Source organism: Salvelinus namaycush, chromosome 12 (genome assembly GCF_016432855.1).
Source record: "Salvelinus namaycush isolate Seneca chromosome 12, SaNama_1.0, whole genome shotgun sequence".
Lineage (NCBI taxonomy): Eukaryota > Metazoa > Chordata > Actinopteri > Salmoniformes > Salmonidae > Salvelinus > Salvelinus namaycush.
Window position 1 is genome coordinate 7003887 of NC_052318.1, and position 72089 is coordinate 7075975.

General features: G+C 44.2%; 1 protein-coding gene across 1 annotated transcript; it reads left to right on the forward strand.

Moving 5' to 3' along the window:
* Positions 1–3387: 3387 nt before the first annotated feature.
* Positions 3388–38966, forward strand: LOC120056439 (neuronal vesicle trafficking-associated protein 2-like). Its single transcript, XM_039004598.1, has 4 exons — positions 3388–3516; positions 11259–11357; positions 38123–38233; positions 38775–38966. The coding sequence occupies exons 1-4, from the start codon at positions 3388–3390 to the stop codon at positions 38964–38966; spliced, it is 531 nt and encodes a 176-aa protein (XP_038860526.1).
* The last annotated feature ends 33123 nt before the right edge of the window (positions 38967–72089 follow it).

Here is a 72089-nt window from a genome sequence, read left to right on the forward strand (position 1 = left end):
GAGCGACTTACAAATTGGTGCATTCACCTTATGATATCCAGTGGAACAGCCACTTTACAATAGTGCATCTAAATCTTTTAAGGGGGGGGGGGGGGGGTTAGAAGGATTACTTTATCCTATCCTAGGTATTCCTTAAAGAGGTGGGGTTTCAGGTGTCTCCGGAAGGTGGTGATTGACTCCGCTGACCTGGCGTCGTGAGGGAGTTTGTTCCACCATTGGGGTGCCAGAGCAGCGAACAGTTTTGACTGGGCTGAGCGGGAACTGTACTTCCTCAGAGGTAGGGAGGCGAGCAGGCCAGAGGTGGATGAACGCAGTGCCCTTGTTTGGGTGTAGGGCCTGATCAGAGCCTGAAGGTACGGAGGTGCCGTTCCCCTCACAGCTCCGTAGGCAAGCACCATGGTCTTGTAGCGGATGCGAGCTTCAACTGGAAGCCAGTGGAGAGAGCGGAGGAGCGGGGTGACGTGAGAGAACTTGGGAAGGTTGAACACCAGACGGGCTGCGGCGTTCTGGATGAGTTGTAGGGGTTTAATGGCACAGGCAGGGAGCCCAGCCAACAGCGAGTTGCAGTAATCCAGACGGGAGATGACAAGTGCCTGGATTAGGACCTGCGCCGCTTCCTGTGTGAGGCAGGGTCGTACTCTGCGAATGTTGTAGAGCATGAACCTACAGGAACGGGCCACCGCCTTGATGTTAGTTGAGAACGACAGGGTGTTGTCCAGGATCACGCCAAGGTTCTTAGCGCTCTGGGAGGAGGACACAATGGAGTTGTCAACCGTGATGGCGAGATCATGGAACGGGCAGTCCTTCCCCGGGAGGAAGAGCAGCTCCGTCTTGCCGAGGTTCAGCTTGAGGTGGTGATCCGTCATCCACACTGATATGTCTGCCAGACATGCAGAGATGCGATTCGCCACCTGGTTATCAGAAGGGGGAAAGGAGAGGATTAATTGTGTGTCGTCTGCATAGCAATGATAGGAGAGACCATGTGAGGTTATGACAGAGCCAAGTGACTTGGTGTATAGCGAGAATAGGAGAGGGCCTAGAACAGAGCCCTGGGGGACACCAGTGGTGAGAGCACGTGGTGCGGAGACAGATTCTCGCCACGCCACCTGGTAGGAGCGACCTGTCAGGTAGGATGCAATCCAAACATCTCAAAACATAAAAAAAAAATGGATTTTGAATTGGAATGTCCAGGGCCATTTCTAGCATTTTTGGTGGGGCCCCCCATCTCGCGGGCAAAACAGTTTAGCTGCCCCGTCTTGGTGGTGGAGAGAAAAATGTGTGGCTTTAACGTTAATGGCGTGGAGAAAATATTGCAGTTTTAAAGCACATTTTCTGTAATCCATTTTTTTTCATGGGGCAGAGAAAACATTTAAGCAGTTTTAAAATTAATTTCATGCAATACTACTCATTTTGCCATGGGGCGGAAAGAACACTGCTGTTTTAAAGCAAATTTCCTGCAATTCTACACATTTTGCCATGGGTTGGAGATAAACTTATTTAGCAGTTTTACAGCTAATTTCCTGCAATGCTACACATTTTGCCATGTCTTATGCAATGTTCATATGATATCTGAGTGAGAGTGACTAAATCAATGGGGGACCCCTGGAGGCACCCCTGGAGGTGATGGTGCCTAGGTAGCTTGAGTGCCCGGTCAATAATTCGGCCATGATTATTTAAAGGTTTAGATAGCTGTCAAGACTAATGTTAGCTGACATGGACTAATTGAGTTAACGTCAGTGACTGACATAACAAGACGAAAACTGCTGACACACTACCAAACTGCTGAAGCACTATGCAATTGTTAGTTGTGTCCTACTATCAATCCTAACTAAACAGTACATTGAGTTGTGGCCAATGACTGTTGAAGTGGCCGTTTATGTCTAGAAACGGCACTGACAATGTCCATTTGAATGTTATTTCTCCCATATTCTACTTAACTGCTCCTCAGTTCTACTTTTAACCAAGTGGGAATGTGGTAATTACCAGTTGCGAAGTCGTAAATACGAGATGTGTGCTTTCACGTTTTGAACTGGGAAATACCATCAAACATGGTGGTCATTAGAAGGTTTGTGAGTGTTTTGCTCTTTTTTTGTCGACGAAAAGTATATCTAGAGCTGCTTTCACTTTCTAAATCAAAAGGAAGATGAACAGAATCAATAAACTACTGCTGATGACGCCGCCATGCTTAATGTATTTTTTTGTTGACAAGTAACGTCAGAGAGGTGCAGGGGAGAACGGGGATGATAGATGAGTTTCCCACTTGTAATTATCAATTGAATTGGCGTTCAAGTGGATTTTCCCAGTCATATGCTGTTATTTACAAAGTTACGAGATGATGTGAAGGCAGTTTTATAGATGGCTATTTATTATGCAGAGGGAGAGATACAGACAGGCACAGTAAATGTTGGGCGGATTATTTACTGTAATCCGATTAGACATTTTTTTTTATATAATCCGGGTTGATTACAGTTACTTCAATTAGTTATCCCGAAACATGTAATCCGTTACTACCCAACGCTGCCGCACAGTTATAACTTCAGGTCTCTAGATGGCGATAAAGACTAAGAAAATACATCTGAGTGAGGTTTATGGTTTTATTCAAATCGGCCAAAACAAATGTGGGATTTCATTCAAAAATCCACCTAGTGGTGCCGTTTGCAAGTATAAAGTGAGGAGGCAGTGTTTGGGTTTGGGGGCTGGGTTGCCTATGGAATCTGCTAGTCTCTGCCTACTTTCTCGCATCAGCACCACTAAGCTTTGATTGCGTTTTAGCCCGGTCTGCCTGCATCTGCGTTCCTTGCCTCGCGTCTTTGATATTAGCCTACAACACAGCAGACGAAGAAACGAAAAGGATTTATAAAAGTGTGTCCATCGTAAGTAGATGTTTTTATTTGACATATTCTGTTTTTGGACGCTAAGGACGAGGTAGTCTAGGCTAGGTTACTGCAGGTGTAGCCCTATGAACAGCCCGATAACATAGTATGTATTTTGATGCCTGCTCCATGGCGTTGGAATAGGTGATTTTCCACCTTTTTTAAATGTAGAATATATTAATTTTGATAAATTAGATGGGGAAAATGATATCTCAAGTTAGCCTGCACACCCACATATTTAATTTATCAAATCTTTTGAATAATTAAACGGGTTTTCATAGCGTCTTATTAGCCTGTTACAATATTTGATGCTATTATGAAGTTAAAGTTGAAATCCAATGTAGGTCATTTAAATGTTTAAATAAACTTGGTTGGATTAAATAACAAACGTATCGATTTGCATGGTCAGTAGATGTTTAATGTTTGATAAATGAGACATGAACAATGAACTAACATCGTTTTTGTTATATTTACAGCATCTGCTTGAGAAGTGCACTATTTTCTATTAGTAAAGATGGTTAAACTGGGGAGCAATCTAGAAGACAAAGGCGCTAAACCGGTCAGTGTGGAGGATGGCTTCCAAAACGTGCCGCTTATCACCCCTCTGGACGTCGGTAACCTCCAGTATGGAGCCCCAGACAAGGTAAAATGGACTGTCTGTCTGCTCTGCTCTCCTCTCCGACTCACTCCTTGATTTATTGCCATTGCCATTACGTAATTGAACAGAAATCCCATCTTTCTGTCATCTCAATTGCCCTCTTGCTTCCTTTGTTTAAAGCACCTATTAAAGAAGCAGGTGTATAACTGGCATGTACATCATCCATTCAAGGAAGCCAGCAAACATGTAATCTCTAATTTACTTTGACAAGGGGGGTTTATTTTTTTGGGCCCAGCACTGACGACTTCTGCTGCTTATTACACAGAATGATGATGAATGAATCACTGAACTGAAGGTGTTAATATGATTGATATGAGTAATGATATTTGTAATTGTTTAATAATGCATATAATTGAATCTTACTTTGAAGGGATTTTCAATCATAACAGCTGATTGGCTAGTGTTCTCCATATGAACGCAGAAGTTCTTTCTTTCTTTCATAGGAGTGAAGGACAGGTCCTTTGTTGTGTTGTCACAAGGCATATCTGCTGATGTCATTTCATGCATGTTTTACTTCAGCAGGGAATGCTGATATTAATTTGACATTGAGGATGTAAAGAAATAACTGTCCTCTCCCTGTGATTTATTTGTCAGCTCCCAGCTGATCATGAGGCTGGCTCTTGGTTTATTTGATCGACAGCACAGCAGAGCCCGTGGCCCCATGCAGGCCGAGCCCGTCACTCTATAGTAACCATTAGGAGAAGAACCGTGACACTTTTGCAGAGTGGTGCTTCAGCCCTCGTCTTGTATTCTGCTGATGAAGGCACAATCTCTCAGTACACCTGCTAACTGGAGTGGCCTGTCACTCCACACAGACGTGCAGCATTACAAAAGAGCCCTGTGTCATATTTCACTAGGGGTGCAGGATCACAATAGCAGGTCCTGCCTCTCCTTCCACAACAGTGTTATAAAGGGAGACTCTGGGGAGACGGAGGATCCATTGGCCAGCATGGCAGACAAACACAGACAGACAGAACACCTTTATCTCTTTATCTGTCTGTCTATCCCATGCCCGCCCTAGGAGGAATTGGAGCACCATTCAGAATTTTCAATGCGTTGATTCATGCCTCTCAAGTGTCATATAAGATATACTATTCAGAGGGTCGGAATGGGTCAAGAGCAGTGCTATTGGACTGTGATTACGGGAACAGCTGCTTTAGAGAAAATGTCAAAATGGATAAGTACATAATTGCTGGTTGTTTGGAGATGGAGTTGTTGAAGTGGACTAGGTGCCATGCCAATATTTTTCCGAGGGTGGTTGGATAACTAGAAAAAATATGAAGGTTCTACTTTGCATACAGCCTTGGAAAATGCAGTTGAGTTATTTATTTTAATGGGAAATTATTGACATTTGAAACAATGTGTAGTGTAGGCTCATTTCATAATGTGTTTACAGTGGTCCTGTGTTTCCTGAACAGTGAAAATGACATGAAATGACATACGAGGGTTTGAATAGTCTTTGTTGTCTCTATGAAGAGTGGACATCAATGTCTCTCAGATTCCCCTCAAAGCGCTGTCATTCTAGTATCTAGTTCGTCCCTGACAGAGATTGAGAGGTGGTCTAGGCAGGCTCTCAGAGCTCTGGAGGGCAGTGGTGTGTGTAGACTAGACACAGTGTAGTCTTGTTCGGCTACAGATGATGCATAGCTGTGGGTACAGTTCACATTCTGCTGCATTCCCAAGATTCCATGTTCACCGTCTGGTTAAAAACCTCCCCAGCCTGAGGTGATGTTACCATGTTTTCTCAGAGATTCTTGGCTGTATGTTAAATGGAAATGTATTTTTATGGGGTGGATCAGCTTTAACATTGCAGATAGATTGCAGCTTCTATCAATGTAATTGTCTGCATAATTTGCAATCCACCATATATATTTTGTTTATAAATATAGATATTATTTTAAATATATTTGATATATTTTCCTTTATTATTTCCCCTAACCCTACCACCCCTCCCCTAATTGGAGTAAACTAATGGACAACAACACTTAGGCTTCTACTTCCAGTTCATACATACTAAATAACAGTGGAGGCTGCTGCGGGGAGGACGGCTCATAATAATGACTTGCTGGAACGGAGCGAATGGAATGGCATCAACCATATGGAAACCATGTGTTTGATGTATTTGATACCATTCCATCAATTCCGCTCCAGCCATTACCACAAGCCTGTTCTCCTCAATTAAGGTGCCACCAACTTCCTGTGCTATATACATTTTATGGATGCAGTATATTATACATTAGTTATCTTTTATTTGTTTTTAGTCCCACCCTTCAGCTCCCCTCAACCCCTCCCATCTATCTCTGAACATCATTTTATTTCTATTTGCCATATATTGTTCAACATTGTGAAACATTCTGTGATGTTTCACAAAAGTTCAGAACCTTTCTATTCTCATAGTTTCTACAGATTGTAAATTAAAGATACACATTTTAGGTAAGAAATTTAGGTAAAAAATTATATTATTGATCAATTGACTATGACTTTTCACATCACCCAGCAGTGCTATCTGCAGAGTTAGCTCCAGGTAAATGTTGCAATTCTTCAGCCATTGCTGAACCTGCGACCAAAAACAAGCTACATATGGACAATAACAAAAAAGAAAATCAAATGACTCTGTCTTTTCGTAGGAAAATGTCACTGTTTATCAGGTGAATATAAAACAATGACTGAAATAGATGGAAGAGAAAGTCAACCATGGCACCCTCTCTGGACATTATTACAGAGAGGCCAAGAGGTCTGAAGGGTATTTACACATTGTACCTTCAAACATAACTCTAAACACTGTGGGGTTGAGTCTATTCTGTCATCCTGTGTTGGAGGAGTTGCCAGGGAGCTACAGCTGTTGTTATCCCTCTAAGTCTAACCAGGGCTGGACAGGACTACACAGGGCTAGACAGGGCTAGACAGGGCTACACAGAGCTACACAGGGCTGGACAGGGCTACACAGTGTTACACAGGACTAGACAGGGCTACACAGGGCTAGACAGGGCTGGGCAGGGCTAGACAGGGCTGAACAGGGCTAGACAGGGCTAGACAGGGCTACACAGGGCTAGACAGGGCTGGACAGGGCTAGACATGGCTGAACAGGGCTAGACAGGGCTAGACAGGGTTGGACAGGGCTAGACAGGACTAGACAGGGCTACACAGGGCTAGACAGGGCTGGACAGGGCTAGACATGGCTGAACAGGGCTGGACAGGGCTAGACAGGGCTGGACAGGGTTACACAGGGCTAGACAGGGCTGGACAGGGCTACACAGGGTTACATAGGGCTGGACAGGGCTACACAGGGTTACACAGGGCTGGACAGGGCTACACAGGGCTAGACAGGGGAACAAACAGGCCAGGGAAACATAATTCTCTGTGGGTCAGTGCTGAGAGGAATTAGACCTGATCCCATCTGGACAGCCGGTGACGTGCCTGCAGGCCGCAGGGTCTCCAATATCTTGATTGGGTGGGAAACCAGCAGAGTAACTGAGCTGTGGAGTGTAATGAAGGGTGGTACATGTAGCACTTTGAATCAATCGTTTTCATAAGAATTCAGGCCCCAGGCCAAGCCTTTGATTGCACTTCTTTGAGAACAAGCTGCTGTTTTACAGGGTGAGTTGGATGACCCATCACTTGGCTCAAACATCTAAGAGCTTGTTGGTTATTGGATGAGGGATGCCATGTTGTGACTGTACAAGTGAGTCGTCTAATACTCACCTGGAGTTTCCTCTCAGAATAACTGCAGTGTTTCTTAGAAAAGTGTACACACCAAAGCATAAAGGAGAATCTAGCAGAATATGTAAAGACCATATTTGGGTCTTATTATCTTGGTAGGTTTATTATTTGGAGTTTCTTTGGAGTTTCACCTCCTAATTCCTTGTAGCAGTGATGCAGTCATTGATGTGCATTATTCATGTGTCTCAAATGGTAGCCTATTCCCTATTTGGTGCACTACTTTGACTAGGACCCTATTGCTAAAAGTAGTGCACTAAATAGGGAATAGGCTACCATTTGGGACTTATCCATAATGACATAAAATGGGATCCTGTTCTAGGATTAGACAACGATCTTTCTGTGATCTTATTATCAGTCTTTTGATGAAGGTAAATTATAATGCAAATACAGTCCGTTTGATTATCTGACTCAGTGGAGCTCCTAGGATGACCTACTGTACCCGGGGAACTGCATGTCCTCACCCAAGGGTAGCCTACATATTGCTTTTTCCCCATGAATGAGAAATGAAATGGCAGTGGTAATGATAACAGTGTCTCTAAAAAAGACAGAGAAGCATGGGGTGCAGACAGCCTGGTATTTCAGGGGGGAAATAAAATGTCAACATGATGGGGGAAGAAGTTAGAGAGGCTGTAATTGCAGAGTTCAGGGCAAGTAGCTGAGTCTCTTGGAGACTTCAGGACAATATAATGCCGTTAATTCCAGGTTGTGCTGTGGAGAGAGGAGGTACCAACGGTTTGTGGAAGGTGCAATTATTTTGGAAATGTATTACTTGATCCTATTATTGGAAGCGCTAGCACCATTCAGTTCCTGTAATTTGTCAAGTTAGAGAGGTCCAGGGGAAGATTGTCTGCAGATAGATATCTGAGAGGAACAGTACAGTCACAGTGGCCTGTAGCAGTGATAAGGAACCAGCAGTACAGTCACAGTGGCCTGTAGCAGTGATGAGGAACCAGCAGTACAGTCACAGTGGCCTGTAGCACTGATACGGAACCAGCAGTACAGTCACAGTGGCCTGTATCAGTGATAAGGAACCAGCAGTACAGTCACAGGGGCCTGTAGCAGTGATAAGGAAACAGCAGTACAGTCACAGTGGCCTGTAGCAGTGATAAGGAACCAGAAGTACAGTCACAGTGGCCTGTAGCAGTGATAAGGAAACAGCCGTACAGTCACAGTGGCCTGTAGCAGTGATAAGGAACCAGCAGTACAGTCACAGTGGCCTGTAGCAGTGATAAGGAACCAGCAGTACAGTCACAGTGCCCTGTAGCAGTGATACGGAACCATCAGTACAGTCACAGTGGCCTGTAGCAGTGATAAGGAACCAGCAGTACAGTCACAGTGCCCTGTAGCAGTGATAAGGAACCAGCAGTACAGTCACCGTGGCAGTGATAAGGAGCCAGCAGTACAGTCACAGTGGCCTGTAGCAGTGATAAGGAACCAGCAGTACAGTCACAGTGGCCTGTAGCAGTGATAAGGAACCAGCAGTACAGTCACAGTGGCCTGTAGCAGTGATAAGGAACCAGCAGTACAGTCACAGTGCCCTGTAGCAGTGATGATTGTCCCTAGAACAGGCACAGTGCCCTGTAGCAGTAATTGTCTCTAGAATTTCTAAGCAAACAGCTGGAGGCAGGGCTTTCTCCTATAGATCTCAATTTTTATGGAACGGTCTGCCTACCCATGTGAGAGACGCAGACTCGGTCTCAACCGTTAAGTCTTTACTGAAGACTTATCTCTTCAGTAGGTCATATGATTGAGTGTAGTCTGGCCCAAGAGAGTGAAGGTGAACGGAAAGGCTCTGGAGCAACGAACCGCCCTTGCTGTCTCTGCATGGCCGGTTCCCCTCTCTCCACTGGGATTCTCTGCCTCTAACCCTATTACAGGGGCTGAGTCACTGGCTTACTGGTGCTCTTTCATGCCGTCCCTAGGAGGGGTGCGTCACTTGAGTGGGTTGAGTTACTGACGTGATCTTCCTGTCTGGGTTGGCGCCCCCCCTTGGTTTGTGCTGTGGTGGAGATCTTTGTGGGCTATACTCGGCCTTGTCTCAGGATTGTAAGTTGGTGGTTGAAGATATCCCTCTAGTGGTGCGGGGGCTGTGCTTTGGCAAAGTGGGTGGGGTTATATCCTTCCTGTTTGGCCCTGTCCGGGGGTATCATCGGATGGGGCCACAGTGTCTCCTGACCCCTCCTGTCTCAGCCTCCAGTATTTATGCTGCATTAGTTTATGTGTCGGGGGGCTAGGGTCAGTTGGTTATATCTGGAGTACTTCTCCTGTCTTATCCGGTGTCCTGTGTGAATTTAAGTATGCTCTCTCTAATTCTCTCCTTCTCTCTTTCTTTCTCTCTCTCGGAGAACCTGAGCCCTAGGACCATACGTCAGGACTACCGGGCATGATGACTCCTTGCTGTCCCCAGTCCACCTGGCCTTGCTGCTGTTCCAGTTTCAACTGTTCTGCCTGCGGTTATGGAACCCCTACCTGTCCCAGACCTGCTGCTTTCAACTCTTAATGATCGGCTATGAAAAGCCAACTGACATTTATTCCTGATTATTATTTGACCATGCTTGTCATTTATGAACATTTTGAAAATCTTGCCTCTCTCTAATTCTCTCCTTCTCTCTTTCTTTCTCTCTCTCGGAGGACCTGAGCCCTAGGACCATACGTCAGGACTACCGGGCATGATGACTCCTTGCTGTCCCCAGTCCACCTGGCCTTGCTGCTATTCCAGTTTCAACTGTTCTGCCTGCGGTTATGGAACCCCTACCTGTCCCAGACCTGCTGTTTTCAACTCTTAATGATCGGCTATGAAAAGCCAACTGACATTTATTCCTGATTATTATTTGACCATGCTTGTCACTTATGAACATTTTGAACATCTTGGCCATGTTCTGTTATAATCTCCACCCGGCACAGCCAGAAGAGGACTGGCCACCCCTCATAGCCTGGTTCCTCTCTAGGTTTCTTCCTAGGTTTTGGCCTTTCTAGGGAGTTTTTCCTAGCCACCGTGCTTCTACACCTGCATTGCTTGCTGTTTGGGGTTTTAGGCTGGGTTTCTGTACAGCACTTCGAGATATTAGCTGATGTACGAAGGGCTATATAAAATAAACTCATTTGATTTGATTTGATGAGGAACCAGCAGTACAGTCACAGTGGCCTGTAGCAGTGATAAGGAACCAGCAGTACAGTCACAGTGGCCTGTAGCACTGATACGGAACCAGCAGTACAGTCACAGTGGCTTGTAGCAGTGATAAGGAAACAGCAGTACAGTCACAGTGGCCTGTAGCAGTGATAAGGAAACAGCAGTACAGTCACAGTGGCCTGTAGCAGTGATAAGGAAACAGCAGTACAATGTCCTCAATTCATCAGTCATTTAATGCAGAGTATACTTTCTGACAAAATCTTCAATGAGACTTTCATACAAGCAGCACAATGAGGCTCACGTGGATGTTTTTACATTTTTTAATTTAACCTTTATTTGACTAGGCAAGTCAGTTAAGAAGGTTGTGATACAGCCCGGGATCGAACCAGGGTCTGTAGTGACGCCTCTAGCAGTGAGATGCAGTGCCTTAAACCGCTGCGCCACTCGGGAGCACTCAGGATGTAATCACGTGCACATTTTTATCTCTCTCTCCCCCTCTGTGTTTTGACTGCTATTCTGAGCCAATTTCAGTGAGGAATGGCAGAGTGACATTACTGGGACAGGCCTCTGCTTACCCAACTCTCTGTTCCTCTACATCGTGTTAAAAGAGAGTGGATTGGTTCTGATTGGGGTGCATCATACAGGCCAGTGCCTAAAATAGCCAACCCCTGACAGTTGCTTGGCAGAGACAGAGACAGAGGTTAGAGTTTTTATGTTTCTCTCTCTGCCCTTGAATAGATAACACGGTGATGACATAAGAGTAAGACTGTGCGGTATGATGGCTCTGTCTAACTGAAGTCCAGCTAACCCCTAAGGGAATTGTTTTTTTGCTGTGTCACTGTAACTGACTGTGTTTTGTCCTCTCCTTTCTCTGTAGGTGGTGGTGAAGACACGGACTGAGTACCAGACGGACCAGAAGAAATCCAAGATGAAGGTGCCCAAGGTGGAGGAGTTTACCATCAGCTTCACTGACGGAGTGTCAGAGAGACTCAAGGTACTCTGAAAGTTAATTTCTTAATTCACTGAGACAGACCAACTCTTCCCTCAGCGCTAAGATGCTACTTTGCGACGTTGCTGCCTGCTAGCGTTGTTCATATTAGAATTCCACTCCTTTAAGCACATATAGTGTTCCTGAGGAGTTATCTTTGGGAATGCATCAACTTCACGGATGCAGATGTAAGTTCCTTAGGAGCTGTACAGGGAACACAATGGTAATTGGGTTGTCATGGTAGCCAGATCTCATGCATAAGCTCATGAGAATCTCTGTAATACTTAAGCTAGCAAGCTGAACGTCCGTGTGAATATAACAGTGTGTGATCCCCAGTACCTGAGGACATACTGGATGTTTCTTCTGGATTTATTACATATTATTAACATACAGAGTAGATACCCAGGTTGAAATTGAAATGGACCTGAAGTTTCTTATAGAGCAGCTCTGTCACTAACAGTGAGAGGAGACCCAGACCATAGAGTGAAATGGATTGACCTCATCCATAGTTAACACACGCTCTGCTTTCATTAGCCTCAATAGCAGTGGTCATTGTTCCCTCGGCACATCAAATCAATGGGCTGCAATTTCTTATACAGTCCTGAGAGTGAGGGCTAGGGCTGGGAATTTCCAGGGACCTCACAATATGATATTATCAATAGACGTAGGTGCCCATACAATATGTATTGCAATTCCCAGGATTCTATAGGTATTGTGATTCGATGCTGTGATTTTGTTGAGATTTGATGTTACAAACATATTCACCATATGTTCCGTGTGGCTCAATTGGTAGAGCATGGTGTTTGCAACACCAGGCTTGTGAGTTTGATTCCCATGGGGGACAAGTATGAAAATATATTGCTCTCACTACTGTAAGTCACTCTGGATAAGAGCATTAGCTAAATGTAATATTGTCACTATAAGTCTTCTGCAGAAAGAGAAAAGGAGTTTTGGTTAGTCATGGAAATAAAAGTATTTAAAACATTTTGGTTCACTATTTAAAAAGAAGATGGAGAACAAGCTATAAGATAAAAAATACCAGAGTTTTGGTGCCGGTACAGCCAACTAGCGCTAGCTAACTCTACCTAGCAAAAAACACAATATCTTCAGAAATAATATTGCGATATGTAACTGTAACGATTCCCCCCCCCCCCCCCCCCCCCCCATCACTTGTTTAGGGCTATTTTAGGTGCTGTTGAATTTTGATAGAAGAGAGGGTTCTGCAGAGTGTTTGACTATAATTATTGTGAGATGGAGTCTGGCAGTGAGGAAGGAGAGCAGAGAGAGGGGAAGTTTGGCTGTGCCGTTAAAGGTCATTTGAGGAGCCGGCAGAGGAAGAGAGAGACAATGAAATATTCAACACAAACAGAGGCTGTGAAGCTTGTCTGAGTGGGGTTGTGACTGACTGAGAGGAGGATCTCTTCTGCCTTGCTCCCTTTGTGGCAGAGTGGAGAGGCTTGATCGACCATGCCTGGCATTCCCTCCCACAGCTGGGAGATGAGATGGAGGTATTTGACCTGGAAACAAGGAGGGCCTTCTCTTGCAGACTGCACGGCGCAATGCGCTATCACCTTCTGTTTGGTGGAGGGGAATTCAAATGAGAGACTTTCTTATAACTCAGTCTGATTGGTGTGCCGTAGGATCTTTTTGGGGGGCTGGCTGCCTTGCGTGACTGATTGAGCTGAATGAGCAGTGGTGTATTCTGACTATCCTCCCAGCCTAGCGCTGACTGGGGAGAAAGAGACGGATCTGTGTAGGAAGCTCACACATCGTCTCTCCATAGCAGATTGTGTTGATGGATGAAGCGCTCAGAGTATATATGCCTCACCTCCCTGCGATTGCTCCCAGTTGAGTTGAGCACGGCCAAATTCCCCATAGTTACTTTATCCGGGAAAAGGGGCAGGAACGTCTTCCTTCATTAAACACAAAACAAAAGAAGACTGAGGTCTCTTGGTATCTGATGCAGCAAAGCGTAACATATTAACATATCATGTCGAAATAAAAGGGGGCATTAGGAGGACTCAATTAAAGTGGGGAGGGGGATGGAGGGACGGGTTTCAAGCTGTCTGCTGGGGCTCGGAGGGCAGGTTGTGGCTGGCTCTCTCATTCTCTGCAAGCAGGGAGGCAGGATGTTTGACCACACACTGCATGCCAAGTGGCTCACACAGCATGCCAAGTAGCTCACACAGCATGCCAAGTGGCTCACACAGCATGCCAAGTGGCTCACACAGCATGCCAAGTGGCTCACACAGCATGCCAAGTGGCTCACACAGCATGCCAAGTGGCTCACACAGCATGCCAAGTGGCTCACACATCATGCCAAGTAGCTCACACAGCATACCACGTGGCTCACACAGCATGCCAAGTGGCGCACACAGCAGCAGCAGTAGTAGTAGTAGTAGTAGTAGTAGCAGCAGCAGCAGCAGCAGCAGCGGTAGTAGTAGTAGTAGTAGTAGTAGCAGCAGCAGCAGCAGCAGCAGCAGCAGCAGCAGCATCGGTAGTAGTAGTAGTAGTAGTAGCAGCAGTAGTAGTAGTAGTGGTAGCCTAGTAGTAGTAGTAGTAGCAGTAGCAGTAGTAGTAGTAGTAGTAGTAGCAGTAGCAGCAGCAGCAGCAGCAGTAGTAGCCACGTCCAGTGTCCTGTCCACACATCATATAGCGAGAGAGCCTCTCATCCAAAGCAATTATCATATAATTATCTTAACTTACTTAGTTTTTTTCTGTTGGGGAAAAAAAGGCCTGTCGCAAGCAACACAAGCAACGCCTCACTCCACTGAAGGAGAAGTTGGAGATGATTGATGTTCTAAGTACATATGTGACCTAAAGAGTTGTTTCAGTTGGATGAGTAATGCTGCCATACAGAATGTTCAGAGTGTATGGTTATTATGTGCTAGTCATTTATGAGTTCAGAAATATGCACACACACACACACACGCACGTGAACATACACACACGCACAAACACATGCTCACACGCACACACATGCGCATACGAACACACACACGCTCACACACACACAAAGGAAAATTGGTTTACCTGTAACAATAGCTTATAAATACTCCATTTAAACGGGAATCAATTCTCAATTGCGATACGGTTCTAGAAACATAAAGCCCTTTACTTTCATATACATCAAAATAATCGCAAACTTTTCAGACAGCACGTTTCAGAGACAGCGCGTTTCAGTGACAGCACGTTTCAGAGACAGCGCGTTTCAGAGACAGCACGTTTCAGTGACAGCACGTTTCAGAGAGAGCACGTTTCAGAGATAGCACGTTTCAGAGACAGCACGTTTCAGTGACAGCACGTTTCAGAGACAGCACGTTTCAGAGACAGCACGTTTCAGAGACAGCATGTTTCAAAGACAGCACATTTCAGTGACAGCACGTTTCAGAGACAGCACGTTTCAGAGACAGCATGTTTCAGTGACAGCACATTTCAGTGACAGCACGTTTCAGAGACAGCACGTTTCAGTGACAGCAAGTTTCTGGAAGACTTCTTCTGTTACACACAGGTGTTCGGAGCATGCTAGATAGCTAATTAGTATAGGTGGTCCCTCCATCTGCAGTCTGTCTTCTGTAAACACGCGCTGTAACATGGAGATGTGGCCATGTGGGAACACTAACGCAAACCCTATAAAGGTGTGTATCCATTTCTCGCTGATATGAAAGGTAAGGTCCTTATGCTTAACGCCTTTGTCAAATGACAATGACTCTTATGTGTAATGTAATGAAATGGAACTGAGAGTCATGAACAATGGCTAACTCTCCCTGTTTGCACATGAGTATAGAGAAAATAAAATGAAAGAGCAGGGAGCTGAGCTGAGACGGCTCTCTCTCTGTCAAGGGACTCAGCAGAATGAGAATGAAGGGCAGGTGCTGGCTGGGTGTCTCCACATATCCAAAACATTGCCTGTGAGCATCAGAGGTGAACCAGTTGCATACACACCCCGAGCAAGACATTCATCAGCATTTCTCAATGGACAAATTTACTCCATTGAGTCAAAAAAACTTCTGATTCCAGGAGGACCATGAGCTGTTGCTATCAATAAGGTGTCTGATTCATCATTTTCACCTCGAATAGAAGTAGAGGGACTTTTGTCAGAGGTTGCTTGTTGTGAGCACTGAGGGAACTTTATGCACTTGGCCAGATGATTCTGCATCTTTGTTGCATTCTTCACATAAGATTTGGCACAGTATTTGCAAATGTGCATAGCTTTTCCTTCTACATTAGCTGCAGTGAAATGTCTCCACACATCAGATAGTGCCCTTGGCATTTTCCTGTAAAGAGTTTTTTTAAATTTGAAAAAATAAATAAATACAATTCCATGTACAGATAAATAGTTAAGCAATTAGATTAAACAACTCCTTTGTAAGATATATGTTTTAATATGAAACATGTATGGAAACAGGTGAATTAACACTCCTCAGTTAGCAGGCAAGCTAAAACCCACATGGTAGCAAAAACTAACTAGCAGAAATTGTTAACAAGTTAGAAATGATTTAAACACACTTTGCTGTAGGGTACTATTTACTAGTTAGCAAAAAATCATGAATGTCATATAAAATATATTCACCTCACCCAGTATTGTAATCAAAACTTACCAGAACGCATGTAGTACTTGGCTCAGACAGTGTAGTAGTGTGGGAGCAATAGCATCTCATTAGTGTGCAAGATCTTGAGAATCAGCTGTACATGTGATGGAAGAGTGCACTGCACATGTGATGGAAGAATCCACTGTGCGTGCAGAGGGTTGCAATTCCATTGAATTGGGGATAGTTTCACCAAAATATGCCACAAGACCTAGAATTGCCTTATGTGTATCCCACAAAAAAGGCTCAATGTTATAAGCTAACTTTTTTGATGAATTTCAGCAAAATTCCCCAAATTCCAGGGCTTAACTTCCCGTGGAAAATGTCTGGAAAAATTCTGGAAATTTACCGGAAAGTTTCCAACCCTTTGCAACCCTAATAGAGAGTAGAGAGTAGTAGACAGTATAGAGTAGTAGAGAGTATAGAGTAGTAGAGAGTAAACGAGAGTATAGAGTAGTAGAGAGTATAGAGTAGTAGAGAGTATAGAGTAGTAGAGAGTAGAGAGTAGTAGAGCGTATAGAGTAGAGAGTAGTAGAGAGTATAGAGTAGTAGGTAGTAGAGAGTAGTAGAGAGTAGAGAGTAGTAGAGAGTATAGAGTAGTAGAGAGTAGTAGAGAGTATATATTAGTAGAGAGTATAGAGGAGTAGAGAGTAGAGAGTAGTAGAGAGTAGAGAGTAGTAGAGAGTAGAGAGGAGTAGAGAGTATATATTAGTAGAGAGTATAGAGTAGTAGAGAGTAGAGAGTAGTAGAGAGTATAGAGTAGTAGGTAGTAGAGAGGAGTAGAGAGTATATATTAGTAGAGAGTATAGAGTAGTAGAGAGTAGTAGAGAGTATAGAGTAGAGAGTAGTAGAGAGTATAGAGTAGTAGAGAGTAGAGAGTAGTAGAGAGTATATAGTAGTAGAGATAGTAGAGAGTAGTAGAGCGTATAGAGTAGAGAGTAGTAGAGAGTATAGAGTAGTAGGTAGTAGAGAGTAGTAGAGAGTAGAGAGTATAGAGTAGTAGAGAGTAGAGATAGTAGAGAGTATAGAGTAGAGAGTAGTAAAGAGTATAGAGTAGTAGGTAGTAGAGAGTATTAGAGAGTATATAGTAGTAGATAGTATAGAGTAGAAGAGCGTATAGAGTAGTAGAGAGTATATAGTAGTATAGAGTAGTAGAGAGTAGAGAGTAGTAGAGAGTATATAGTAGCAGTGAGTAGTAGAGCGTATAGAGTAGTAGAGAGTAGAGAGTATAGAGTAGAAGAGAGTATAGAGTAGTAGAGAGTATAGAGTAGTAGAGAGGAGTAGAGAGTATTAGAGAGTATATAGTAGTATAGAGTAGAGAGTGTAGAGTAGAATAGAGTATAAAGTAGTATAGAGTAGTAGAGAGTAGAGAGTAGTAGATAGTTTTAGAGAGTATAGAGTAGTAGAGAGTAGAGAGTTTAGAGTAGAAGAGAGTATAGAGTAGTAGAGAGTAGAAGAGAGTATGGAGTAGTAGAGAGTATAGAGTAGTAGAGAGTAGCAGAGAGTATAGAGTAGGAGTGAGTATAGAGTAGTAGAGAGTAGAAGAGAGTAGTAGAGAGTAGAAAAGCATATGGAGTAGTAGAGAGTATAGAGTAGAAGAGCATATGGAGTAGTAGAGAGTATAGAGTAGCAGAGCGTATAGAGTAGCAGCAAGTATAGAGTAGTAGAGAGTAGAGAGTAGTAGAAAGTATAGTAGTAGAGAGTATAGAGTAGTAGAGTTTAGAGTAGTAGAGTTTAGAGTAGTAGAGAGTATAGAGCAGGAGAAAGTATAGTAGTAGAGCGTTTTAGAGAGTATATAGTAGAGAGTTTAGAGTAGTCGAGAGAAGAGAGTAGTATAGAGTAGAGGAGAGTAGAGAGTAATAGAGAGTAGAGAGTAGTATAGAGTATTAGAGAGTAGAGAGGAGTAGAGAGGAGTAGAGAATAGAGAGGAGTAGAGAATAGAGAGTAGTAGAGAGGAGTAGAGAGGAGTAGAGAGTATATATTAGTAGAGAGTAGAGAGTAGTAGAGAGGAGTAGAGAATAGAGAGTAGTAGAGAGGAGTAGAGAATGGAGACTAGTAGAGAGGAGTAGAGAATAGAGAGTAGTAGAGAGGAGTAGAGAGTAGTAGAGAGTAGTAGAGAGGAGTAGAGAGTATATATTAGTAGAGAGTAGAGAGTATATATTAGTAGAGAGTAGAGAGTAGTAGAGAGGAGTAGAGAGGAGTAGAGAGTATATATTAGCAGAGAGTAGAGAGTAGAGAGGAGTAGAGAGTATATATTAGTAGAGAGTAGAGAGTAGTAGAGAGTAGAGAGTAGTAGAGAGTAGAGAGTTGTAGAGCGTATATATTAGTAGAGAGTAGTAGAGAGTAGAGAGGAGTAGAGAGGAGTAGAGAGTATATATTAGTAGAGAGTAGAGAGTAGTAGAGAGTAGAGAGTAGTAGAGAGGAGTAGAGAATATATATTAGTAGAGAGTAGAGAGTAGTAGAGAGGAGTAGAGAGTAGAGAGGAGTAGAGAGTATATATTAGTAGAGAGTAGAGAGTTGTAGAGAGTAGTAGAGAGGAGTAGAGAGTATATATTAGTAGAGAGTAGAGAGTAGTAGAGAGTAGTAGAGAGTAGAGAGTAGAGAGTAGTAGAGAGGAGTAGAGAGTAGAGAGTAGTAGAGAGGAGTAGAGAGTATATATTAGTAGAGAGTAGAGAGTAGTATAGAGTAGTAGAGATTAGAGAGTAGTAGAGAGTAGAGAGTTGTAGAGAGTATATATTAGTAGAGAGTAGAGAGGAGTAGAGAGGAGTAGAGAGTATATATTAGTAGAGAGTAGAGAGTAGTAGAGAGTAGAGAGTAGTAGAGAGGAGTAGAGAATATATATTAGTAGAGAGTAGAGAGTAGAGAGTAGAGAGGAGTAGAGAGGAGTAGAGAGTATATATTAGTAGAGAGTAGAGAGTAGTAGAGAGTAGAGAGTTGTAGAGAGTAGTAGAGAGGAGTAGAGAGTATATATTAGTAGAGAGTAGTAGAGAGGAGTAGAGAGTAGAGAGGAGTAGAGAGGAGTAGAGAGTATATATTAGTAGAGAGTAGAGAGTAGTAGAGAGTAGTAGAGAGTAGAGAGTAGTAGAGAGGAGTAGAGAGTATATATTAGTAGAGAGTAGAGAGTAGTAGAGAGTAGAGAGTAGTAGAGAGTAGAGACAACCCATTTTCCAGTTTGTGAGGCATCACATTGATTTACATGGCTTCTCTGTGGAACTGTACATTTGTAAATATGTTAAAACTATCATTTCTAGACTCGATTTCCACCTAGAGGCTTTTCTCCCCGGCTTTGTCACACAACTGAGGCAAGTCAATGGCCAGTATGGATCAGCCTGTTCTGTGACAGTTAGTCCTCCAGTCAGGAGCTAGGTTGTGGCCTGAGGCCAGCAGCAATCCTCCTCCTGACTATAATTAATGACCAGACTCTCATCTGTCACTTGCGCCATCCGTGTTTCTAAAGTGCCAGTAAATACAAACTCAGTCACTCAGTCACTCAGTCACTCACTCACTCACTCACTCACTCACTCACTCACTCACTCACTCAGTCAGTCAGTCAGTCAGTCAGTCAGTCAGTCAGTCAGTCAGTCAGTCAGTCAGTCAGTCAGTCAGTCAGTCAGTCAGTCACTCACTCACTCACTCACTCACTCACTCACTCACTCACTCACTCACTCACTCACTCACTCACTCACTCACTCACTCACTCACTCACTCACTCACTCACTCACTCACTCACTCACTCACTCACTCACTCACTCACTCACTCACTCACCTTGGAGCCATAGAAACACTGCCAGGTCCTAGTGCTAGGCAATTAGAGACGCCTCCCTGGTGAACGCTGGCCATTGATTGGTTGGATTAATCAGCCATGTTGTTCCTGGGCAGCCCTGACCCCCCCAGCCCAGTTAGCGGCCAGTGATGCTGACTGACTGCCTGACTGCCTGCCTGTCAGTGCTACGATGATCGATCGCTTCCAGTTATTCCGATTACAGCTGGGTCCTCCTCCACCCTCTCTGGGATAGAGAATCTATCAACATGGCATCGCATGGGGAGGTTCAACTTTGAATGGTTAGGAGGCATTGCATGATAGCTAAGATTGAACATGTGAAGATACTGTTACAATTAATTAGTTTACCCAATATTGCCACTACCCCTCCACATGTACAAATAGATACACGCAATGGGTTATGTGGGCTACAGATGGGAAATACTATATGTTAATTTATTACTGCTATTCACTGTTCCATTGGACCAAAAGGAACAACAAAAGACGGTTGGTAGTTTGTGCCAAAGGAGTAATTTATTTTTGTGATTTGTCATTTCAAAAAGGACAGCATATTCAAGCTGCCGCGGGGGCCAAGGGTTTTTGTGTGAGCAATGCAGGAGATCATTTATAGCAGCAGCTGGCTTTTCCTCTGTTCTAACAGGGATTAACTCTCAGCTGCCTCCAATACCGCACAATTATTACATCTGGTTACAGAGCTCATGTTAAATCCTCAACTTTCTCCCTAATGATGTGTTCTGTATAATGTTTCAGGAAAAGTTCAATTATTCGCCAATTTACTTTCTGTAATCTGGTTTTCAAGAGTAACAGGTTTACTACACCACTCGCGTCGCGTGCGCGAGCGTTGCAAAATACATTTAGAAATCTATATTATTCAATTATTGTACCAACACTGCTCGCGCACACCAACGAGCGTCTGCGTTTCCAAGGGGTAAAATAGAAGTCAGTTCTATGTGTGACGCGGATCGCGCTGCAAGTCCCGCCTCTCCCATCTCCTCATTGGTTTATAGAAACAGGTACCCACATGCCATCTCCTCATTGGTTATACCCATGTGGGTGACTGAAAGACGAATGAAGTCAGTGGCGGTAAGGCACGTAATTTATGAAAGTTTCCAATTGCAATATAAAGTCCAGAGAAGAAAAGGCCTGGAAGGAGGAAAGATGACTAGAAACGATTCGGTTGACCGTTTTATGTGTGGATTAATTGTCGGAGTCGAGGAACTTGTTCATTTCAGGTAAAATAACAACTCAATGTTTATATCCCAGGACAAATTAGCTAGCAACAGTAAGATATCTAAATGGGACAAATTAGCTAGCAAGTGCAAGCTAGCTAGCTAAATTGCCATAAATGTTTAATGCTTTTCAACCTGTCCCCAAATTAATGTATTTGGTTTAGAGTTTGTTTTGATATTTTAACCTGCGTGTTGTGATCACGTTTGGTGTGGGGGGACAAAATACATTTATGCACGATGGCGTACGATGGCGCACGCACGCAGCTGGTTTGGGTTCCGTGTAACACTCCCCGCGGAAATGATTTGATCATTTGATTTGTGGGGATGTGGAAATAGGGACACGCTGTCATTGAGGAGGTAGCATAAGGATATGTTATTGTAATTCAGGCTGAAGTGTCCCAGTCCTTGTTTCTGGTTTGTGTGGCTCTGACACTTTCCATGAGCACTTTATATGTTGTGAAGTCATGATGACAGTGGGATTCTAATTGACTGCTGTGTTCTGTCAGAACCCTCTCCTCCATCTCTGGCCCGGTGAGCTTGGGGAGCAATTTGTTTCTATGTGTCTGTTTCTTTCCTCTCTCTCTCTCTCGGCCAGGCAGGCAGGGCCCACAGAGGGCCCCCTTCATCTCCTCATCAAGCTGCTCCGAACTCTCCACATCCAGCAGCACCTAGCTTCACATAATAAGGTGTGATTGTGAGGCGCTGGAGACTGACTGACAGGAAGACATTAATGAGCGTGTCTGAGGGATGTTAACAGGAGTGTTTAGTTGTTCTTTACCAAGCCTGGGGGGTGTCGTCGGGTAAATTTCCTCCAAGCCCGAGATCAACACCCCTGCATTAATATCATATCTTCTCTTCTCCTAAACAATTTTATCCAAAATGCAGGTCATTAGAAAAATTCAAGGATTCTTGTTTGCATATCCTCGTTAGTGGTGTGTTTACTTAGAACAAGTAGAAGGTAGAAGTCAGGATCACTTAATAACCAACACACTATCACAGCCTATTGTGAAAGTAGACACAAATTACACAATTATCGTTCTTCATAATGCATTTATGTACATTACACGGATTCCAATTTGTTGTGGCTAACGTTAGCTAGATTAGCTAGTTGGCTAACGTTAGCTAGGCTAAAGGTTAAGGTTAGGGTTAGAGGTTAAGGTTCGGTTTAGGGGTTAGGGCTAGGGGTTAAGGTTGGGTTAGAGTTAGGTAACATGCTAACTAAGTAGTTAAGGGTTAAGGTTAGGGTTAGCTAACATGCTAACTGAGTAGTTAAAAAGTAGTAAGTTGTTGCAAAGTTGATAATTAGCTAAAATGCTAAAGTTGTCTGTGACATAATTTGACCATGCAACATTTGGGTTGCTAGACGGTTGCGTAATACAATCTTATCGACCAACCCGACCAACCTCCCTCCTTTCGTTTCTGTCTTAACACTAGACGGTTGCGTTATACAATCTTACCGACCAACCCGACCAACCTCCCTCCTATCGTTTCTGTCTTAAGTAACCTACTGTCTTTATCTGTGATTAAAATGCACTTTATACAAAATTGTGTACTACACACAGAAAAAAAATATTTTTCATGTGCCGGTCATGAATTCCCAATAAGCTATTCATGTTTATTTCAAAATAATCTGTGATATTGGTTAGCAATAACAGGATTGTGTATAACAAATGCCATCGCTCGGTGTGAGATAGGGCCATGCTATCAGTTAAGAACAAATTCTTATTTACAATGACGGTCCTCGTCTCTGTGCGTGCGTGGATTCATAGAACGTCACTAAGTCTTTCAAGTGTTATCCCTAATAAAAATCTAGATTGTCTAAGTTTCTAAGTGTGAACCTGTCTTCATTAGACGTGCCAGTGTGTTCTTTTCAAACCCTTGAAGTGCTACCTCCTGAGAGACCTGCCCCAATTGGGCTCATTAACATAATGAGAAATGAACTCATACTGAACATGACACTGCTTCCCTTCTCTAATGGATAAGTCAAATTAAATCAAAGTTTATTTGACACGTGCGCCGAATACAACAGTGAAATGCTTACTTACCAACAGTGCAATTTTTAAGTAAAAAATAGGTATTAGGTGAACAATAGATAAGTAAGGAAATAAAAAACCAACAGTAAAAAGACAGTGAATAATAACAGTAGTGAGGCTATATACAGTAGTGAGGCTATATACAGTAGTGAGGCTATATACAGTAGAGAGGCTATATACAGTAGCGAGGCTATATACAGTAGCGAGGCTATATACAGTAGCGAGGCTATATACAGTAGTGAGGCTATATACAGTAGCGAGGCTATATACAGTAGCGAGGCTATATACAGTAGAGAGGCTATATACAGTAGCGAGGCTATATACAGTAGTGAGGTTATATACAGTAGCGAGGCTATATACAGTAGCGAGGCTATATACAGTAGTGAGGTTATATACAGTAGCGAGGCTATATACAGTAGCGAGGCTATATACAGTAGAGAGGCTATATACAGTAGCGAGGCTATATACAGTAGAGAGGCTATATACAGTAGCGAGGCTATATACAGTAGCGAGGCTATATACAGTAGCGAGGCTATATACAGTAGCGAGGCTATATACAGTAGCGAGGCTATAACAGTAGCGAGGCTATATACAGTAGCGAGGCTATATACAGTAGCGAGGCTATATACAGTAGTGAGGCTATATACAGTAGCGAGGCTATATACAGTAGCGAGGCTATATACAGTAGAGAGGCTATATACAGTAGCGAGGCTATATACAGTAGTGAGGTTATATACAGTAGCGAGGCTATATACAGTAGCGAGGCTATATACAGTAGCGAGGCTATATACAGTAGTGAGGTTATATACAGTAGCGAGGCTATATACAGTAGCGAGGCTATATACAGTAGAGAGGCTATATACAGTAGCGAGGCTATATACAGTAGAGAGGCTATATACAGTAGCGAGGCTATATACAGTAGCGAGGCTATATACAGTAGCGAGGCTATATACAGTAGCGAGGCTATATACAGTAGCGAGGCTATATACAGTAGCGAGGCTATAACAGTAGCGAGGCTATATACAGACACCGGTTAGTCGGGCTAATTAAGGTAGTATGTACATGTACAGTAGGTATGGTTAAAGTGACGATGCATATATGATAAACAGAGAGTAGCAGCAGCGTAAAAGTGGGGGTAGTGGGTGGCGGGACACAATGCAGATAGTCCAGGTAGCCAATGTGCGGGGGCACCGGTTAGTCGCGCTAATTGAGGTAGCATGTACATGAATGTATAGTTTAAGTGACTATGCATATATGATAGAGAGCAGCAGCGTAAAAGAGGGGTTGGGAGAGTGGCTGGGACAATGCAAATAGTCCAGGTAGCCATTTGATTACCTGTTCAGGAGTCTTATGGCTTGGGGGTAAAAGCTGGTGAGAAGCATTTTGGTCCTAGACTTGGCGCGCCGGTACCACTTGCCATGCGGTGGTAGAGAGAACAGTCCATGACTGGGGTGGGTGGGATCTTTGACAATTTTTAGGGCCTTCCTCTGACACCGCCTGGTGTAGAGGTCCTGGATGGCAGGCAGCTTAGCCTCAGTGATGTACTGGGCCGTACGCACTACCCTCTGTAGTGCCTTGCGGTCGGAGGCCAAGCAGTTGCCGTACCAGGCAGTGATGCAACCAGTCAGGATGCTCTCGATGTTGCAGCTGTAGAACCTTTTGAGGATCTGAGAACCCATGCCAAATAATTTTAGTTTCCTGAGGGGGAATAGGCTTTGTCGTGCCCTCTTTACGACTGTCTTGGTGTGTTTGGACCATTCTAGTTTGTTGGTGATGTGGACATCAAGGAACTTGAAGCTCTCAACCGGCTCCACTACAGCCCCGTCGATGAGAATGGGGACGTGCTCGGTCCTCCTTTTCATATAATCCACAATCATCTCCTTAGTCTTGGTTACTTCGAGGGACAGGTTGTTATTCTGGCCCCACCCGGCCAGGTCTCTGACCTCCTCCCTATAGGCTGTCTCGTCGTTATCGGTGATCAGGCCTACCACTGTTGTGTCGTATGCAAACTTAATGATGGTGTTGGAGTCGTACCTGGCCACACAGTCGTGGGTGAACAGGGAGTACAGGAGGGGACTGAGCACGCACCCCTGAGGGGCTCCAGTGTTGAGGATCAGCATGGCAGATGTGTTGCTACCTACCCTCACCACCTGGGAGCAGCCCGTCAGGAAGTCCAGGATCCAGTTGCGGAGGGAGGCATTTAGTCCCAGGATCCCTAGCTTAGTGATGAGCTTTGAGGGTACTATGGTGTTGAATACTGAGCTGTAGTCAATGAATAGCATTCTCGCGTAGGTGTTCCTTTTGTTCAGGTGGGAAAGGGTAGTGTGGAGTGCAATAGAGATTGCATCATCTGTAGATCTGTTTGGGCGGTATGCAAATTGAAGTGGGTCTAGGATTTCTGGGATAATGGTGTTGACGTGAGCCATTACCAGCCTTTCAAAGCACTTCATGGCTACGGACGTGAGTGCTACGGGTCTCTAGTCATTTAGGCAAGTTGCCTTAGTGTTCTTGGGCACAGGGACTATGGTGGTCTGCTTGAAACAAATTGGTATTACAGACTCAATCAGGGACATGTTGAAAATGTCAGTGAAAACACCTGCCAGTTGGTCAGCACATGCCCGGAGCACACTTCCTGGTAGTCCGTCTGGCCCCGTGGCCTTGTGAATGTTGACCTGTTTAAAAGTCTTACTCGTGTCGGCTACGGAGAGCGTGATCACACAGTCATCCGGAACAGCTGATAGTCTCATGCATGCCTCAGTGTTGCTTGCCTCGAAGCGAGCATAGAAGTGATTTGGCTCGTCTGGGAGGCTCATGTCACTGGGCAGCTCGCGGCTGCGCTTCCCTTTGTAGTCTGTAATACTTTGCAAGCCCTGCCACATAAGACGAGCGTCGGAGCCGGTGTAGTACGATCTTAGCCCTGTATTGGCGCTTTGCCTGTTTGATGGTTCCTTGGAGGGCATAGCAGGATTTCTTATAAGCTTGCGGGATAGAGTCCCGCACCTTGAAAGCGGCAGCTCTACCCTTTAGCTCAGTCCGATTGTTGCCTGTAATCCATGGCTTCTGGTTGGGGTATGTACGTACAGTCACTGTGGGGACGACGTCCTCGATGCACTTATTGATAAAGCCAGTGACTGATGTGGTGTACTCCTCAATGCAATCGGAAGAATCCCGGAACATGTTCCAGTCTTTGATAGCAAAACAGTTCGGTAGTTTAGCATCTGATTCATCTGACCACGTTTTTATAGACCGAGTCACTGGTGCTTCCTGCTTTAATTTTTAGCTTGTAAGCAGGAATCAGGAGGATAGAATTGTGGTCAGATTTACCAAGTGGAGGGCGAGGGAGAGCTTTGTACGCGTCTCTGTGTATGGCGTAAAGGTGATCTTAAATTATTTTCGCTCTGGTTGCGCATTTAACATGTTGATAGAAATTAGGTAAAACTGATTTAAGTTTCCCTGCATTAAAGTCTCCGGCCACTAGGAGTGCCGCCTCTGAGTGAGCGGTTTCCTGTCTCAACAGGAGAGAGTCTGTTTTGAGCTGTCTGTTCATCTCAACAGGAGAGAGTCTGTTTGTACTTTGTGGTTGTTCTAGACCAGAGTCTCACATCATTTGTGTAATGTTTATGTATGTACTGTATGTACATTGAACAGAAATATAAACGCAACCTGCAAAGTGTTGGTCCCATGTTTCATGAGCTGAAATTAAAGATCCCAGAAATGTTCCAGCAACTTTGCACAGCCATTGAAGAGGAGTGGGATAACATTCCACAGGCCACAATCAACAGCCTGATCAACTCTATGCGAAGGAGATGTGTTTTGCAGCATGGGGAAAATGGTGGTCACACCAGATACTGACTGGTTTTCTGATCCAAGCCCCTACTTATTTTATAAAGGTACACTATATGACCAAAGGTATGTGGACAGCTGCTCATAGTACATCTCTTTCCAAAATCATGGGCATTAATATGGAGTTGGTCCCCCCTTTGCTGGTATAACAGCCTCCATTCTTCTGGGAAGGCTTTCCACTAGATGTTGGAACATTACATCCAGGCTGTATCACAACCGGCCGTGATTGGGAATCCCATAGGGCGGTGCACAATTGGCTCAGCGTCGTTTGGGTTTGAGCCAATCAGTTGTGTTGTGTCAAGGTAGGGGGGTGGTATGCAGAATATAGCCCTATTTGGTAAAAGACCAAGTCCATATTATGACAAGAAAATCACAAATAAGCAAAGAGAAATGACAGTCCATCATTACTTTAAAGACATGAAGGTCAGTCAATCTGGAAAATTTCAAGAACTTTGAAAGTTTCTTCAAGTTCAGTCGCGTCAAGCGACCATCAAGCGCTTTGATGAAACTGGCTCTCATGAGGACTGCCACAGGAAAGGAAGACATCAATCAATCCTCATCAATCTACAATTTATTAAACATAAAAAACTGAAATACCTTATTTACATAAGTATTCAGACCCTTTGCTATGAGACTCGAAATTGAGCTCAGGTGCATCCTGTTTCCATTGATCATCTTTGAGATGTTCCTACAACTTTATGTTTCTACAACCTGTGGTAAATTCAATTGATTGGACATGATTTGGAAAGGCACACACCTGTCTATATAACGTCCCACAGTTGACGGTGCATGTCAGAGCAAAAACCAAGCCATGAGGTCCAAGGAATTGTCCGTAGACCGCCGAGACAGGATTGTGTCGAGGCACAGATCTGGGGAAGGGGGCCAAAACATTTCTGCAGCATTGAAGGTCCCCCAAAACACAGTGGCCTCCATCATTCTTCATTGGAAGAAGTTTGGAACCAACAAGACTCTTCCTAGAGCTGGCCGCCCAAACTGAGCAGTCGGGGGTGAAGGGCCTTGTCGGGGAGGTGACCAAGAACCTGATGGTCACTCTGACAGAGCTCCAGAGTTCCTTTGTGGAGATGGGAGAACCTTCCAGAAGGACAACCATCTCCACAGCACTCCACCAATCAGGCATTTATGGTAGAGTGCCCAGACGAAAGCCACTCCTCAGTAAAAGATACATGACAGCCCGCTTGGAGTTTGCAAAAGGCACCTAAAGACTCTCAGACCATGAGAAACAAGATTCTCTGGTCTGATGAAACCAAGATCGAACTCTTTGGCCTGAATGCAAGTGTCACGTCTGGAGGAAACTTGGCACCAGCCCTACGGTGAAGCATGGTGGTGGCAGTATTTTTTACTCAGTCGGGGTCTCAACTTACTATTGCAAGTTAGAATAGTAGAATACACAAGGTGCAAGTTAGAAATGTGGTTGTGCATCAGCAGTTTTTCACTTATGTTAGTCACTGATAGTCACTCAATTAGCCCATGTCAGCAAAAAAAAATGGTAGATTGGTAAGCTAGCGGCCAGCTATCTAAAGTTAGTAATCGTGGTCGAATTACCGGCTGGGGGTCCGTCTTTGATTTTGTTAGTCAGTCTCACTCAGCTATTATATTAGAAACTGCAAACATTTCTCTCTACCCTATGGCAGAATTTGTAGAATTGTGGGAAATTAGCTATAAAACAGTTAATTTTCTTCTCTGCCCCATGGCAAAATGTGTAGAATTGCACTAAATGAACTCTAAAATGTTAAAAATGTCAATCTGGGGGCTACAAAAATATTTTGCTCACATTATGAGGAGGAGGGGGTTCAGCTTTTCAGATTTTTTATGGCCTCCATAAAAGTTGCCCATCTCTGTTCTAGACATTGTTACCTCCATGGCACCACGTATCCTGAGTGTCACTCCCCCCTTTCCTTCCTCAGCCTCCTTCCTAGTTGGCATCCCCCTTCAGGTTGCCATGTAGCTCAGTCATCTAAAACCATTTCATAAGGGCTTGAGAGGGAAATCTAAGACCATTACATTCAATAAAAAAGATGGTTGTAGTTCCCTCAGTCTTACAAAGCTCCCTCCATTTTAACAGGTCTTAGCCTCAGAGATACAGTTAACTGGTCATGTGAAAATGGCAGGTAAAGCCCAATTTTCTTCTTCATGTTATCAGAAAAACTGAACCCCCTCCTCTTCATATCCTCATATTGTGAGCAAAATCTTACAATAGAGGAACAGCGTTTCCCTTCTGTGCTTGGCTCTGTATTGAATGCCAGCTTAAGCATAATACCAGTATGATTCACAGACAATAGGCTTTCATTCCTCAATCATAGATCTACTGATGTACTTATTAACTTATCTCCCATTGTTCTGTCAGCACCACCTGATGCTAGAGGAAGAACAGACTCTCTGCCTCTCTTTAGCTCTCTCTCTGTCTCTCTTTAGCTCTCTCTCTGCCTCTCTCTCTCTGCCTCTCTTTAGCTCTCTCTCTGCCTCTCTCTGCCTCTCTTTAGCTCTCTCTCAGCCTCTCTCTGCCTCTCTTTAGCTCTCTCTCTGCCTCTCTCTGCCTCTCTTTAGCTCTCTCTCTGCCTCTCTCTGCCTCTCTTTAGCTCTCTCTGCCTCTTTAGCACTCTCTCTGCCTCTCTCTGCCTCTCTTTAGCTCTCTCTCTCTGCCTCTTTAGCTCTCTCTCTGTCTCTCTTTAGCTCTCTCTCTGCCTCTCTCTGCCTCTCTTTAGCTCTCTCTCTGCCTCTCTTTAGCTCTCTCTCTGCCTCTCTTTAGCTCTCTCTCTGCCTCTCTCTGCCTCTCTTTAGCTCTCTCTCTGCCTCTCTTTAGCTCGCTCTCTGCCTCTCTTTAGCTCTCTCTCTGCCTCTCTTTAGCTCTCTCTCTGCCTCTCTCTGCCTCTCTTTAGCTCTTTCTCTGCCTCTCTTTAGCTCTCTCTCTGCCTCTCTCTGCCTATCTTTAGCTCTCTCTCTGCCTCTCTTTAGCTCTCTCTCTGCCTCTCTTTAGCTCTCTCTCTGCCTCTCTTTAGCTCTCTCTCTGCCTCTCTTTAGCTCTCTCTCTGCCTCTCTTTAGCTCTCTCTCTGCCTCTCTTTAGCTCTCTCTCTGCCTCTCTCTGCCTCTCTTTAGCTCTCTCTCTGCCTCTCTTTAGCTCTCTCTCTGCCTCTCTCTGCCTCTCTTTAGCTCTCTCTCTCTGCCTCTCTTTAGCTCTCTCTCTGCCTCTCTTTAGCTCTCTCTCTGCCTCTCTTTAGCTCTCTCTCTGCCTCTCTTTATCTCTCTCTGCCTCGCTCTGTCTCTCTTTAGCTCTCTCTCTGCCTCTCTCTACCTCTCTTTAGCTCTCTCTGCCTCTTTAGCTCGCTCTCTGCCTCTCTCTGCCTCTTTAGCGCTCTCTCTGCCTCTCTCTGTCTCTCTTTAGCTCTCTTTCTCTGCCTCTCTCTGCCTCTTTAGCTCTCTCTGCCTCTTTAGCTCTCTCTCTGCCTCTCTTTAGCTCTCTCTCTGCCTCTCTCTGCCTCTCTTTAGCTCTCCCTCTGCCTCTCTCTGCCTCTTTAGCTCTCTCTCTGCCTCTCTTTAGCTCTCTCTCTGCCTCTCTTTAGCTCTCTCTCTGTCTCTCTTTAGCTCTCTCTCTGCCTCTCTCTGTCTCTCTCTAGCTCTCTCTCTGACTATCTCTCTCTGCCTCTCTTTAGCTCTCTCTCTTCCCCTCTCTCTCTGCCTCTCGATTCCTCCCTCTGGAGCGACTGTAAGAGTTTTTGCGCTCACATACTGTATGCCTGGAAAAGTGGTCTTGCTGTGAGAGTGGGCGAGGGTTGCATTCTAACAGCATAAGGCAAGGAGACTGGAATTACAAGATAGGGCAAGAGTTAGGAAGAAAATAAAAGATCAAACTGACACATATATAGAAAAAACCTATGTCTGAGGGAGACAAATGGCAGAAACATAGCAGCCTGCATGTTGAAACTTTCCCCGTATTCTGAACAATAAATTGAGATTTGAACAGAAACCTATTACACGGAGCCACAGCAGACTCAGCTGAACAACGTGATTAGGGGTGATATAACGTGTGGGGGAGAGGAGATTAGGGGTGATAGAACGCGTGGGTGATAGAGAGGAGGGGTGATAGGAAATGAAAACTGGCAGTTGTTGTGGGCGGGTGATGATGGAGGTTTTGAGATGTCCACCCATCCACAGTAGACATCTGCAGTGGGCTCAGCTTAGGGAGAGAGACACACAATCACCTCTGACTCCTTGGATTGTCGTTTGCTTCCATAGCGTCCTCCATATCTGTCTGACGAACACACCCTGTCCTCCATATCTGTCTGACGAACACACCCTGTCCTCCATATCTGTCTGACGAACACACCCTGTCCTCCATATCTGTCTGACGAACACACCCTGTCCTCCATATCTGTCTGACGAACACACCCTGTCCTCCATATCTGTCTGACGAACACACCCTGTCCTCCATATCTGTCTGACGAACACACCCTGTCCTCCATATCTGTCTGAAGAACACACCCTGTCCTCCATATCTGTCTGAAGAACACACCCTGTCCTCCATATCTGTCTGAAGAACACACCCTGTCCTCCATATCTGTCTGACGAACACACCCTGTCCTCCATATCTGTCTGACGAACACACCCTGTCCTCCATATCTGTCTGACGAACACACCCTGTCCTCCATATCTGTCTGAAGAACACACCCTGTCCTCCATATCTGTCTGAAGAACACACCCTGTCTGTACTGTACCACAGCCACTCTGTCTGTACTGTACCACAGCCACCCTGACTGTACTGTACCACAGCCACCATGTCTGTACTGTACCACGGCCACCCTGTCTGTACTGTACCACAGCCACCATGTCTGTACTGTACCACAGCCACCCTGTCTGTACTGTACCACAGCCACTCTGTCTGTACTGTACCACGGCCACCATGTCTGTACTGTACCACGGCCACCCTGTCTGTACTGTACCCCGGCCACTCTGTCTGTACTGTACCACAGCCACCCTGTCTGTACTGTACCACAGCCACCCTGTCTGTACTGTACCACAGCCACTCTGTCTGTACTGTACCACGGCCACCCTGTCTGTACTGTACCACAGCCACCCTGTCTGTACTGTACCACAGCCACTCTGACTGTACTGTACCACAGCCACCCTGTCTCTACTGTACCACAGCCACTCTGACTGTACTGTACCACAGCCACTCTGTCTGTACTGTACCACAGCCACCCTGTCTCTACTGTACCACAGCCACTCTGACTGTACTGTACCACAGCCACTCTGTCTGTACTGTACCACGGCCACCCTGTCTGTACTGTACCACGGCCACCCTGTCTCTACTGTACCACAGCCACTCTGACTGTACTGTACCACAGCCACTCTGTCTGTACTGTACCACAGCCACCCTGTCTCTACTGTACCACAGCCACTCTGACTGTACTGTACCACAGCCACTCTGTCTGTACTGTACCACGGCCACCCTGTCTGTACTGTACCACGGCCACCCTGTCTCTACTGTACCACAGCCACTCTGACTGTACTGTACCACAGCCACCCTGTCTCTACTGTACCACAGCCACTCTGACTGTACTGTACCACAGCCACTCTGTCTGTACTGTACCACAGCCACCCTGTCTCTACTGTACCACAGCCACTCTGACTGTACTGTACCACAGCCACCCTGTCTCTACTGTACCACAGCCACTCTGACTGTACTGTACCACAGCCACTCTGTCTGTACTGTACCACAGCCACCCTGTCTCTACTGTACCACAGCCACTCTGACTGTACTGTACCACAGCCACTCTGTCTGTACTGTACCACAGCCACTCTGTCTCTACTGTACCACAGCCACTCTGACTGTACTGTACCACAGCCACTCTGACTGTACTGTACCACAGCCACCCTGACTGTACTGTACCACAGCCACCCTGTCTCTACTGTACCACAGCCACTCTGTCTCTACTGTACCACAGCCACTCTGACTGTACTGTACCACAGCCACTCTGACTGTACTGTACCACAGCCACCCTGTCTCTACTGTACCACAGCCACTCTGACTGTACTGTACCACAGCCACCCTGACTGTACTGTACCACAGCCACTCTGTCTGTACTGCTACAGTAGCACAGTGACACACCCACCCTGCACTCCATGGATGTTTAGCCAGTGCATAAATCCTGCTGCTTCCTAGGGATTATGGGTCTCCGTCTATGTGGATTATAGTGGTCAGATTACGACGCCGCCAAGAACAACAACACAAACAACAACAGCAGCAGAAACATCAACCTTGTCTGCCTGTCTGTCTGTCTCTGTCTGCCTATCTGTCTCTGTCTGTCTGCTTGTCTGTCTCTGTCTGCCTGAGTGTCTGCCTGTCTGCCTGTCTCTGTCTGTCTGTCTGTCTGTCTGCCTGTCTCTGTCTGCCTGAGTGTCTGTCTGTCTGTCTGTCTGTCTGTCTGTCTGTCTGTCTGCCTGCCTGCACTAAGACTATAGCTGCCATATTTGGGGCAGATTTGACCTCATTTGATGACGTCTCTCCCTGACCTTATTGAGTCAAGTGCTTTAGGGAAAGTTTTACATGTGTGCCAGCTGGCACAAGGACAAATACAGCTAGTCAGCAAAACCTTTCAAAATGAAGCAGTTTGTATTTAATCAAAATACAAAGGAAAACAACCAGTCAGATGGGAATTGGATCATGGCGGATCTGCCGGTCCACACCAGTTTAGTCCCCATTATCTTCAAGGCAAGGGAAAATAGAGGTCATTCCATTCACAACTAACCCAGGGCCAGCCAGCCAGCGGGGAGCACACATCTGCCAATAATGTTGTATTACTGTAGTCGGGACATTTGATGTGGTGGAAATTGGTAAACGTATCCTCACCTAGAGTTGGACTATACTAGACTATGGTGTATGATTCAGACTGTTCAATAGTAAGGTTCCATTCCCTCCGTATACTGTAGTGTTCTGACTAGAAGGCCAACCATTTTATTGGTGCTACCTGGTGCTGTGAGGGCACACTAAATAGGACTGGATGCTACCTGGTGCTGTGAGGGCACACTAAATAGGATTGAATCCTACCTGGTGCTGTGAGGGCACACTAAATAGGACTGGATCCTACCTGGTGCTGTGAGAGCACACTAAATAGGACTGGATGCTACCTGGTGCTGTGAGGGCACACTAAATAGGACTGGATTCTACCTGGTGCTGTGAGGGCACACTAAATAGGACTGGATGCTAGCTGGTGCTGTGAGGGCACACTAAATAGGACTGGATGCTAGCTGGTGCTGTGAGGGCACACTAAATAGGACTGGATCCTACCTGGTGCTGTGAGGGCACACTAAATAGGACTGGATGCTAGCTGGTGCTGTGAGGGCACACTAAATAGGACTGGATGCTACCTGGTGCTGTGAGGGCACACTAAATAGGACTGGATGCTACCTGGTGCTGTGAGGGCACACTAAATAGGACTGTATGCTACCTGGTGCTGTGAGGGCACACTAAATAGGACTGGATCCTACCTGGTGCTGTGAGGGCACACTAAATAGGACTGGATCCTACCTGGTGCTGTGAGGGCACACTAAATAGGACTGGATCCTACCTGGTGCTGTGAGAGCACACTAAATAGGACTGGATCCTACCTGGTGCTGTGAGGGCACACTAAATAGGACTGGATGCTACCTGGTGCTGTGAGGGCACACTAAATAGGACTGGATCCTACCTGGTGCTGTGAGGGCACACTAAATAGGACTGGATTCTACCTGGTGCTGTGAGGGCACACTAAATAGGACTGGATTCTACCTGGTGCTGTGAGGGCACACTAAATAGGACTGGATCCTACCTGGTGCTGTGAGGGCACACTAAATAGGACTGGATCCTACCTGGTGCTGTGAGAGCACACTAAATAGGACTGGATCCTACCTGGTGCTGTGAGGGCACACTAAATAGGACTGGATGCTACCTGGTGCTGTGAGGGCACACTAAATAGGACTGGATCCTACCTGGTGCTGTGAGGGCACACTAAATAGGACTGTATCCTCCCTGGTGCTGTGAGGGCACACTAAATAGGACTGGATGCTACCTGGTGCTGTGAGGCCACACTAAATAGGAATGGATTCTACCTGGTGCTGTGAGGGCACACTAAATAGGACTGGATTCTACCTGGTGCTGTGAGGGCACACTAAATAGGACTGGATTCTACCTGGTGCTGTGAGGGCACACTAAATAGGACTGGATCCTACCTGGTGCTGTGAGGGCACACTAAATAGGACTGGATGCTACCTGGTGCTGTGAGGGCACACTAAATAGGACTGGATGCTAGCTGGTGCTGTGAGGGCACACTAAATAGGACTGGATGCTAGCTGGTGCTGTGAGGGCACACTAAATAGGACTGGATGCTAGCTGGTGCTGTGAGGGCACACTAAATAGGACTGGATGCTAGCTGGTGCTGTGAGGGCACACTAAATAGGACTGGATGCTAGCTGGTGCTGTGAGGGCACACTAAATAGGACTGGATGCTACCTGGTGCTGTGAGGGCACACTAAATAGGACTCGATGCTAGCTGGTGCTGTGAGGGCACACTAAATAGGACTGGATGCTAGCTGTGAGATGACTATTATCATCAAATTTAACTAATCTCAAATTTGAAATAAGTTTGAGATGAATCTTTAACACGATGAAACAAATGCTGGCCACCAGTAATGAAAATATTTTAATGTAATAATGTAGTATAATAATAGTAAAGGTAACATGTAGATATAGATCAAGAATGTCCAATGCATACATTCATGTACAATTTGTGTCATGGTGTTATTTCAAATCCTGGTTTAGGGTTCATTGAGATTATAAAGAAGGTAATCATTAATATTAACGTGAACCCCATTTTTCTGTCAGGTTAGAAGCTATCAATTGATATTCCATATAATAAATAATAATAATGTGTTTCTGTCATTTGGACAGCTGCCAGAGAGAGAAAAAAAATAGTTTTGTTATAGCATTGATTTAGCAAGACTGATTGAGTTTTGAATGACTAATTATGCTTTAAAATCAAAACGTAAGATGTAAAATAGTAGATAGCTACAGTAGATGTGTAATTAATTATTTGTGAGCCTAAAAGCCCTTTTTAAGCAGCCATTTCAACATGTTTAGGGTTTGTGATAAGCGAATGTAATTGTACAAAACGTCAGACAGAACCAAGCATGTGTCCTGACATTAACACAGAAGTCAACTGTCATTTAGCCTCTGTACAAATCATCCTGATCTCTGCTAATCAGCACTCAGCTATAATTACCCTAGCCTAGCATCCTGCCGAGATGGTGTGTTGGCCAGTACGGAGGGAGGCCATTGGAAACAGGGAAATTGTTTTATGGCGCATTATGATGAATTGTGAAACTGAAGATGGAGATAGCACTTCAGTCACCTGCTTTGACACTGTGGTAAAAACAGAGCTTTACTGTACTACCACCTAATGTAGAGTGTTGGTGTGTGCACGTGTTCTTTCACCCCTCTTTAAAGTCTTCACTTGACAATACCATTCTTACTTCTCTCAGCTGTCCTTTATATACATTTGCATAATTTTAATTAACCGGTGCTCCAAAGCACCCAATCAAATATTCAGGAGGAACAGGGAGCACATTGGTCCTTTTATATGTTCATCTCTCACTATAAAACTGTCTCGTCTACCAGGTGAAATACACATTTTAAACACAACATTTCAACATCAAGAAGTATAGATGTACTTATTTGAATCACTATTGAAAGTGTTCTGATTTATTGGATTATGTATATTTTAGGGATGTGGTTTGTGATAAATTATACATTAGCGCTGCTCAAAACAGTTTCACACTTCTCCATTTCACTCATTTCCAAACCAAGCTATTTTCTTCTAGCCTCTGTCTGCATCAACTGCGTTTTGTGACCAATATGGGTGCTGAATTGTGAAAAATTGAATTAGTGAAGGTTTTTATTAAATCTGTTTGTCTCCACTGGGTTTAACCCCAGTGAGGCAGCCTCTACCTCACTACTCAAATGGGAACTTCTAGAGCTAATGATGATGAGTTATTAACATGTCGGGACGATACAAGTATCGCAATACTTGTTAGTATTGTGGCAAGGAAAGAAAACACGAAGCGGATGTAACTTCTTTATGAAAACAGCTCTAATGTTGGAAACAAACATCACTATGTTGTCATCCAGAGTCATGTGTATTTTTCTTCCAAGCTATAGCACACAATATTTGATCATACTTTATTTAGATAGTTCGGATTGTTCTACTGACACTATCAACAAAGTATCTGTTGTAAAGTAACTGCTTGCTAAACTTAGGTTTAGAATAATAGTTAGGGTTAGGTTTAGAATAAAGGTTAGGGTTAGGTTTAGATTAAAGGTTAGGGTTAGGTTTAGAATAAAGGTTAGGGTTAGGTTTAAAATAAAGGTTAGGGTTAGGTTTAGAATAAGGGTTAGGGTTAGGTTTAAAATAAAGGTTAGGGTTAGGTTTAAAATAAAGGTTATGGTTAGGTTTAAAATAAAGGTTAGGGTTAGGTTTAGAATAAGGTTTAGGGTTAGGTTTAGAATAAGGTTTAGGGTTAGGTTTAGAATAAAGGGTAGGGTTAGGTTTAGAATAAAGGTTAGGGTTAGGTTTAGAACAAGGGTTAGGTTTAGAATAAGGTTTAGGGTTAGGTTTAGAATAAGGGTTAGGGTAAGTGTTCGGGTTAGGTTTAGAATAAGGTTTAGGGTTAGGTTTAGAATAAGGTTTAGGGTTAGGTTTAGAACAAGGGTTAGGTTTAGAATAAGGGTTAGGGTTAGGTTTAGGGTTAGGTTTAGGTTTAGAATAAGGGTTAGGGTAAGGGTTAGGTTTAAGGTTAGGTTTAAGAGAGTTTCTATTTATGCTGGTAGTAAGATTAAATGTTACATATAGTCTGTAGATAGTCTGTAAGGCAGATGGACTATCTAGATAAAGTGATACCTAATATGTTACATACACCAGGTTCTTAAAGGACCGAAGACTTTGGTCTGCTTGGTGTTTTAACTGTTATCATGAAAACAATCTTGTGATATTGGTTTCATCAAATCCTAATGCATATTCACTTGTTTTCTCTCACCTTGTCACAAGACAAGTGATGGTTAAAAATGTATTGTGATGGAGGTTATTTTGGTTGTTAGTTGTCGAGTGCTCTTTTGAACATATACTTATTTATGGTGTCAAACCTTGCTTCAAGACCTTCGCTTTGACAAGAGACCTGACCTTGCCGGCAGCTATAAAATTGACCGGAGTATTTCTCATCTTTTATTCCCAGGTCACGATTCTGATAGTCCTGGCCTTGGCCTTCTTGGCCTGCATAGTGTTCCTGGTGGTGTACAAGGCCTTCACGTACGAACACAGCTGCCCAGATGGATTCATATACAAGGTGAGTGGGCCCTGTCTTATGTGGGGTCATATGTGTGTCGCAAATGGAACCCTATTCCCAACGGGCTCTGGTCAAAAGTAGTGTAATGCATAGGGAATAGAGTGCTATTTGTGACAAAGCCTTAAAACTACACTGGCTAGTCATCTGTACAGTCACCTTTGGAGGTTGTTGCTGTGGACTACATGTAGCTGAAGCAAATCTAATTTTAGACACAGCCCCTGCACTCTTCAGAGAAAAAAAATTACCTCTTCACCAGAAAAAACCCTTAGTGTTGTGCAGCAGTCTGTACGTGAGGAGAGTATGTTATTGATCTCTCTCTCTCTCTCTCTCTCTCTCTCTCTCTCTCTCTCTCTCTCTCTCTCTCTCTCTCTCTCTCTCTCTCTCTCTCTCTCTCTCTCTCTCTCTCTCTCTCTCTCTCTCTCTCTCTCTCTCTCTCTCTCTCTCTCTCTCTCTCTCTCTCTCTCTCTCTCTCTCTCTCTCTCTCTCTCTCTCTCTCTCTCTCTCTCTCTCTCTCTCTCTCTCTCTCTCTCTCTCTCTGCAGCATAAGCGATGCATCCCTGCCTCTCTGGAGGCCTACTACACAGCTCAGGATGCCAACTCCCGAGGGCGCTTCTATACGGTGATCAGCCACTACAGCATGGCCAAGCAGACCACCTCCCGCTCCGTCTCTCCATGGCTCCCCGCTGGTGCTGCCCCGCACGACGCCAAGCCACCCAACACAGACGGGCACTGAGTATGCCTGCCCAACCCTCCCACCAACCCCACCTCATCTGCCCGGCTCCATGACAAGCTTTTAACAGGGAGTGTCTATCGTTCACCAGTGTCTCGCTAGGCTCAGAGTACTGTCACGCCCACCTGCCTGCCCCAGCCCATCCACCCACCACCACAATCTCTGCCTCTCCTCCCTTCTGTCTTGGCTGTCTGTTTTCTTTATTTATTCATTATTTATCATCACTAATTATTTTTTTAACTTGTTATTGGTATTTTGTATTTGATATCAAACAACTGTTTGTACAAAGTCTCGAGTCAAAGTTGAAATCCATTCAGAGTATATGCTTTTCTGAGCTGCTACTAACTGAGTGAGTCAAAAGTCATTTTTCAGATGTGTCCATCTGATGTGTCCATCTGATGTGTCCATCTGATGTGTCCATCTGATGTGTCCATCTGATGTGTCCATCTGATGTGTCCATCTGATGTGTCCATCTGATGTGTCCATCTGATTCAAGTCCAGGCATATCTTTGGCATTTTGGTTCATACTCATACTGTAATACATTCTTATAGAAAGGGTTTTCCCAAATTAGTACCTATTTGTACATCTATGGAAGTTAAACTTGAACACCAATATACAGTAGATGTCCTGAATTATCTGAGCAAAGCTAGCTAAGTATTCTCTATCATGACGGTTTGATATCGGAACACTCTTTAATGTACTGTCCTGTATGTTCTACTTCCCTTATTGAGCCAAGCTGTATAAAGCCCAGTGCATTCATGCTAGTTCATGTGTGTGCATGGTTGTAGCTAGGTTTCATGATAGTGTAACAATTTTTTAGTGGGAAAAGAGCGACCTTTATTGCCAGTTACATTTCGCTTTAGCAGACAGTCCAGCCACTGTACACAACATGAATATGTGGGTCTATTGCGAAGGATAAATACCCAAGACATGGTGATGATGGGACACACACGTTGTGTATATCGCTGTCTTTGACAAAACTCTGGTTCCTGTGTTGTTTAGAACCATTTGTAGATGAGCTTCTCTGCAGAGTTTTGTTCTGTTACCATTTTCTTTCTTTTTCTATCTTGTCAAAAAAAAAAAACGCTTTTTGAACTATTGTGATGTTTGGTAGTTGATATGTAGCAAAGTCTGGAGTAGTTTCTCACTGTACATCCCATAGGTTTGAAATGAAAATAAAGCAAGTTGTGACCTGATCAGAACGTCTCTGTCCTGTTGTTTTCAATGCTCCACGATTTGGTTCTGTTCTCATTATCCTGGTCCACATGTGTGCATTAGCCAACTCTGCTGACGATCGTTGGCAAGCCATAGGGTACATGACACAAGATGGGGGGGTTAAGGTACAATTACACGTGCTGATCTAGTACCTCATGCATCGTAGAATCCAGGGCCGGCTCCAGGCATAAGCGATATAAGCGGTTAGGGCCCTGAGAGTTGACAGTTAGAATAGTAGAATACACAGAGTTGGGCAGCAGCAGTTTTTCTCTCGTTTTGTCAGTCACTGACAATCAGTCAATTAGCCAAGTCAGCTAACAATGTTTAGATATCACTCAGATATCATTAACATGGCATAAGTTATGGCAGAATGTGTAGTTGCAGGAAATTAGCTTTAAAACTGCAACAACAATAAATCTGCACCCTGGCAAAATGTGTAGAATTGCACTAAACTTGCTATACAACCGCAACATGTTGTTTACGCCACATGGCAAAATGTGTAGAATTGCAGGAACTTAACATTAAAACGTAAATGTTTTTCTCTGCCGTCAAGAGGGAGGCAACACATTTTGTGGTTTCTTCAGGAGCTGTGGAAACATGTAATTAGATATACACAGAACACAGAGACAACGTGAAACAGGAGAGATTTGTTGCACTAACATGGAACAATGTGAGCAAACAGAATGATTGCATAATAAACTATACAAGCAACATGCAGTACATTCCTTTCCATAAAGTACATACTTCCTGACTGAAATAGGCATTGCTCTTAGATTCTCATTCATCATCTCATGGCAAGTCTTAAGCCATTACGGGCTTAAGGGCTTGATCGTTAATATTGAACCAAGATTGTTTCCTACATGGGGATTTTCATAATTGAAAATAGCCTCAAACTTGTGTTAAAGCTGGAATCCTTAAAGTGGCGATCAGCGGCTGAAACAATACGTTTTTCCTCCCCGCCACTGTTTCGCTTAAAAGCTGATGGTGCTGGAGAAATAACCTCTCTCAAATTCAAAGACAGAGCTATGGATGCAAGGACTGACCATCCATGAGATAAAACCATGTTTTGAGGCTATACAGTGTTTGTTCTCATTTACTTACTGTTTACAAACATCGGACAAAAATAATCTTATATTTTGGGTTCTGATGGGATACAACAGTTGAAGTAAGCTCATGAGGCATTTCTAAGTTATATTCTTAAATAATAAATGTGAATATATCTAAAAATGGATGTAGCTACTGTAGATTGCCCCTTTAATGGTGAAACTGCCACGTCTGGGATATTACGACAAAAAATAAGTTACTGCAAACAACGGACAGTGTTTTTCCCCATCGGATATCATTGCACGTGTGATAGAATAACAGAACATCTACTGCATTTTTTAATCACCCTTCTCGAGGATCCTCACCTCTGCTTCGTCAGCAAAACTACAACAATAACAAAACACTGGAGCGAACACCGGCACTGTTGCCCCTAATGAGGATTCCAGCTTTAAATGTCCAGGCTTATCAAACCCAATCAAACCCGTGTGGACAGTGTTTGCTATCTATGAGGAGAGTAGGACAGGAGTTAACAGGGGGAGATGCAGCTTGCTCCACCTGCTGTCGGCCCGTCAGAGAAAGGCTGCTCCACCAGCTGTCGGTCCGTCAGAGAAAGGCTGCTCCACCTGCTGTCGGCCCGTCAGAGAAAGGCTGCTCCACCTGCTGTCGGTCCGTCAGAGAAAGGCTGCTCCACCTGGTGTCGGCCCGTCAGAGAAAGGCTGCTCCACCTGCTGTCGGCCCGTCAGAGAAAGGCTGCTCCACCAGCTGTCGGCCCGTCAGAGAAAGGCTGCTCCACCTGCTGTCGGCCCGTCAGAGAAAGGCTGCTCCACCTGCTGTCGGCCCGTCAGAGAAAGGCTGCTCCACCTGCTGTCGGCCCGTCAGAGAAAGGCTGCTCCACCTGCTGTCGGTCCGTCAGAGAAAGGCTGCTCCACCTGGTGTCGGCCCGTCAGAGAAAGGCTGCTCCACCTGCTGTCGGCCCGTCAGAGAAAGGCTGCTCCACCAGCTGTCGGACCGTCAGAGAAAGGCTGCTCCACCTGCTGTCGGCCCGTCAGAGAAAGGCTGCTCCACCTGCTGTCGGTCCGTCAGAGAAAGGCTGCTCCACCTGCTGTCGGTCCGTCAGAGAAAGGCTGCTCCACCTGGTGTCGGCCCGTCAGAGAAAGGCTGCTCCACCTGCTGTCGGCCCGTCAGAGAAAGGCTGCTCCACCTGCTGTCGGTCCGTCAGAGAAAGGCTGCTCCACCTGCTGTCGGTCCGTCAGAGAAAGGCTGCTCCACCTGCTGTCGGCCCGTCAGAGAAAGGCTGCTCCACCTGCTGTCGGCCCGTCAGAGAAAGGCTGCTCCACCAGCTGTCGGTCCGTCAGAGAAAGGCTGCTCCACCTGCTGTCGGCCCGTCAGAGAAAGGCTGCTCCACCTGCTGTCAGCCCATCAGAGAAAGGCTGCTCCACTTGCTGTCGGTCCGTCAGAGAAAGGCTGCTCCACCTGCTGTCGGCCCGTCAGAGAAAGGCTGCTCCACCTGCTGTCGGCCCGTCAGAGAAAGGCTGCTCCACCTGCTGTCGGTCCGTCAGAGAAAGGCTGCTCCACCTGCTGTCGGCCCGTCAGAGAAAGGCTGCTCCACCTGCTGTCGGCCCGTCAGAGAAAGGCTGCTCCACCTGCTGTCGGCCCGTCAGAGAAAGGCTGCTCCACCTGCTGTCGGTCCGTCAGAGAAAGGCTGCTCCACCTGGTGTCGGCCCGTCAGAGAAAGGCTGCTCCACCTGCTGTCGGCCCGTCAGAGAAAGGCTGCTCCACCAGCTGTCGGACCGTCAGAGAAAGGCTGCTCCACCTGCTGTCGGCCCGTCAGAGAAAGGCTGCTCCACCTGCTGTCGGTCCGTCAGAGAAAGGCTGCTCCACCTGCTGTCGGTCCGTCAGAGAAAGGCTGCTCCACCTGGTGTCGGCCCGTCAGAGAAAGGCTGCTCCACCTGCTGTCGGCCCGTCAGAGAAAGGCTGCTCCACCTGCTGTCGGTCCGTCAGAGAAAGGCTGCTCCACCTGCTGTCGGCCCGTCAGAGAAAGGCTGCTCCACCTGCTGTCGGCCCGTCAGAGAAAGGCTGCTCCACCAGCTGTCGGTCCGTCAGAGAAAGGCTGCTCCACCTGCTGTCGGCCCGTCAGAGAAAGGCTGCTCCACCTGCTGTCAGCCCATCAGAGAAAGGCTGCTCCACTTGCTGTCGGTCCGTCAGAGAAAGGCTGCTCCACCTGCTGTCGGCCCGTCAGAGAAAGGCTGCTCCACCTGCTGTCGGCCCGTCAGAGAAAGGCTGCTCCACCTGCTGTCGGTCCGTCAGAGAAAGGCTGCTCCACCTGCTGTCGGCCCGTCAGAGAAAGGCTGCTCCACCTGCTGTCGGCCCGTCAGAGAAAGGTTGCAGCTCAGCTGGACATCACAGCTCATGTCTTGAGTGCTTAAAGTCCATCTATTCACCACAGAGGCTCCTATTACCTTTTATTTTATGACTGATTTGTGACCAGTTCACATGTATATAATTAATTCCAAGGGAATACAGAATTCCATTAAAATTAAAGAGACAAAATATAAAATCCTTAAATCTTTCCCATGTTACATCCAGACTGGTTCTTCTCATTACAAGTCCCATGTTACATCCAGACTGGTTCTTCTCATTACAAGTCCCATGTTACATCCAGACTGGTTCTTCTCATTACAAGTTCCATGTTACATCCAGACTGGTTCTTCTCATTACTCAACTCATCACCAGGAAAACCTTCAGAGTGCCCTTTAGGCCTCTCTGACATAGATTGGAGGATATTGTAAGAATCTATTGTTGGAGAATCTGTAATGGAGGTCATCATAGATAGACTGGAAAAAAGAAATAATATGAAACAGTATGGATTGGATTCCCATGGCCCTTTTGTCTCACTCTGGTTTTAAACTGCCGTTTTGTTTCTTTTACTAGGAATTTTACTGGAATGGTTGAAATGAAGGGTATTGGACAACAGATTTTTTTGAGTTTTGTGACCTGTGAGTCCTCCTTCAGTGTTGTGGTATCTCTTCATGGAGACCTGGCTGGGTCTTCTGAGGACGCCTAAGGGTTCTGTTTAGTCAAGGTTTGGCCTAGTTTCTCTGTGCCTTTTAAAACAGGCTTTTTACAGTTATTCACTGGTGTGCTTTGGGGACCCCCGTTTTGTTTTGTACATGCAATATTCAAAGTGTGGAGAACCATTTCATTATTTAGAAAATGTGTCTGGCCAGGGCCTGGAAGTCTCTGACTCGACGGCTTAAACATGCCAGGTGCAGAGCTCTCCAGTAATGGTGATTACATCCATTCCCACTGTTTGTGTCTGCTTGCCGACGCTGTTTGTGTCTGCTTGCCGATGCTGTTTGTGTCTGCTTGCCGACGCTGTTTGTGTCTGCTTGCCGACGCTGTTTGAGTCTGACCGAAACAAAATGCAAATCACACACACCTCCAGGGCCGTGCACAGACCTTTGTGTGGGAAGGTGCTGAAATATAATAATATGTCTGCAACAACAACAACACACATTATAAGCAAGCTAGTGCCAGTGACTCATTGGCCTAGAGACGATGAGAGATTATTGACATCAGGAAAAGTGTCTATCAGAAGATCATATTGAATGATGATGTAAAGCTGCTAGCTAGTTAGTTATGCTGTCAAAACAATCTCCTTTTAATTTGATTTGAGTTTGTCCTGCTGCTGACAATTGTGTTTTACTAACAAGAAGTCAAATTACCCCAATTTTTTCCCCTGACAGTGAGAGACACACGATAGATCAAACTCAAAAATAGCCTCCTACCAGTCTCAAGCCCAGCGCCCCCGTCGCCAGTGGCCACTGCAAGTCTGACTAGTGCTCTCTTGGTGCGGTAGGATTTTTCAGAGATTCAAGAGCTTATGAAATTAGCAACTATGATGTGAAATTTCTCAATTTAAAATAAAAAATGTAAATAAAAATGAAGAAGTCGTTCCACGAGTGAGCACTTTTTCATTGGAGGGCAAAAGGGCAGGTGCTCAGGCATGAGTTGAGTCCTGTCTGTGCACATGACTGCACACGTCTGTTCATTATAGGACCTTAAATGTCATTTAATTCTAAAAGAAAACCAACCCTCTAAATTCATGTGAATTATTAATTGAAAGAGAGTTTTATGTGCTCATTAATTTATGTTTTCAACGTATTGAAAGGAGCAAATGTTTGAGTTAGCTACTTTACAGTCTGTAACTATGGTTTATGGGATAATTCCTTATTTGGTCGTACTGAATTAATGGCTCATTCCCCAGTGTAATTTTAATTAGCATATGCACACATTCAGTTAAAGCAACATCAATGTATCTCATTGCAAAAACAGACGGAGTAAGCTAAGTGCTACCACTGAAACTGGGTCATGAGATAATCCCCTGGTCATATGTCAATCATATTTAATAACTCCAAGTATGCTGACACACTGCAGTCACAGATAGCCCACTTTCAGTAGCTTTGACACATACTGCAAAATACCCTGAGCCTTGCCTTCTGAATAATGAGTATCTAACATAGGCTAAGTCACATACAATGCTATGCTAAGCCAATAAAATGTTGCAGTGGATTAAGAAGTGCATTCTGATTAGTCAGCCTTTGAATTTTCATCACCAAGTAACAGAGAGACTATCAAGCAAAATATGGCGCTTAGCCTCAAGCATTTAGTGAAAGTCGTAAGACTTCTGTACCTTATCAGGGAATCTTCCTCCCAATTCCCCACACTAATGAAGCTTTAATTGGGCCCTCATTCACTGGCCTATCAGCCTGATCACGCCACTGACTGGCTATTAAAGCTCATCTGGAGATGCAACAATAACCAGGCATATAGTTTTGTCCTCCTGGCTGTTCCACTATCTTCATAGGCCTGGCCTCTCTCGGATGAATGGTAGTCATCCTAGCCCATCCTCATTAACTCAGTTGATAAGCAATTAAAAACAATGTTAACGAAACCATCTCTCACCTCTCTATACTTTGATCACAGAGGAGAGGAGAGGAGAGGAGAGGAGAGGAGAGGAGAGGAGAGGAGAGGAGAGGAGAGGAGAGGAGAGGAGAGGAGAGGAGAGCTCTCTCCAAAGCAGACGACGGCAGTAATTCTAGGAAGATTAAAAGCGGAAAAAGGCTCCAGGTTTATTTGATAGCAGGAAAAGATTTGAAAGAAGAAGTCCTCTGCCAGGAAGTTCAACGTACGGTCTCATCTACTGTCTGGTTCCTCTGAGCCTCTAGCCTGAAGGGGGACCAAAACACTACTGTAGAGTATAGGAAGTGGATAAATCACCCAGGGGTCACTAACAGTGTCCTTGAGTGAAATGTTCTGCATTAATAGCGAAGCCATGTACTGTAAACGCATGATTTATTTAGCTGCATAAGGTATAAAGCTGAACTGCATATGTAAACAGGATCTATGTTGGAGAGACCAGTGCAGTTCTACAGTACATGTTCTTTCTGGATGTTCCGACACGGCTGACTGGCGAGGATGCTTTTGTTCATGGATTTGCGATAGTCGAGGACGTGCGACTCTCTTCCTGTTCACCGTCACTGGTCCATTTGTTCCCCCACAGACTGCTCTATCAACCACAGGACATATTCTGACACCCACAAACATGTAGGCTAGATAGAGATAAGATAACACGCGCGCGCGCACGCACGCACACACACACACACACACACACACACACACACACACACACACACACACACACACACACACACACACACACACACACACACACACACACACACACACACACACACACACACACACACACACACACTCGGGACCGCGGCATCTGGTGCTTCATCTGGAAGCTGCCATGACTGACAGAGCATGAGGTGGACGGGTGCATCCAAGGGGAAAGCGGTCAGCAGACACTGTTAACACGACACCACATGTCCAGTCCAGTCAGAAAGGAACTGTGGAACTAGACCACTGTTAAAGGAAGGCCATGATACAAGTTCCACTACACCAGAACAAATCAATATCCAACTATCATTTAACAACTTTTTTCCACATGAAGGCAATGATTTGAAGTAGGCTGTTTGATCAGAAAGGTAAAGGTCAAATTGAAATACCGTTAGACAGATGAACCTGTGACATTCAAACCCCAAGAGAGATATGAGAGATATGACCCAGGACAAAAACAGCATGGGCCATCCGCTTACAGCACTATATGAATTGTAAGATATAATTTAAATGTCACAAAGCACAGTTGTAGCCTACTGTATACCGACAATGGTTCTGCTGCCATACACTATGAGTGGTATTTATATTTTAGTAGACTCTCTTATTCAGAGGGACTTACAGTAAGTAGTAAGAGCAAAAATATTCATAATTTTTAAAAGTACATTTTTTATTCTGGTCCCCTCTTGGGAACCAAACCCACAACTCTGGTGTTTTGCGAGAGCCATGCTTTACCAACTGAGCCATGCTTTACCAACTGAGCCATGCTTTACCAACTGAGCCATGCTTTACCAACTGAGCCATGCTTTACCAACTGAGCCATGCTTTACCAACTGAGCCATGCTTTACCAACTGAGCCATGCCCTTCCAACTGAGCCATGCCCTTCCAACTGAGCCATGCTTTACCAACTGAGCCATGCTTTACCAACTGAGCCATGCTTTACCAACTGAGCCATGCCCTTCCAACTGAGCCATGCTTTACCAACTGAGCCATGCTTTACCAACTGAGCCATGCCCTTCCAACTGAGCCATGCTTTACCAACTGAGCCATGCTTTACCAACTGAGCCATGCCCTTCCAACTGAGCCATGCTTTACCAACTGAGCCATGCCCTTCCAACTGAGCCATGCTTTACAAACTGAGCCATGCTTTACCAACTGAGCCATGCCCTTCCAACTGAGCCATGCTTTACCAACTGAGCCATGCCCTTCCAACTGAGCCATGCTTTACCAACTGAGCCATGCTTTACAAACTGAGCCATGCTTTACCAACTGAGCCATGCTTTACCAACTGAGCCATGCTTTACCAACTGAGCCATGCCCTTCCAACTGAGCCATGCTTTACCAACTGAGCCATGCTTTACCAACTGAGCCATGCTTTACCAACTGAGCCATGCCCTTCCAACTGAGCCATGCTTTACCAACTGAGCCATGCTTTACCAACTGAGCCATGCTTTACCAACTGAGCCATGCTTTACCAACTGAGCCATGCTTTACCAACTGAGCCATGCCCTTCCAACTGAGCCATGCTTTACCAACTGAGCCATGCTTTACCAACTGAGCCATGCTTTACCAACTGAGCCATGCCCTTCCAACTGAGCCATGCTTTACCAACTGAGCCATGCTTTACCAACTGAGCCATGCTTTACCAACTGAGCCATGCCCTTCCAACTGAGCCATGCTTTACCAACTGAGCCATGCTTTACCAACTGAGCTATGCTTTACCAACTGAGCCATGCTTTACCAACTGAGCCATGCTTTACCAACTGAGCCATGCCCTTCCAACTGAGCCATGCTTTACCAACTGAGCCATGCTTTACCAACTGAGCCATGCTTTACCAACTGAGCCATGCCCTTCCAACTGAGCCATGCTTTACCAACTGAGCCATGCTTTACCAACTGAGCCATGCTTTACCAACTGAGCCATGCCCTTCCAACTGAGCCATGCTTTACCAACTGAGCCATGCTTTACCAACTGAGCTATGCTTTACCAACTGAGCCATGCTTTACCAACTGAGCCATGCTTTACCAACTGAGCCATGCCCTTCCAACTGAGCCATGCTTTACCAACTGAGCCATGCTTTACCAACTGAGCCATGCTTTACCAACTGAGCCATGCTTTACCAACTGAGCCATGCTTTACCAACTGAGCTACACAGGTATTCTCTGCATGCTATCCATCTGTAATGACAACTCTGTCTTTTGCAACCGTGGCAAACATTACATGGGTCATCATTACAAATCAAATCAAATGTTATTGGTCACATGCACGTGTTTAGCAGATGTTATTGGTCACATGCACGTGTTTAGCAGATGTTATTGGTCACATGCACGTGTTTAGCAGATGTTATTGGTCACATACACGTGTTTAGCAGATGTTATTGGTCACATACACGTGTTTAGCAGATGTTATTGGTCACATGCACGTGTTTAGCAGATGTTATTGGTCACATGCACGTGTTTAGCAGATGTTATTGGTCACATACACGTGTTTAGCAGATGTTATTGGTCACATACACGTGTTTAGCAGATGTTATTGGTCACATACACGTGTTTAGCAGATGTTATTGGTCACATGCACGTGTTTAGCAGATGTTATTGGTCACATGCACGTGTTTAGCAGATGTTATTGGTCACATGCACGTGTTTAGCAGATGTTATTGGTCACATGCACGTGTTTAGCAGATGTTATTGGTCACATGCACGTGTTTAGCAGATGTTATTGGTCACATGCACGTGTTTAGCAGATGTTATTGGTCACATGCACGTGTTTAGCAGATGTTATTGGTCACATACACGTGTTTAGCAGATGTTATTGGTCACATACACGTGTTTAGCAGATGTTATTGGTCACGTACACGTGTTTAGCAGATGTTATTGGTCACATGCACGTGTTTAGCAGATGTTATTGGTCACGTACACGTGTTTAGCAGATGTTATTGGTCACATGCACGTGTTTAGCAGATGTTATTGGTCACATGCACGTGTTTAGCAGATGTTATTGGTCACATGCACGTGTTTAGCAGATGTTATTGGTCACATGCACGTGTTTAGCAGATGTTATTGGTCACATACACGTGTTTAGCAGATGTTATTGGTCACGTACACGTGTTTAGCAGATGTTATTGGTCACATGCACGTGTTTAGCAGATGTTATTGGTCACATGCACGTGTTTAGCAGATGTTATTGGTCACATGCACGTGTTTAGCAGATGTTATTGGTCACATGCACGTGTTTAGCAGATGTTATTGGTCACATGCACGTGTTTAGCAGATGTTATTGGTCACATGCACGTGTTTAGCAGATGTTATTGGTCACGTACACGTGTTTAGCAGATGTTATTGGTCACGTACACGTGTTTAGCAGATGTTATTGGTCACATGCACGTGTTTAGCAGATGTTATTGGTCACATGCACGTGTTTAGCAGATGTTATTGGTCACATGCACGTGTTTAGCAGATGTTATTGGTCACATGCACGTGTTTAGCAGATGTTATTGGTCACATGCACGTGTTTAGCAGATGTTATTGGTCACGTACACGTGTTTAGCAGATGTTATTGGTCACGTACACGTGTTTAGCAGATGTTATTGGTCACGTACACGTGTTTAGCAGATGTTATTGGTCACGTACACGTGTTTAGCAGATGTTATTGGTCACATGCACGTGTTTAGCAGATGTTATTGGTCACATGCACGTGTTTAGCAGATGTTATTGGTCACATGCACGTGTTTAGCAGATGTTATTGGTCACATGCACGTGTTTAGCAGATGTTATTGGTCACATGCACGTGTTTAGCAGATGTTATTGGTCACATGCACGTGTTTAGCAGGTGTTATTGGTCACATGCACGTGTTTAGCAGATGTTATTGGTCACATGCACGTGTTTAGCAGATGTTATTGGTCACATGCACGTGTTTAGCAGATGTTATTGGTCACATGCACGTGTTTAGCAGATGTTATTGGTCACATGCACGTGTTTAGCAGATGTTATTGGTCACATGCACGTGTTTAGCAGATGTTATTGGTCACATGCACGTGTTTAGCAGATGTTATTGGTCACATGCACGTGTTTAGCAGGTGTTATTGGTCACATGCACGTGTTTAGCAGATGTTATTGGTCACATGCACGTGTTTAGCAGATGTTATTGGTCACATGCACGTGTTTAGCAGATGTTATTGGTCACATGCACGTGTTTAGCAGATGTTATTGGTCACATGCACGTGTTTAGCAGATGTTATTGGTCACATGCACGTGTTTAGCAGATGTTATTGGTCACATGCACGTGTTTAGCAGATGTTATTGGTCACATGCACGTGTTTAGCAGATGTTATTGGTCACATGCACGTGTTTAGCAGATGTTATTGGTCACATGCACGTGTTTAGCAGATGTTATTGGTCACATACACGTGTTTAGCAGATGTTATTGGTCACATGCACGTGTTTAGCAGATGTTATTGGTCACATACACGTGTTTAGCAGATGTTATTGGTCACATGCACGTGTTTAGCAGATGTTATTGGTCACATGCACGTGTTTAGCAGATGTTATTGGTCACATGCACGTGTTTAGCAGATGTTATTGGTCACATGCACGTGTTTAGCAGATGTTATTGGTCACATGCACGTGTTTAGCAGATGTTATTGGTCACATGCACGTGTTTAGCAGATGTTATTGGTCACATGCACGTGTTTAGCAGATGTTATTGGTCACATGCACGTGTTTAGCAGGTGTTATTGGTCACATACACGTGTTTAGCAGATGTTATTGGTCACATGCACGTGTTTAACAGATGTTATTGGTTACATACACGTGTTTAACAGATGTTATTGGTCACATGCACGTGTTTAGCAGATGTTATTGGTCACATGCACGTGTTTAGCAGATGTTATTGGTCACATGCACGTGTTTAGCAGATGTTATTGGTCACATGCACGTGTTTAGCAGATGTTATTGGTCACATGCACGTGTTTAGCAGATGTTATTGGTCACATGCACGTGTTTAGCAGATGTTATTGGTCACATGCACGTGTTTAGCAGATGTTATTGGTCACATGCACGTGTTTAGCAGATGTTATTGGTCACATGCACGTGTTTAGCAGATGTTATTGCGGGTGTAGTGAAATGCTTGTTACCAACAAGCATTCAAGTCTCACTGATGAATCATCCAGCTTTCTTCAAGTACAACCACCTCATGTTTAAATTAGAACCACACATGGGATTACTATAGCCTGCAAGCGAACTCGCACCAGACAGCAATGTGTTTCCACTTGAACATACAAGGTGTTTAAGTGGAGATGAATACCACAGCAGGTTAACTGTGAACGCTATCTATTTTTAAAAAAGAGGGAGAAACGTGTAAGTGTTTTTAAAACAACATTAGCACCTGCCTTCTGGCAAGCAGTGAATAGAGAATGCTGTTATTTCTATCAACAACAACAAAAAGTTGACCATTTTTCCACTTGGAAACGGCAGGTTCGCTCAGCCTTATTCATGGTTTCCTCGGGCGTAAAGGTGGTGGAATTATGAGGGAATTACGTCAAGGTCAGAATACAGTTTATCTGTACACACACCTCCGCCAGACCTTCATTTTGTAGTTCTCCACCATTAGAAAATAGCAGGTGAATAGCATGCTATTCTCATGCTTAAATTCAAGGTCATATTATGCATAGAGAGAAAAGTGCATAAAAAATGTAATTATGTTCCATTTACGGGCGCTTAACTCGGGTTGGAATCGGTGCCCTTGTGAGTAGTGCTTGTTGTGCTACCTTACTGCAGCAAAACGTATGTGACCGTTTGAGTGTCAACTACTGTTGCTCTCACGACTAATTCATTAAAAATGACTTCCTGTGGAATTCTTGTTATCTCATTTGCATTCACCACAGATAAAACAGTAGCTCCACTGCTGAAGTAAACAAAAGCGAAACAGACAGACCGCTGCTTCGTAGAGGGTTGTTAAATTCACAAGCAATCTAGTAGTCAACATACTACAGCAATGTTACAGCGCACTGTACCAATAACTGACGAGGACAGATGCTGCAGGCAGGACAAATTGGAGGGAGGCATTGATAGCCATCTGGATAGAGGGAAGATCATTGTAAAGACCAAGGTAAACAGACTCCCAGGCACATAGAACTGAGAGAGTAGTGAAGGTCATTGGAAACAGTAAAGACCAAGGTAAACAGACTCCCAGGCACATAGAACTGAGAGAGTAGTGAAGGTCATTGGAAACAGTAAAGACAAAGTAAACAGACTCCCTGGCACATAGAACTGAGAGAGTAGTGAAGGTCATTGGAAACAGTAAAGACCAAAGTAAACAGACTCCCAGGCACATAGAACTGAGAGAGTAGTGAAGGTCATTGGAAACAGTAAAGACCAAAGTAAACAGACTCCCTGGCACATAGAACTGAGAGAGTTGTGATGGTCATAGGAAACAGTAAAGACCAAGGTAAACAGACTCCCAGGCACATAGAACTGAGAGAGTAGTGAAGGTCATTGGAAACAGTAAAGACCAAAGTAAACAGACTCCCTGGCACATAGAACTGAGAGAGTTGTGATGGTCATAGGAAACAGTAAAGACCAAGGTAAACAGACTCCCAGGCACATAGAACTGAGAGAGTAGTGAAGGTCATTGGAAACCGTAAAGACCAAAGTAAACAGACTCCCTGGCACATAGAACTGAGAGAGTAGTGAAGGTCATTGGAAACAGTAAAGACCAAGGTAAACAGACTCCCAGGCACATAGAACTGAGAGAGTAGTGAAGGTCATTGGAAACAGTAAAGACCAATGTAAACAGACTCCCAGGCACATAGAACTGAGAGAGTTGTGAAGGTCATTGGAAACAGTAAAGACCAATGTAAACAGACTCCCAGGCACATAGAACTGAGAGAGTTGTGAAGGTCATTGGAAACAGTAAAGACCAATGTAAACAGACTCCCAGGCACATAGAACTGAGAGAGTAGTGAAGGTGCAGCAATATAAGGACCATTTTCAGATAAAATAATTTCCAGAGAAAAGAAACTAAAAGTATTGCATTGTACAACAATCCTGGTTTTATGTCTGTAACTGCTGGTGTAAAGACAGCCTACTGTAGACTATGCATTTCTTGCATATAAAAACCTCTGCTGCAAAAGCCATGTTATATCCTTTATTTTGGCCTTGTACAGCAAAGCCTTTATGGGCACCTGTTCATTTTACCTCTCACTGCTCTGATCAACTATCCCCAAAATGGAGCCTGTACAGAAGCCAGCTCTCACTGCTCTGATCAACTATCCCCAAAATGGAGCCTGTACAGAAGCCAGCTCTCACTGCTCTTATCAACTATCCCCAAAATGGAGCCTGTACAGAAGCCAGCTCTCACTGCTCTGATCAACTTTCCCCAAAATGGAGCCTGTACAGAAGCCAGCTCTCACTGCTCTGATCAACTTTCCCCAAAATGGAGCCTGTACAGAAGCCAGCTCTCCTGCTCTTGGTCATTATCATTTTGAATTGGGGCCAAGTTGAGATTTGCCTGGACATTAGGTTAGGAATGCAGCACTGTGTGAGGCTGGGTGGTGAGGCTGACAGTGCCAGAACATCCTGTGGCCCACTGACCAGACTTCACCTCAGCAGCAGCAGGAGGAGGATTCATCAGTACTGATGGATGACTGGCTGGTAGTCCTTAGAGACAGACACAGTGCTATCACTAGCCTCTGTCAAGGTGCTGTATTAGGGGTCTGAGAATGCCAAGGTGATTTGCAGCTCCAGAAAGGGCATCCCAGGAAAATGGCACCATTTGTCAAAACAACAACAGAACTACCAATGTTTATAACTGTACCTGTTTGTTTTAGAGTTGGTTGATGGGCAAGATACTGAAACACATTACTATTCTAGTGTGTTTCATATTCGAAAGGGACGGATGGCGCTTTTGATCTTGTGAAAGAGGACACATTCAGCAGCATAATGTTACATCTGCTATGGATCATTTGATGTTCGAGGCTAATGGGAGGATTGTGCTCTTGGGTCGGATGAGGAAAACTTAGAATAAAGTTTATTCATGAGCCCTAGAGGTGGATGTTCTACAGACTGTAAACTGTGGTTGCTTCCAGTATCATTTAACAACGGCTCTATGTGTTTCTATTCTATAGCAAGACACACATGGACAGTTGCTGATAAAAACAACAATTGCAGCATGACTTCTTAATGTTTGCCCCTAAGCTCCCCGCTACACATTAAACATGCTAGTTTCCTGCATACAGTTTCTTATGGCTATTCAAAAACCTTAGTGCCATGTTTATCAGGACTATAACCATACAATAGTTCCTTTCAGTGAGTTTCTAGGGTAGGATTTGTATCACACAGGGCCATTGGGAAAGGCTATGCGCCAACGGCTTAAAGCCATGATGTCTGTGGAGATGAGACCAGGATCACCACCACTGGTGTAACGCAGTTTCTCTACAACCCCCCACAAGGTCTCTGCGTTCTCGCCCAGCTTGGATTTGAATAGATTTATTAGGATTCCCAGTAGCCTACGCCAACGGTGACAGCTAGTCTTACTGGGGTCCAACACAGAACAAAAAATACATTAAAGACAAAAGACTTTATAACGCACAGTACCAGTCAAAAGTTTGGACACACCTACTCATTCAAGGGTTTTTCTTTATTTTTACTATTTTCTACATTTTAGAATAATAGTGAAGACATCAACAAAATTGAATAAAACATATGTTTCCAAACGTTTGACTGGTACTGTACATACATTTGAAAACATTAACATGTAGTGTGTGTGTGTGTGTGTGTGCGCATCAATCAGTTACACATACATGTCACTACATACACACAACATGTACTGTAGGTCACATGGGGGAGAGGCGTTGTGCCATGAGGTGTTGAAACCAGGTTTGCTGTGCACTTGCGCTATATAAGATGGAGTTCCATGCACTCAAGGCCTTGTATGATACTGTGTTTCCTTGAATTTTATCTGGACCTGGGGACTGAAAATACCACTGTTGGCATGTCTGGTAGGGTAAGTGTGTGTGTCAGAGCTGTGTATAAGTTGACTATGCAAACAATTAGGGATTTCCAACACATTAATGTTTCTTATGAAAACAAAAAGGGATGCAGTCAGTATTTCCTCAACTCTTAGCCAAAAGAGACTGGCAGCATAGTATTAATATCAGCCCTCTGATTACAATGGAGAGCAAGACGTGCCGTTCTGTTCTTGGATAGAAAGTTGTGCGTAAAACCAGTCTATTAATGGCTAATAATACAATCAGCCCACCCTTAAAACACTAGCTATCCAGGGATTATTTTATCATGCAGTGTAGACTACTATCTACAGCTATATACTATATTTAGTTGCTATTTAGCTGCTATTAATAAAAAATACAAATATACACATTAAATAGACTAACAATGAGGAAAAACATAGTTGGCTAAATTGGATGAATTCAGTCACTATGTATTGTTAAACTCAGTGGGTTTTGTATGGCTTACTGCCTACACAAATGGCCTGCAATATTCATGAAATCAAATTAAATTAAATCCAACTTGAGGGACTCGCCTGGTCTTCTGAAGTCCTCCTTGCATCTTCTCTTTGCGTCTGTTTTCCTCTTTTTCTCTGTCTGTCTCACTAGTTTTTTGTACAGAACAGACAGAATAGACAGAACAGACAGAACAAAAAAGACAGAACACAACATAACAGACAGAACAGAACAGACAGAACAGAACAGACATAACAGACATACCAGAAGAGACAGAACAGACATAACAGAACAGACAGAACAGAACAGACAGAATAGACAGACCAGAACAGACAGAACAGACAGAACAGAACAGAGCAGACAGAACAGACAGAACAGAACAGACAGAATAGAACAGACAGAACAGAACAGACAGAGCAGAACAGACAGAGCAGAACAGACAGAATAGACAGAACAGAACAGAACAGACAGAACAGACAGAATAGAACAGAACAGACAGAATAGACAGAACAGAACAGACAGAATAGAACAGAACAGAACAGAACAGACAGAACAGACAGAATAGAACAGAACAGACAGAATAGACAGAACAGAACAGACAGAATAGACAGAACAGAACAGAACAGACAGAATAGAACAGAACAGACAGAATAGACAGAACAGAACAGACAGAACAGACAGAATAGAACAGAACAGACAGAATAGACAGAACAGAACAGACAGAATAGAACAGAACAGAACAGAACAGACAGAACAGACAGAATAGAACAGAACAGACAGAATAGACAGAACAGAACAGACAGAATAGACAGAACAGAACAGACAGAATAGACAGAACAGAACAGACAGAATAGACAGAACAGAACAGACAGAATAGACAGAACAGAACAGACAGAATAGAACAGAACAGACAGAACAGACATACCAGAACAGACATACCAGAACAGACATAACAGAACAGAACAGACAGAACAGACATACCAGAACAGACATAACAGAACAGAACAGACAGAACAGGCATACCAGAACAGACATACCAGAACAGACAGAACAGAACAGATATAACAGAACCGGCATAACTTACAGAACAGAACAGGCAGAACAGAACAGACATAACAGAACCGACAAAACCGACAGAATAGTACAGAACAGACAGAACAGTACAGACAGAAAATAACCGACAGAACAGAGCAGATGGAACACAACCGACAGAACAAAACAGACAGAACAGACAGAATAGACAGAACAGAACAGACAGAACAGACATAACCGAACCAGCAGAACAGACGGAACAGACAGAACACAGAACATACGGAACGTACAGAACAGACCAAAAATGCTGAACAGAATAGACAGCACAGACAGAACGAAGGGACAGAACAGAACAGACAGAACAGGACAGAATAGAACAGACTGTACAGAACAGCCTGAACATAACATACAGAACAAACAGAACAGACTGTACAGAACATAACAGACAGAACAGAACAGACAGAACATACCAGAACAGACATAACATAACAGACAGAACTAACAGAACAGATGGAACAGACAGAACAGAACAGAACAGACTGTACAGAACAGAGAGAATAGATGAAACATAACAGACAGAACAGTACAGACAGAACAGTACATACAGAACAGAACAGACCAGACAGAACAGAACAGACAGAACAGAACAGACAGAACAGACCAGACCAGACAGAACAGAACAGACAGAACAGAACAGACAGAACAGACAGAACAGAACATACAGAACAGAACAGACCAGACAGAACAGAACAGACAGAACAGAACAGAAGGGACAGAACAGAACAGACAGAACAGAACAGACAGAACAGACAGAACAGACAGAACAGACAGAACAGAACAGAACAGACAGAATAGAACAGACAGAACAGAACAGACAGAACAGAACAGACAGAACAGAACAGACAGAATAGACAGAACAGAACAGAACAGACAGAATAGAACAGACAGAACAGAACAGACAGAGCAGACAGAACAGACCAGACAGAACAGACCAGACAGAACAGAACAGACAGAACAGAACAGACAGAACAGAACAGACAGAACAGAACAGACAGAAAAGAACAGACAGAACAGAACAGAACAGACAGAACAGAACAGACAGAACAGAAGGGACAGAACAGAACAGACAGAACAGAACAGACAGAACAGAACAGACAGAACAGAACAGACAGAACAGAACAGACAGAACAGAACAGACAGAACAGAACAGACAGAACAGAACAGACAGAACAGAACAGAACAGAACAGACAGAACAGAAGGGACAGAACAGAACAGACAGAACAGACAGAATAGATGGAACACAACAGACAGAACAGTACAGACAGAACAGAACAGACAGAACAGAACAGACAGAACAGAACAGACATAACAGAACAGACAGAACAGAACAGACAGAACAGAACAGACAGAACAGAACAGACAGAACAGAACAGACAGAACAGACAGAACATACCAGCCAGAACAGACAGAATATACAGAACAGTACAGACAGAACTGGGCAGAGAGAACAGAATAGACAGACCAGAACAGACAGAACAGGTCAGACAGAATAGACAGAACAGTACAGACAGAACAGACAGCACTGGCATAACAGTACAGACACAACCGACAGAACAGAATACACATAACAGTACAGACAGAACTGCCACAACAGTACAGAAATAACAGGCTGAACAGACATGATAGACCAGACAGAACAGAACAGATCAGATAAAACAGACAGAGCATAACAGAACAGACAGAACTGAATAGACAGAACAGACCAGACAGAACAGACAGAGCATAACAGAACAGACAGACCGGACAGAACAGAACAGATCAGATAAAACAGACAGAGCATAACAGAACAGACAGAACTGAATAGACAGAACAGATCAGACAGAACAGACAGAGCATAACAGAACAGACAGACCAGACAGAACAGACAGAACTGAATAGACATAATAAACAGACAGAGTAAACAGAACACACTAAACTGACAGAACAGAACAGACAGAACAGACAGAACAGACAGAACAGACAGAACAGGCAGAACAGACAGACCAGACAGAACAGACAGAACAGACAGAACAGACAGAACAGACAGAACAGAACAGACAGAACAGACAGAACAGACAGAACAGGCAGAACAGAACAGACAGAACAGACAGAACAGACAGAACAGAACAGACAGAACAGACAGAACAGGCAGAACAGAACAGAACAGACAGAACAGACAGAACAGACAGAACAGAACAGACAGAACAGACAGAACAGACAGAACAGACAGAACAGACAGAACAGAACAGACAGAACAGACAGAACAGACAGAACAGGCAGAACAGGCAGAACAGACAGAACAGAACAGACAGAACAGACAGAACAGACAGAACAGAACAGACAGAACAGAACAGACAGAACAGAACAGACAGAACAGACAGAACAGACAGAACAGACAGACAGAACAGAACAGACAGAACAGACCAGGCAGAACAGACAGAACAGAACAGACAGAACAGACAGAACAGACAGAACAGACAGAACAGGCAGAACAGACAGAACAGACAGAACAGACAGAACAGACAGAACAGAACAGAACAGACAGAACAGACAGAACAGACAGAACAGAACAGAACAGAACAGACAGAACAGAACAGAACAGACAGAACAGACAGAACAGACAGAACAGACAGAACAGACAGAACAGAACAGAACAGAACAGACAGAACAGAACAGAACAGACAGAACAGAACAGAACAGACAGAACAGACAGAACAGAACAGAACAGAACAGACAGAACAGAACAGAACAGAACAGAACAGAACAGAACAGACAGAACAGAACAGAACAGACAGAACAGAACAGAACAGACAGAACAGACAGAACATACAGAACAGACAGAACAGACAGAACAGAACAGACAGAACAGAACAGAACAGAACAGACAGAACAGACAGAACAGACAGAACAGACAGAACAGAACAGAACAGAACAGAACAGAACAGACAGAACAGACAGAACAGACAGAACAGAACAGACAGAACAGAACAGAACAGAACAGACAGAACAGACAGAACAGACAGAACAGACAGAACAGAACAGACAGAACAGAACAGAACAGAACAGACAGAACAGGCAGAACAGACAGAACAGACAGAACAGACAGAACAGAACAGAACAGAACAGACAGAACAGACAGAACAGACAGAACAGAACAGACAGAACAGACAGAACAGACAGAACAGAACAGAACAGAACAGACAGAACAGAACAGAACAGACAGAACAGACAGAACAGACAGAACAGAACAGACAGAACAGAACAGAACAGAACAGAACAGACAGAACAGACAGAACAGACAGAACAGGCAGAACAGACAGAACAGACAGAACAGACAGAACAGACAGAACAGAACAGGCAGAACAGAACAGACAGACAGAACAGACAGAAGAGATGGAACAGACAGAACAGAACAGACAGACCAGACAGAACAGAACAGAACAGACTGCAGGTAGCCTAGCTGTTAAGAGTGTTGAACCAGTAACCGAAAGGTTGTTTGTTTGAATCCTTGAGATGACTAGGTGACACATCTGCCGTTGTGCCCTTGAGCAAGGCACTTAACCCTAATTGCTCCTGTAAGTCACTATGGATAAGCATGTCTGCTAAACGACTCAAATTTAAACAGACAGCAGAGGACGGTTGGCAGGGCTGTATGTTCCTGTAGGGATCTCACCAACTGGGGGAGTTATTGCCTGGTGAATCTGTCCCCGAAGCCATTTTGGATCTAGCCCTTCCTCTCCAGGAGCCGTGACTTGCCTTTCATGGGAAATCTGCAACACACTGCAACAGTCAGACACACCGGGGATGTAATGTGCCAGACTGCATTTGAAAGGTGGCAAGACTGTTGAAAATATATGCACTATGAATGTGATCCTAATAACAATGTTAATCTATCATTTGCAGTGAACTTTTAAAACAGGACAATTTAAAACCAGGTGAGAGGTATACTGTACATACAGGTATGAAATACTAAATCAGAGGATTTCCTTGACGTCAGCAACACCATCTATAAGCCCTGCACTTTCACTACCCACTCATCAGTCCCAATACCACATCATTTCACCATTGGAAACCCATAACACCAACCTAGACAAGGTGTATGGTTTTGTTCACCCTGTAATATTCACCTTTAAACAAACACAGCGTTCTGTGATATTTTTCGAGAAATGCGTTTTAACCTAAAGATTAGCAGCGAAACGTCAGAAATGCAGAGAACGACTGACTACGGAGGAAACATATTCCTCTATTGAGTGCAGCCTGTATAATATATGGTGTGATTGTGAGAGCTGTTGGACAACTGAATGGAGACCTGCATGTGCTTTAAATGTGGTTGTTTACTCAGATACTGACATTAATTCATTTTAAGCTTTTGCATTTGAAGACTTTGCATGTTTCATTGTTGTTGACTTTTAAAGAGAAATGTGGCGGTTGCTAGACAAGATTGTACTGTAGCTAGGTCCTAAACATTTGAATTCTGCTTTCTATTCCGCAAATTCTTACAGTCTAATTTTCTGGTGCACAGCTTGTATGAAAATCTAGATTGGAAAAATAATATCCAAGAATGGATTTGATGTAAAATGTGTGTTTTTATATTTTTTACACGTTACATCAAAAGATGCTGATCTCCATCATTGTCTCTGCAGGAAAATTACTATTGATGTCACGCCCTGACCTTAGTTATCTATGTTTTCTTTATTATTTTGGTTAGGTCAGGGTGTGACGAGGGTGGGTATGCTTGTTTTTGTATTGTCTAGGTTTTTTTGTATATCTAGGGGTTTTGGTATGTCTAGGTATATGTAGGTCTATGGTGGCCTGAATTGGTTCCCAATCGGAGGCAGCTGTTTATCGTTGTCTCTGATTGGGGATCATATTTAGGTTGCCATTTTCCCTTTTGGTTTTGTGGGTTCTTATTCTATGTTTAGTAGCCTGTCTGCACTAGCCACATTAGCTTCACGGTTCGTTTTGTTATTTTGTTCGTTTTGTTCAGTATTCATTCTTTAAATAAAGAAGAATGTACGCTTATCACGCTGCACCTTGGTCTCCTCCTTACGACTGCCTTGACAATTGAGCTAGTCAGAAGCTTGAGGTCAGTCACAGACTGACCTCCAGTAAACTGGAATTAAAGCCAGTAGGTCAGTGACACAGACTGACCTCCAGTAAACTGGAATTTAAGCCAGTAGGTCAGTGACACAGACTGACCTCCAGTAAACTGGAATTAAAGCCAGTAGGTCAGTGACACAGACTGACCTCCAGTAAACTGGAATTAAAGCCAGTAGGTCAGTGACACAGACTGACCTCCAGTAAACTGGAATTAAAGCCAGTAGGTCAGTGGCACAGACTGACCTCTAGTAAACTGGAATTAAAGCCAGTAGGTCAGTGGCACAGACTGACCTCCAATAAACTGGAATTAAAGCCAATAGGTCAGTGACACAGACTGACCTCCAGTAAACTGGAATTAAAGCCAGTAGGTCAGTGACACAGACTGACCTCCAGTAAACTGGAATTAAAGCCAGTAGGTCAGTGACACAGACTGACCTCCAGTAAACTGGAATTAAAGCCAGTAGGTCAGTGACACAGACTGACCTCCAGTAAACTGGAATTTAAGCCAGTAGGTCAGTGGCATAGACTGATCTCCAGTAAACTGGAATTAAAGCCAGTAGGTCAGTGACACAGACTGACCTCCAGTAAACTGGAATTAAAGCCAGTAGGTCAGTGACACAGACTGACCTCCAGTAAACTGGAATTAAAGCCAGTAGGTCAGTGACACAGACTGACCTCCAGTAAACTGGAATTAAAGCCAGTAGGTCAGTGACACAGACTGACCTCCAGTAAACTGGAATTAAAGCCAGTAGGTCAGTGACACAGACTGACCTCCAGTAAACTGGAATTAAAGCCAGTAGGTCAGTGACACAGACTGACCTCCAGTAAACTGGAATTTAAGCCAGTAGGTCAGTGACACAGACTGACCTCCAGTAAACTGGAATTAAAGCCAGTAGGTCAGTGACACAGACTGACCTCCAGTAAACTGGAATTAAAGCCAGTAGGTCAGTGGCACAGACTGACCTCTATTAAACTGGAATTAAAGCCAGTAGGTCAGTGGCACAGACTGACCTCCAATAAACTGGAATTAAAGCCAGTAGGTCAGTGACACAGACTGACCTCCAGTAAACTGGAATTAAAGCCAGTAGGTCAGTGACACAGACTGACCTCCAGTAAACTGGAATTAAAGCCAGTAGGTCAGTGGCACAGACTGACCTCTAGTAAACTGGAATTAAAGCCAGTAGGTCAGTGACACAGACTGGCCTCCAGTAAACTGGAATTTAACTTCACTAGGGTAGGGGCAGCATTCGGAATTTTGGATGAAAAGCGTGCCCAAATTAAACTGCCTGCTACTCAGGCCCAGAAGCTAGGATATGCATATTATTAGTAGATTTGAATAGAAAACACTCTAAAACTGTTTGAATGATGTCTGTGAGTATAACAGAACTCATATTGCAGGCAAAAACCTGACAAAAATCCAACCAGGAAGTGGGAAATCTGAGGTTTGTAGGTTTTCAAGTCTTTGCCTATCCAATATACTGTGTCTATGGGGTCAGATTGCACTTCCTAAGGCTTCCACTAGATGTCAACAGTCTTTAGAACTTTGTTTCAGGCTTCTACTATGAAGGGGGAGCGAATAAGAGCTGTTTGAACCAGTGGTCTGGTTGAAAGCCTTTAGTTTAGTCATGCGCACAGCCGTGAGCACGAGCTTCGTTCCTTTTCATTTCTAAAGACAAAGGAATTGTCCGGTTGGAATATTATTGAAGATTTATGATAAAAACATCCTAAAGATTGATTCTATACATCGTTTGACATGTTTCTACAAACTGTAATATAACTTTTTTGACTTTTCATCTAGACTTTGTGCTCGCCCTTGTGCATTTTGGATTACTGGACTAAACGCGTGAACAAAAAGGAGGTATTTGGACATAAATGATGGACTTTATCGAACAAAACAAACATTTGTTGTCTAACATGGAGACCTGGGAGTGCCATCAGATGAAGATCATCAAAGGTAAGTGATTAATTTTAACTCTATTTCTGACTTTTGTGACACCTCTCGCTGTATGTCTACCGACGTGAGTGCTACGGTGGCGGTATTAATTTAGGCAGGTTACCTTCGCTTTCTTGGGCACAGGGACTATGGTGGTATGATTGAAACATATTGGTATTACAGACTTGGTCAGGGAGGTCCTAGTGCCAGCACCACGTCTAGTTCCAAGAGGCTTCTTCCCCCAAACCATATAACTCCTGAACAGCTAATCAAATGGCAACCTGGACTATTTGCATTGCCCCCCACACCCTCTTCTACACTGCTGCTACTCTTTGATATTATCTATGCATAGTCACTTTAATAATGGTACCTATATGTACATATTACCTCAATTACCTCGACACCGGTGCCCCCGCACATTGACTCTGTACCGGTACCCCCTGTATATAGCCTCCACATTGAATCTGTACCGGTACCCCCTGTATATAGCCTCCACATTGAATCTGTACCGGTACCCCCTGTATATAGCCTCCACATTGAATCTGTACCGGTACCCCCTGTATATAGCCCCGCTATTGTTATTTACTGCTGCTCTTTAATGATTTGTTATTCTTAGCTCTTACTTTTTTGGCGGGGTATTTTCTTTAAAGGTAAGTAAGCATTTCATGCATTCGGCGCATGTGACAAATAACATTTGATTTGATCTGATTTGAGTACAGGACATCAATAAGCTGCTCCTAAACATTTTAAACCTGCATCAGGAAATGTAGTCTATCATAGTTCATGTGGGAGTCAGTGACATTATGAAGGGCAGCTCAGAACAGTTGAAGATGGATTTTAAAGAACTGATTGGGTCTCTGCTTGACATCAACAAACACCCCATAATATCTGGCCCTGTGACCTCCCAAAATCGTGTCATTGAACGTTTCAGCAGACTTGTAGCCCTCCATAACTGGCTATGTGACTATTGCAGCTCTGTGGGTGTAACATTTACTGACAATTTTGATACCTTCTGGAAACCAAGCTCATTTTACAAGGGGGATGGGATCCACCTAAATCATTTGTGTTCCTAGATCCTTTCACAGCATTATAAGGCCGCATTGAGACAATGACTTATCAATGACCCAAGCCCAGCTCAGTTCTGCTATTAGATGAAGTACAGTGATAACACATTAATCTGGTGTATAAATAAAAGCACAACCAAACTCCAATGGAAAATGTCTGATTTTTGGTTTAGTTGTCACCCAAATGTCTATCACTGCGTATTCAACCATTTAAAAGCACAACAATGTTCAAATGGGAATACAATGTCAGATATTTTGTTTATTTATACAACAGATAGCATAACCATCACGGTTGACAACTTCCCAGTGTCCCCCTCCCAGAGTGCATAGAACCTTGACGTGACCCTGGACAACACCCTGTCATTCTCTGGAAACATCAAAGCAGTGACTCGTTCCTGCAGGTTCATCATGCTCTACAAGATCCGTAGAAGATGCCTGGGGTTGACCTTGCCCTTTCTAACATCTGGTGTCAGACTCCAGTTACTACGTCTCAAATGGTACACCATTCAGGTGTAGCTCTGATCAAAAGTAGTGCACTATATAGGGAATTGGGTACGATTTTGGATGCACACTGACTCTCACTGCAGTGGCAGTTTCTATTTCAATGCAGTCCAGTCAATAGCTGGTAAACATAATCTTGGTGTGTTGTTCAGCTCAATACAACACATCATTCATGGACAGAGATATAGACTGACAAAAATATAAGGTGTAAGAGTTACTGCCAGAGCCGTGAAAAGACTGTTATTGACCGCAACTGAGAGTGTATCAATCTGTGGCCGTCACGTATGTTTCACTGGGCCGCAGGGCCGTTCAAGGAGACTTATAATTATTAAAGTGTCCGTTTATTTTCCCCTCTCAGATCATCTCGGCTACCCTTGCTGCTAGGGGAGGAGTCGGAGCTGTGAATGAATGAATGGTTGGCAACAGCAACATAATAACCAGCAGGACCTTGTATAGCAGAAGGTCCTCTACCATCCTCTGAGCGCCCATCAACGTTCCTGAAAATCTATTGCTGTAGTTTTATCACCTGAATACGTCTCAGAACAAGTTTCAGCGCCCACCAATCGATTCAACTCCCCCAATCTGGTGTAATGGTTAGAAGAGCAGCACAGGGAGTGATTGAAAAGTCAGTCAACCTAAATCTGGCCAGCTGTGCTTAGGTCGACTCTCCTCCTTAATGCTGTGTAGAGTCCATGTAGCAGCTATTAAGATTTCAGTTGTCGTTAGGATGAGAGTTTCAGAATCTGTACCAGCCTTGTGTGGCCTGCCAATAACAGAATCGATGTTGCTACACTAAATTCACTAACACTGACGAGACCAGGACTTGAGTTGTGTCCAATTATGAAATGAAGTACATTCTGGGGATACAGGGTTCTGATCCGACACAGACACAGTCATTTAGCCACTGTTCTTCAGAGAAGGTTTTGTTCTGGTTCAGAGAAGAACCTTCAGAGAAGGTTCTCTGCCGAGAAAACACAATCAAATAAACTATCAATTGGCAATCAATAAAAAGGGGCCAAGCAGTAACGATCATTACTCATCATAATGCTAATTCAGGATGTGTGATTCATGCTAAATCAAATATGACTGTGATAGAGGAACATAATAATGGAACATCACTGGATCCTGAGTTGCTTATTTCCCCAAAATATGTTTTTATTATCAACCACAGGTAGAGGGGGATGGTTGCTAATCGATACAAAGCTACAAGTAGAATATAAGCATAGGGGTATGGAGTCTCTGGGGGAGGGACATCATCACACCATTGTGACATTAAACCTGGAGCAGAAGAAGTACAAAATGGTATGAGAACAGTGCATGAACCACCAACTAGAATGAAAATACGACAACATCTTGTCTATAAAATATACTGAACAAAAATATAAACACAACATGTAAAGTGTTGGTCCCATGTTTCATGAGCTGAAATAAAATATCCCAGAAATGTTTCATACTGTATACACAAACATCTTATTTCTCTCAAATTTTGTGCACAAATATGTTTACATCCCTGTTAGTGAGCATTTCTCCTTTGCCAAGATAATCCATCCACATGACAGGTGTGGCATATCAAGAAGCTGATTAAACAGCATGATCATTACACAGGTGCAACTTGTGCTGGGGACAATAAAAGGCCACTCTAAAATGTGCAGTTTTGTCAAACAACACAATGCCACAGATGTCTCATGTTTTGAGGGAGCGTGCAATTGCCATGCTGCCTACAGGAATGTCCACCAGAGCTGTTGCCAGAGAATTGAATGTTAATTTCTCTACCATAAGCCTCCTCCAACGTCCCATTAGAAAATTTGAAAGTACATCGAACCGGCCTCACAACCGCAGACCACGTGTAATCACGCCAGCCCAGGACCTCCACATCCGGCTTCTTTACCTGCAGGATCGTCTGAGACGAGCCACCCGGACAGCTGATGAAACTGTTGGTTTGCACAACCTGTCAGAAACCGTCTCAGGGAAGCTCATCTGCATCATTGTTGTCCTCACGAGGGTCTTGACCTGACTGCAGTTCGGCGTCGTAACCGACGTTAGTGGGAAAATGCTCTCCTTCAATGGCCACTGGCATGCTGGAGAAATGTGCTCTTCACGGATGAATCCAGGTTTCAACTATACTGGCCAGATGGCAGACAGCATGTATGGCATTGTGTGCGTGAGTGGTTTGCTGATGAGTGCCCCATGGTGGCGGAGAGGTTATGGTATGGGCAGGCATAAGATACTGGAAATGAACACAATTGCATTTTATCGAAGGCAATTTGAATGCACAGAGATACCGTGACGAGATCCTGAGGCCTATTGTCGTGCCATTCATCTGCCGCCATCACCTCGTGTTCCAGCATGATAATGCACGGCCCCCTGTCGCAAGGATCTCTACACAATTCCTGGAAGCTGAAAATATCCCAGTTCTTCCATGGCCTGCATACTCACCAGACAGGTCACCCATTGAGCATGTTTGGGATGCTCTGGATCAACGTATATGACAGCGTGTTTCAGCTCCCGCCAGTATCCAGCAACTTCGCACAGCCATTGAAGAGGAGCGGGATAACATTCCACAAGACACAATCAGCAGCCTGATCAACTCTATGCGAAGGAGATGTGTAGCAATGCATGATCCAGAAACTGACTGGTGTTCTGATCCATAAAGACAAAAGAAACACCATTGAATCCCTATGAATAAAGGTTCCAGTCATCTTTGGAGAAAGGCTTGGTGTTATGAGGTGTTGTGATGGATAACTTCTAAAAGTCTCTCCATCACTAGTAGGCTGTCATTGTAAATAAGAAGTTGTTCTTAACTGACTTGACTAGCTAAATAAAGGTAATAAATAAAAATAAATCAAAAATCATTACTCCGAGAGCTCTTAATGGGAGATAAATATCTGGAGCAGGAATAGAATAGAATAATATATTAGGAAATACACAAACATCTTTGAACTCTCGGTTCAAAGTAATTTCAGTACGTTTTAAAAACGTTTACTCTTTACTCATTTGTATTAAACAGTGGGTATGATGTGTCATTGTACAAGTAGAAATTCAGGTCTCGTACTTTTAGCGATGTCACATGTTGAACAATGCTGAACATTATGTTGAATTGACCTTAACCAAGTTTAGGTTTTCTCCCTCAAAATACTTTCTCTACCTCCAAGACAATGGGTCACAAAAAACACCTGACCATGTGACCTAGCAGGACTATAAAAGTTCTGCTGCCCTCGTTCTCTCAACTCTGGACCCCAAAGAGGGAGAAGAACCTCCATCTCCAGCAGGCCGACTACAGGCCCTGGACCCTTGCCTTTAATGACCAGAACTGGTAACTGGTAAGTTAGGGAAAATATACCTTTTAGGGAATAGTACCTGTAATTACGGTACAGAAATGCCCATGCACTAAACAGACTCAGAAGAAGACAGAATACCTTAAACAGCTAGTGTAGCCTGAATGGTACACTTCAGCTAACCTTCTTCAAGGACAAAGAGCTAGTGTAGCGTAGCCTGAACGGTACTCTTCAGATAAACTTCTTCAAGGACAGAAGGAGAAAACAATTAGAGCACAGCCTATGTAACTCAAGCAAAGAGCCAACAGAGAAGAGCAACAAAGATAAGGACACTAACTCAGGACCTTGCTTCTAATGTTGGATCCCACGACGCAGTTTGCATCAGTTGCTGGGACTGCTTGTATCTTTCCAGTGATCCTGCCGACCAAGGACGGGTCTGAGGAGCTATTTGGCGTCGCAGCTAGCCTAGCTGCTAGCTAGCTGGACATCAAGCTAGCGAGGTGGTTAGCCATTGTGGTTGGGACCGCAGATTGTCCCAAGTTTGTGGCTGTCTACATCTCTGCTGTTTGTTGTTTTCAATTTTCCCCCTGACCTGCCCTGTCTGGAACTGCGAGGAGTAACAGCCTAACATATATTGCTAGCTACCATGACAAATACCATAGCCGGTGGGAGTACCGTTGAGGACAGTGGTGTCTCTCTATCACACGTGAAGGATCTTTTAAACAAACAAAAATAAACCTATAAGCAGTTGTTACAACAACAAGAAAATAGTTTCAAGTGTTTTGTCCAAATAGTCGTGGATTCTACTAATAAAAGAATGGACGACCTGACCAGAGAGGTACAGGACCTGAAGAACAGTTTGCAGTTCTCCCAGGGTCAGCTCGATGAGTTGAAACAGGAGAACGTCAAGATGACAGCAATCTGTAAGTCATTGAGAGAGGACATCAGTTCTGTGTGTGAATCCATGATAACAATGACAGAGAAATCAGACTATCTCGAGGGACAATCAAGGCGAAACAACATGGTTGTGTGGAATTGCAGAATCTCCACATGAGACCTGGATGGAGTCTGAGGACAAAGTGAGGGAATTGATCTTTGAGAAATTGAAGATGGACCACATGAAGATTGAGGTGGAGCGTGCCCACAGGACTGGAAACCCCACCACCGGCCCAGGTGATAGGCCCAGGCCGATAGTGGTCAAGTTCCTGAGGTTCAAGGACAAGGTAGCTGTTCTGGAAAGAGCCAAGAACTTGAGAGGAACGTATATCTTCCTCAACGAGGACTATCCTGAAGCTGTGCGCCAGAAGAGGAAAGAACTGATCCCAGCCATGAAAGCTGCCAGAGCGCGTGGGGACATTGCGTGAAAACTCTACCACAGGCTCATTGTCCACCTTCTCTCCCAGAAGCCTGGAAGGGATGAGAGAGCCAAGCATATGGGTTCGTAGCCTCAACCCCGCAGTACACACACACCAATTGATTAATGGACTGCTGAATGTATATTTTTTTATCTTGCTTTGTCTGCTCTTTTCAATATTATGTCTATCTCTGATAGCTACCCAGGAAAGGACTGAAAATAGCCCATATTAATATATGTAGCCTTAGAAATAAGGTTAATGAAATCAATAACTTGCTAACATCAGATAAAAAAACAAATAACGGAAAAAAAGCAGGGCAAATTTGAATTTTGTAAAGTTAGTGTGGGAGAGGTGGGGAAATTATTGTTAACGATCAATAATGACAAACTTGGCATTGACAACTTAGATGGAAAGCTACTGAGGATGGTAGCTGACTCTATAGCCACTCCTATCTGTCATATGTTTAATCTGAGCCTAGAGGAAAGTCTTTGTCCTCAGGCCTGGAGGGAAGCCAAAGTAATTCCACTACCCAAGAGTGGTAAAGCGGCCTTTACTGGTTCTAACCGCAGACCTATACGCTTGCTGCCAGCTCTTAGCAAACTGTTTGAAAAAATTGTGTTTGACCAAATACAATGCTATTTCTCTGTAAACAAATTAACAACAGACTTTCAGCATGCTTACAGAGAAGGGCACTCAACATGTACTGCACTGACACAGAACAGACCGGCATGTTTTGCTCTTAATTGTAATCACACACTCTTATCCCACCAGACATGCAACAAGGGGTCTTTTCATAGTCCCCAAATCCAGAACAAATTCAAGAAAACCTACAGTATTATATAGAGCCCTTATTGCATGGAACATCCTTCCATCTCATATTGCTCAAATAAACAGCAAACCTGATTTTAAAAAACAGATAAAGCAACACCTCGTGGGACAACGCTTCTCCCCTATTGGACCAAGATAGTTTGTGTGTATGCATTGATATCTAGGCTATGTGTGCCTTTTTAAAACTGTATGTAGTTCTGTCCTTGAGATGTTCTTGTCTAATGATGTTCTGTATTATGTAATTTTGTATTATGTTTCATGTTTTGTGTGGACCCCAGGAAGAGTAGCTGCTGATTTTGCAACAGCTAATGAGGATCCTAATAAAATACCAAAATACCAAATGGAGCAAACTGAAGGAGGAACCACCCAACTCGCCTCTTCAACCCCAGCAGGCTAAAGAAATTTGGCATGTCACCTAAAACCCTCACAAACTTTCGTTGCAAATGCGTCTTCCAAATGGACAATGACCCCAAGCATACTTCCAAAGTTGTGGCAAAATGGCTTAAGGACAACAAAGTCAAGGTATTGGAGTGGCCATCACAAAGCCCTGATCTCAATGCTTTAGAAAGTTTGTGGGCAGAACTGAAAAAGTGTGT

Excerpts from the sequence above, each read along its gene's own strand:
- LOC120056439 (XM_039004598.1), top strand. The coding sequence starts at position 3,388 with ATGGTTAAACTGGGGAGCAATCTAGAAGACAAAGGCGCTAAACCGGTC. Across the intron at positions 3,517-11,258 it reads AGTATGGAGCCCCAGACAAG|GTGGTGGTGAAGACACGGAC; the intron begins GTAAAATGGACT and ends CTTTCTCTGTAG. Across the intron at positions 11,358-38,122 it reads CCATCAGCTTCACTGACGGA|GTCACGATTCTGATAGTCCT; the intron begins GTGTCAGAGAGA and ends TTTTATTCCCAG.